Source organism: Macaca nemestrina, chromosome 1, assembly GCF_043159975.1.
Source record: "Macaca nemestrina isolate mMacNem1 chromosome 1, mMacNem.hap1, whole genome shotgun sequence".
NCBI lineage: Eukaryota > Metazoa > Chordata > Mammalia > Primates > Cercopithecidae > Macaca > Macaca nemestrina.
The window spans coordinates 144317220-144378167 of NC_092125.1; the positions used below are offsets into that span (position 1 = coordinate 144317220).

General features: G+C 38.5%; 1 protein-coding gene and 1 pseudogene across 6 annotated transcripts; both read left to right on the top strand.

The window, feature by feature from the left end:
* The first annotated feature begins 17484 nt into the window (after nucleotides 1-17484).
* On the top strand, nucleotides 17485-48150 carry LOC105482819 (guanylate-binding protein 6). 6 transcript variants are annotated; one of them, XM_011743170.2, is made up of 13 exons: nucleotides 17485-17744; nucleotides 27360-27555; nucleotides 28194-28406; nucleotides 29486-29613; nucleotides 35613-35722; nucleotides 35927-36123; nucleotides 36670-36915; nucleotides 37956-38236; nucleotides 38956-39168; nucleotides 40083-40185; nucleotides 40510-40703; nucleotides 41679-41877; nucleotides 45380-48150. In XM_011743170.2, the coding sequence occupies exons 3-13, from the start codon at nucleotides 28217-28219 to the stop codon at nucleotides 45409-45411; spliced, it is 1893 nt and encodes a 630-aa protein (XP_011741472.2). In that variant the 5' UTR covers nucleotides 17485-17744; nucleotides 27360-27555; nucleotides 28194-28216; the 3' UTR covers nucleotides 45412-48150. The 6 variants fall into 6 exon arrangements, with proteins under 6 accessions (XP_011741472.2, XP_011741468.2, XP_011741469.2 ...); XM_011743166.3 differs by having other exon boundaries at nucleotides 28204-28406; XM_011743167.3 differs by having other exon boundaries at nucleotides 27494-27555; nucleotides 28204-28406.
* Nucleotides 48151-50490: 2340 nt separating this feature from the next.
* LOC105482817 (calpain small subunit 1 pseudogene) lies at nucleotides 50491-52630 on the top strand (annotated as a pseudogene).
* Nucleotides 52631-60948: the final 8318 nt, after the last annotated feature.

Here is a 60948-nt window from a genome sequence, read left to right on the forward strand (position 1 = left end):
TATGCATTTGCATGTCTTCATAGAGAAATTGGAAAGGGTTGCTCTGGGATATACATCCTGTACTTGGAATGTATATAGGGTTATGACTTAAGTATTGTCAAATTGTTCTCTAGAAAGACTCTATTGCCTCTTCTTCTACCAGAAGAACACATATTCAGCATCTTTTTATTGACATTTAGTGTTCTCTGACTCTCCTTTTACATGCAGTGGTACAAAGTTGTGTCATATATTTTTTTTTTTATTATTTACCACTAGTAGAGTTGAGGTTTATGTGTTTACTACTTTTCAGGTTTTTCCATTCTATGGATACAAATTTTATATATATATATAAATATAACATATATTATATATATGTTATATATACACACACATTTATATATATACAAATTATATATGTAATTTATATGGATGTAAACCCTTTGCTTATTATTGGTTTAACCTGATTTTTATGTTTATTGCTTGTTAATTTGTTGGTGTCCCCTGAATGATCTAGATATTATTTCTTGTTGCGTGAAGGCATTTAAAATTTCCTGTCCAACTCTCTCATCTTTTTGTGAACGTTATCAAGTATGTGTGTGTGTGTGTATAATGTTAGATTTTGTAGATATATCCAGATATAGACATTGTGTCAATTTAGGTGCTGTAACTAGCTTTGTCAAATCACCTGTATTTTACAGATTGGATGGGAGGTCTCTTGACGAAAATAAATACAACAAATTTTCTTCTATCATGTGTGCTTTTAAGAGTCTTATTAGAAATATCTCTTCTACCTCAAGATAACAAAGATGCTCTCCTATATGGTCTTATTTTGTCTTTCTGAAAAGTAACCAGTTGCAGAAAAGTCTTATTCCAGCTAAATCAGTAAATATAGAAGTTGCATTACTTGGTTCCTATAGCAGCTCAACTCTAAGGAATATGATTGTTGTTTTGCTTGAATTTTACTCCTAGTGATTCAACTTAAGATTCGAAAAAAAAAACCAAAAACCAAAACAAAACAAAACAAAAACAAACTTAGGTCAACAATCAGTCAGCATCTAGTTTCTGCCAAGTATAGACTGAGCTTCCAAATACATATTGGAGTTGGAAAGACCTGATGGGAGAAATGAAACAAAGGTCATGCTGAGTTCAGCTCAGGATTTGGGGCATGCTTTACTAAACCTTGCTGGCACAGGCTGCACACAGAATCACTGGGGCAAAATGACTACTAAAACTGTAAAAATGTATCGTGGGGAAAACTCAGCCATTCTGAAAACGTTTTAATGGTGACAAGAACACGTGTCAACCCTGGATCAAGAGGTAAATGATAACATTTGGCAGCATATTTTAGATACACTGATTGCTTATGACAAAAGACCCAGAAAGTTATTTGTGGACTTTAAAAACTTTGACTCTGTTCCTTCTTAGCTACCCAGAATCTTTCTAAAGGTAGATACAATGTCTTTCTTGTTTGACTCCCTAACATGTAGCACAATGCCCAGCACAGAGTAAATAATGTTTAGTTAATATTTGTTAAATAATGCAATAACAGCAGTATACTGGTACAGGGAGTAGCTTCATGATCTGATTATGCTCTAAGACCCCTCAGTCTTGAAGGTTGTGCAGACATAAGTTCACTGGAAAAAATCCAAAGCCTTCCAATGAACAGTCAGTTACCTCTAGGCTTAAAAACCATAGAAGAGGGAACAAAATGGCAGAATAGAAACCTACACTGTTCTCCTTCCCCACCACAAAAATGCCACTGTGAAAATATGCTTCACACATTATTTCAAGGATCCTCCAAAAATCCTTCAAGGATTTTTGTCTTCCAAGACAAACAAAAGCTGAGAGATTTCATTAAAACCAGACCTGTATTACAAGAAATGCTAAAGGCAGTTCTTCAATGTGAAAGAAAAGGATGTTAATGAGCAATAAGAAATCATCTGCAAGAACAAAATTCACTGGTAATAGTAAGCAGATGGAAAAAACAGAGTATTTGTAGCACTAATTGTGATGTTTAAACTACTCTTATTTTAAGTTGAAAGATGAAATGATCAACGAATCAAAAACAATAACTACAGCAACTTTTAAAGACACAGACAGTACAATAAGACATAAAGAGAAACAATAAAAAGTTTAAAAGCAGGGGGATGAAGCTAAAGCACAGAGTTTTTATTAGTTTTCATTTTGCATGTCTATGAATTCAGTGTTAAATTGTCATCAATTTCAAATAATGGGTTATAAGATAGAATTTTCAAGCCTTAGAGTAACCTTAAATGGAAAAACACACAATGGAGACACAAAAAATAAAAAGCAAGAAATTAAATCATACCACCAGAGAAAATTACCTGCATAATAGAAGAAGGCAGGAAGGAAGGAAAAAGAAAAGACCACAAAACAACCATAACACAAACAAAATGGTAGGGGTATGTTCTTATTTATAATTAATACTATTGAATGTAAATGAATTACACTCCACAGTCAAAAGGCATAGAGTGGATGAATGGATGAAAAAACAAGACCCAATAATCTGTTGCCTACAAGAAACAAACTTCATCTATACACATACATGTAGAGTGAAAATAATGGAATGGAAAAATATATTCCAAGCTAATGGAAACTGAAAAAGAGCAGGGGTAGTTAAACATATCAGACAGAATAGACTTCAAGACAAAAACCATAAGAAGAGACCAAAAAAGGTCATTATATAGAGATAAGTAATTATGGCAACAAGATTTGACTGTAAACATATATGCATGCAACACTGGAGAACTCAGAAATATAAAGCACATATTATTAGAGCTAAAGAGAGAGATAGAGCTAAATACAATATTAGTTAGAGATTTCAATAACCCACTTTCAGCATTGGACAGATCTTTCAGACAGAATCTCAACAAAGAACCACTGAGTTTAATGTGCACTACAAAACAAATGGACATAATAGATACTTATAAAGCACTTCATCCAAAGGAAGCAGAATACACATTGTTTTCCTCAGCACTTAGATCATTCTGAAGGATAGACCACATGTTAGGTGACAAGTCTTAAAACATTCAAAAATTTGAAATAATATCAAGAATCTTATCTGATCAAAATGAAACAAAACTAGAATTCAACACCAATATGAATTTTTTAAAATCTGTAAACACGTAAAAATTAAACAATATGCTCCTGAATGATGTGTCAGTCACTGCAGAAATTACAAAGAAAATTGAATAATTTCTTGAAATAAATTATAGTAGAAACACAACATACCACAACCCCCATGATACAACAAAAGCAGTACTAAGAGGGAAATTTATAGCTATAAATGCCTACACCAAACAAGAAGAACTTCAAATAAATAATCTAATTATGAAGCATCTTAACAAGTATAAAATCAAACCAAACCCAAATTTGATAGAAGTAATAAAAAGAAGTAATAAAGATCAGAGAAGAAACACATCTATTTGAAATGAAGAAAACAATACAAAGATAAAATAAACAAAAAATTGGCTTTTTGAAAAGATAACAAAAATTGACAAAACTTTAGTCAGATTTTGAAAAAAAAGAAGAGCCAAATAAATAAAATCAGAGATGAGAAAGAAGACATTACAACTGATACCTCAGAAACTCAAAAGATCATAAGCAGCTACTATGAACATATATATGCCAATAAATTGGAAAATCTATAGGAAATGAATAAACTCCTGGACACATACAACCTACCAAGATTGAACCATGAAGAAATCCAATACCTGAACAGACCAATAACAACATCAAAGCTGTAATAAAAAGTCTCCCAGGTAAGGAAAGTCTGGGACCTGATGGCTACACTGCTAAATTCTACCAAACATTTAGATGAAGTAATACAATTCTACTCAAACTGTTCCAAAATAGGGAGGAGGAGAGAGTACTTCTAAATTCATTCTATGAGGCCAGTGTTACTATGACACCAAAACCAAAGACACACGAAAAAAAAAAAACTGTAGGCCAATATCCGTGATGAATATTGATGCAAAAATCCTCAACAATATACTAGTAAACCAAATTCAACAATATATTTAAAAGATCATTCATCATGACCAAGTGGAATTCATCCCAGAGATGCAATGATGGTTCAACTTACACAAATCAATTAAATTCATACATCATCTAAGCAGAATGAAGGACAAATCCCATATGATCATTTCAATTGATGTTGAAAAAGCATTTGATAAAATTCAACATCCCTTCATGATAAAAACCCTAAAATGACTAAGCGTAGGAGTAACATACACCAACATAATAAAAGCCATATATAACAGACCTACAGCTAGTATTATACTGAATGGGGGAAAAGTGAGAGCCCTTCCTCTAAGAACTGGAACACCACAAGGATGCACACTTTTACCACTGTTATTCAACATAGTACTGGAAGTCCTAGCTAGAGCAATTAGGAAAGAGGAAGAAGTAAAAAGCATCCAAATAGGAAAGGAAGAAGTCAGATTATCCCTATTTGCAGATGACATGATCTTATATTTGGAAAATCCTAAATATTCCACCAATAAAACTATTAAAACTGCTAAACGAATTCAGTAAAGTTGCAGGATACAAAATCAACATATGAAAATTAGTAGCATTTCTATGTGACAACAGTGAAAAATCTGAAAAAGAAATTTTAAAAAATCCCCTGTACGATAGCTGCACATAAAATTAAATATGTATGAATTAACCAAATAAGTGAAAGATCTCTATAATCAAAACTTTACAACACCAGTGGAATAACCTGAAGAGGTCACATACAAAAAGGAAAGCTATTCCACATTCATAGGCTGCAAGAATCAGTATTGTTAAAATGCCTAAAATGTCCAAAGCAATCTACAGATTCAATGCATTTCTATCAAAATACCTATGACATTCCTCACAGATAGACAAAAAAAAAAATTCTAAAATTCATATGGAACCACAAAAGATCCAGAATAGTCAAAGCTACCCTGAGCAAAAACAACAAAACTGGAGGAATCACATTACCTGACTTCAAATTATGCTACAGAGCTATAATATCCAAAATAGTATGGTATTTCTATAGAAACAGACACACAGACCAAGGGAACAAAAGAGAGAACCCAGAAACAAATCCACACGTCTACAGTGAACTCATTTTCAACAAAGATGCCAAGAACATACACTGGGGAAGAGACAGTGTCTTCAATAACTGGAGCTGGGAAAACTGGATATCCATATGCACAAGAATGAAACTAGACTCTTAGCTCTCATGACATACAAAAATTAAGTAAAAATGGTTTAAAGGCTTAAATCTAAGAGAAAACTTTGGGGAATATCTCCAGGACATAGGTCTGGGCAAAAATTTCTCGAGTATTATCCCTGAAGCACAGGCAACCAAAGCAAAAATGGACAAATGGAATCGCACCAAGTTAAAAAGGTTCTGTACAGCACAGTGAACAATCAACAAGGTGAAGAGACAACCCACAGAATTGGGGAAAATATTTGCAAAGTACCTATCTGACACGGGATTAATAACCAGAATATATGAGGAGCTCAGGCAACTCTATAGGAAAAAGTCTAATAATCCAATTAAACGTGGGCAACATTTGAATAGATGATTTCACATTACAATAGGTGCTGAGACTTCCTAAGGACAAGATGTTTGTCATCCCTATTTTTCTCTCTGCTTTTCTGTGTGTACGAAAACAATTGACCAGATGATTGTTAGCCATGATATTACAATGAAAAGCCTACAAATAAAAATATATGTGTATGTGTTAGTCCATTTTGCCATGTTATAAAGGAATATCTGAGACTGGGTAATTGTTTTCTTTTTTCTTTTTTCAAATACACTGTATTTTTAGAACAGTATTAGGTTAAAAGCAATACTGAGCAGAAGGTACAGAGATTTCCAGTATACCCACTGCTCCCATGCAAGTATGGCCTTCCCAATTATTGACATCCTGCTCTAGAGTGGTAGTTGTGTGACAATTTATGGACCTCCATTGACATGTCATTATCACACAAAGTTCATAGTTTACATGGGGCCACTCTTGGTGTTGTGCATTCTATGGGGGCAAATGCGTAATGTCAGGTAATCACCATTATAGCTTCATCCAGAATAGTTTCACTGCCCGAATAAACCTCTGTACTCTGTCTATGCACATTGTCCTCCCTTCAACTCCTGGAAATCATTATCCTTTTAGAGTCTCCATGGTTTTGCCCTTTCCACAATGTCATATAGTTGGAATCACATATACCGAGCCTTGTCAAGTTGGCATCTTTTCCTTAGTAATATGCAAGTTCTGGTGGATTCAGATTTCCTTACCTCTTTCTTCTACCATCTTTGGTTTATCCTCCCTGAATTTCTTCCTATAAATTTTCATCTTCTAAACTTTTTTCTCCAGGTAAGAACTTTCCCCTCTGGAAGCACAGTGTGCCGTTTCTTGGAAATCCAGTCTTGTCCTGCAAAAGAGAAGTATGTAAACATAGCTGTTTATTAATTCCCTCTCTTTTTCTCTCTTTGGCTTCCTCCTGCCTCCCTCTCTCTGTCTCTGTCTCCCTCTAAACCTCTGTGTTTCTCAGTCTTTCAGTTCTGTAAGAATCAATTCAACTCTCTTAAAATCCCTCTGCTGCCCTCATGTGGACATCTGCTGAGAAGCTGGCATGCTCCTCAAATCTGATGACCAAATGGTTAATAAGGAATGGGTGGAATTATCACCTGGCTCCCATCAATGGGCGCCTTGTGAGTTGCCTCCGTCTCAGGCTGCAACCAGGACTTTGACCCACACTCATCGCTTTGCCAGTTCTTTGGTAAATTTGATAGACTCAGCTCGTTTCCTGGTGCTGTTTGTATAGGAGTAGTTTTTCCTTCTTTTCTTGTCTTAGTACTAAGGTTTGGTGTCGAGGGAGAAAGGAAAAGCAATTTCCTCATTGAGCGTTGAGGGCTGTCTTTGGAATGAGAAAGGATGCCACCTGTTGGATTGTTTCTTGGTGGGATAAGGATGGTCCTTCTCTGGTGTCCAGACCTTCATCCTGGGCACCAGAGAGTTTCTGTGGGCTCCGGCTGCTGCCTCTTATTTTTCTCCAGGGCTGGGCATAAACTATTTTTAAAGTTATAACAGTAACACATGTTTATTTATACATACTTAAGGAAAAGCAGATGGTGAAAGAAAGACAATAAAAGTCACCTGTGAATCTCAACAGACTGTCATACTGTGGTGATGCTGAGGCATAAGAATCGGGAAGTGAAAAGTTGCAGTCAGCTGAGATCTGGCCGCTGCCCTCCAGCCTGGGTGATAGAGAGAGACTCTGTTTCAAAAAAAGAAAAAAAAAAGTTTGCATTCTGTCATCCTCTATATGTATATACATCTCAGAAACATCGTATCCCACTATAGATTAGAAGTGGTTTTATACCACTCTTCTCACAAAAAGCATATTGCAAGCATTTTTCTATGCAACGATACATAATTAGCATCATCTGTTTAACACTATCTAGCCTTTTTCATGCTCACATTAGTGCTTTTGCACTTGAGTTGCTATTTGTGAGGACAGGAAGATTTAGGAGGTCTTCCCCAGTTAGTTTTTTGTCTTTCAAGCTTCGGCTCAAACACCACCACCTCAACCTGGCTTCTCTCAGTCTGAGAAGACTTGTCTTGTGCTTGTCATTTCCTTCATGCCATGAGTCACTCATTCCCTGAAATGATCTTGTTCATTTATTTGTTTGCTTGTTTTGGCTCTCTCCTAAGTAGAATGTAAGCTCCCCGGGAGCTTCTCTATCTTTACCACTCCGTCCCCAGGAATTAGAATCTTATTTCATGCAGAGAATTTATTCAGTTGATATTTGGACTACACACTGAGTCTACTCAATGGCTGGACCAATGTACCAAATGAATTCAAACAATTTTTTACTGTAGAGCTCTTGATTGTACCCAGTTGTTTAATTTTCTTATTTATTTATTTATTTATTTATTTATTTATTTATTTATTTATTTTGGTCGAGGTCTTTCTGTGTCATCCAGGCTGGAGTAACGGTGGCATCATCATGGCTCCCTGCAGCCTTGAACTCCTGGATTCAAATGGTCTTCCCACCTCAGCCTCCTGAGTAACTGGTACTACAGCTGCATGCAACCATACCAGGCGACCCCCCTACCTTGGACTCCCAAAGTGCTGGAATTACAGGCATGAGCCACCATCTCTAGCCCTCTTTTCAGTACTTTTATAAACATTACAAAAGTGTCTTTGCACACTAGAACAGTTCTTTTCTGCCTCTCAAAATTTGACTTTGAAACATTTTAAACATACAGAAAAGTAGAAAGAATGGAGCAATAAATACCCATATAATGTTCATCAAGATTAAAAACGTGTTAATATTTTGGCATAACTGTCTCTTTGCACACATTTTTGATGAGCCATTTAAAAGTAATTTGCGAACTTCATGATACTTCACCGTTAAATGCTTTAGCATGTATCTCCTAAGAATAAGAACATTTGTCTAAATAAATACAGTGCTATTAGCATACCTAGGAAAGTTAATAGTTAACAATTACTCTTTAATATAATTTAATAACCTGCCCATACTTAAATTTTCCATTTGTCTCTAAAAATACTTTAGAGGTATTTTACTCACTTACAGTTTTGAGTCAGGAGCAAACCAAGGTTTATGGCTTATATTTGTATATGTTTAGAATCAATCTAGAATAACTAGGTTTTCTTTTTAGTATTATTCATTTTAAAATCTCAATTACTTTTTGAAAAATCCAGATCAGTTTTCTCACGTTCCTCATGATTTACCTTCTTATATCCTCATGGTGTAGTTTGGCTTATTTTTCTTTCCCGTCTGTTTCCTAATCACTGAAGCTAGGTACTTGCTCAGAGCATGTGGTGTTGATCACTGATAGGCATGATTCTTTTCGATATTCACATTGTCCCGAATTTGTCTGCAGGAAGTGTCTGCAAGCTAGCTTCTGTGCCTTTTTCATGTGATCCTGTTCATCTTTGAGTGTTCCTTTCCTTTCTGGCACAGAAATATGTCATAGCCATACCTTGTGTTTTCTCCCTATTCTTGGAACCTGAGATTTCTCCAAGGAGCATTGTTTTGTTTCACATTTCTTAAAATGAGTAAAAGTTATTTGCAAACAAAAATCTGGATACTGGCTCTACTTGTAACTATTGGGGTGCTATTGCTTCAACAATCTTTTAGTGGCCTCTCTCTGTCTCTCTCTATATATATGCATATATATAATTTTATTTTTCAGTTCAAATTTATAAGATTTTTTGTAGCCTATTTTATTGTATGTTTGTATTTTAAACACTCAGCAAACAAAATACACTGATGAAAATGTTAGATTTATTTTGCAGCAAGGGAGTATGGCACACCCTAGAGAACCATAGAGCATCTCAAAAGTGGGGATTTAAGAAAAGTGCAGGATTTGGGGCTAAACACAGGATGATCTTGGCAGAGGTGGTGAGAATTTATAAACTAGGTGGGTTGCTCTTCTGGAATCTATGTGGCTGAATGAGCTGGTTTTAAGAGTTCAAGCTTAGATCATTGTCCTGCATGTTATGATTTGGTGCAGTTTATTTGTGAAGCACAGTACAGTTTTGCAAGGTGTGGTTTTTACTTCAACTATTAATTTCCCCATCTTGACCAGCTGCCGACAAAATTATTCATATATTTATTTTTAAAACAGCTTTATTGAAGTGTAATTGATGTATTAAAAACTGCACATTTTTATTGTATACAATTTGATGGATTTCAACATATATATTCACCCACCAATCACCACAATCAAAGTAATAGAAGTGGTATTGCCCGATCACATGGTAGTTATATTTTTAATTTTTTGAGGAATCTCCATACTGTTTTCTAGCAGTCACACCATTTTACATTCTCATCAACAATGTACAAGGATTCTAACTTCTCCACGTTCTTATCACATTTATTATCTTTTAAAATTATAGCCATCCTAATAGGAGTGAGGTGTTATGTCACTGTGGTTTTGATTTGCATTTCTCTGATTATTGGTGATGTTGAGCACTGTTCAGTATATTTTCAAATATATTAAAAATTCACAGTAATGAAAATAATAGAATACTGGTGTAAGGACAAAGGTATAGACCAATGGAACAGAACAGAGAGCACAGAAATAAATTTGGGCATAGACAGTCATCTCATCTTCTAAAAGGATGTCAAGAATACATACAGAAAAAGGACAGCCTGTCTCTTCAACAAATGGTGTTGGGAAAGTTGGATATAGACAACTGGGATTACATCAGACTAAAACTGTGATATGTACCTGTTAGCCTTTAGTACACTTTCTTCAGAAAAATGTCCATTCAAGTTATTTGCCCACTTTTTAAAAATTAGGTTTTGTTTTTGTTTTATTGCTATGGGGTTGTAGGAATTTCTTATATATGTTGAATATTAGCCTGTTATCTGATATATGGTCTGCAAATATTTCCACGAGTCCAGATTGCCTTTTCATTCTGTTGATTGTTTTCTTTGCTTGGCAGAAGTTTTTTAGTTTGATCTAGTCTTACTTCTCTATTTTTGCTTTTGTTTCCTGCGCTTTTAGTGTCATATTCAAAAACTCATTGCCAAGACCAATGTCAAGAAGATTTTCCCCTATGTTTTTTTCTAGAAGTTTTATAGTTTTAGGTTTTACTTTTAAGCCTTTAATCCATTTCAAATTGATTTTTCTTTATGGTGTAAGATACAGGTCCCGTTTCCTTCTTTTGCATGTGGATGTCCATTTTTTCCAATACCATTTGTTGAAGAACCTATCCTTTTTCTATTGTGTATTCTTGACACTCGTGTCGAAGATCAACTGTCTGCATATGTGTGAGTTTATTTTTAGACTGTCTATTCTGTTTAATTGGTCTGTATGTGTATTTTTATGCTAGTTCCACACTGCTTTAATTACTGTCGATTTGTAATAAATTTTGAAATCACGAAGTGTGATGCCTCCATCTTTGTTCTTCTTTCTCAGATCGCCTTGGCTATTTTGGGTGTTTTGTGCTAAGCTCTTGGCTTGAGTTTGTGGACCATCCATAAGATGCAACCCTGTGATAACCACATTTCTAGTTTATTTAAAGCTTTGACATCTGTGGGCTTTGCTGACCCTAGAGAGACTGACCCTCCCAGGGCTAGCCAGTTCTTAAAGACACTAAGGGATCCTCCTGCAGGTAAAATGCAAGCCAACCAATTTAGAGCCCATACCCCAACCACTTTCCTGAGTGGCTGCCACACTCTGGGTCACCTTCTACCTGCCCTAATCACTGCTAGTCCAGGAACTAGAGAGTAAGAACGATCCCTCTGCCCTAGAGCCCACTGAAATTATTCAAACTAGCCAATGCTAAACCTGCTTGCCCTGCTAGTTCTAGTTTACTCTTGCTCTGAACATTTACTGCAGTTCTTTGCATCCATGACTGCAATTGGCACCACTTGGAGAGATAGGGAGAGGCTTTAAAAAACATTCATATTCAGCCTCAACTCGAGACTTACTGAATCAGAGTCTCTGGTGATGTTGAAACACTCTTTGGCCTCCTCCCCTTGTTTGGGAATTTGGCCTTTAAGATTATTGATTACAAATCAGTCAACTTTTTAATATTGCTTTAAAATATAATAAACATTTCTTCAGAATTTTAAATTGTGTCCATCACATCCCTCTTTGAATAGATTATTCAGAGCAGTCTACCACATTTCCCAAATCCTCAACCTGAGTTACTGCCAAGACTCATGTCTCTGCATTCTATCTCTTGCTTCTATTCTCAAATCCATCTAACAGTACCGCCGTGGCAGGCAGTCCCAGCATGCTGCTGTGTCCCTTGTCAAGGGTCTTTCTCCTTTCCTTACTCAGGTTTTACTCCCAGCTGTGAGACCCTGCCTGTTTTGCCCAAGCACAACTGGGAAATTCAGAGGAGCTAAAGTCCCCTGGGCAATTCTCAACCAATGGAAACTGTGGGCTGTTGAATAAATACTCCACATTGTCCCACAAAGAGACAATTAGGAAATGCACTCTATATAACTCTCCAGAATATCCACTTTGGGGACTGATCTCCAGTTGCCCACAAGGGTAACCAACTCATTAATTCACCCGTTTGGCTTTTTCGTCGTCCCTGTCTTACTCTTGCGTTCCCTATTCCTGTCATCATTTCCCAAAGGAACTATAGACATCCAAGTCTCTTTTCCTTGGAGGGAGAAATCAGATAGAAACACATTATCCCCGTGGAAACTTAAGACCTTACCATTTCTCTTCTCATTTCAATTAATCTTTAAAGAACCTCCATCAAGGCCACTGTTTACATTAGAAAATGCCTGTATTATAACAAATTATTATGAATTTCTATAAATTCTATATTAACATCAATACATTTCTAAAAATTTTACATTGATATCCACAAATCACTTTGCATAGGAAAATTCATTCATGTTACCAGATAAATTACTAAATCGTACCACACGATGGCAGTGCCTGTAAGCACTTATCTTCTTGGTATACACTTGTGATACATCCATGATAATTGTGCTGTTCCTTAATCGGTGCTTGGAGTGAACAGGCCAAATCTAGCCAATGCAAGCAGAAATATCCCTGCAAAGTCTGCATTTATAGCCTTCATCATTGCCACCCACTAGCTTTAGTCATCATGACGTACATTCACACGTTAGGCTTCCTTGTTCACTCACAGTGGGCAGGTGTCCCCCCTAGCCAAACCAGGTTCTTCCTCGCTACCACTGATTATGTTCCATCACCACTTCTTTCTCTATTGCTTATCTAGGAGGAGCTATGGGGAGTGCTATGTTTTGGGAGATAGACAATTAGTTGAGCAGACATATCAATGCATTGCCCAGGAACCAAGGTAGAAATTCCCTTCTCTGATACTCAGGTAGATGTTAGTAAACACATTCTTTTTTGGTATCTCTGCTCCAGTGAGGATTTTTACTACAAATCACCTAAGAAGCAGACACTCAGATTGGGAGTCTGAAACTGGTCCACCAACTTGTAAGACAATGATACTTGAGGAGGTGGTAATCCCAGTCATGTTGCATTACATTTACCTAATCCAGAGGTCAGCAAACTGTAGTCAATAGGCCAAATTTATCCCAATGGCTACTTTAGTAAATAAAATTTCATTCAGAACACAACCACATCCACTTGTTAGATATTGTCTATGGATGCTCTAGTTGTGACAGAAACCTATGGTATGCAAATCCTAAAATATTACTATTTGATGCTTTTTTTTTTTTTTAAAGATAAAGTCTCGCCATATTGCCCATGCTGGAGTGCAGTGGCTATTCACAGGTGCAATTATAGCACACTATAGCTTCCATCTCCAGGTCTTAAAGGATCCTCCTGCCTCAGCCTTTGGAGTCACTGCAACTACAGATGTGACTCAATAGGCCTAGTTATTTTGCCTTTTATGAAAAAGTTTGCATAGATAAGGACTATGGTAGGGTAAGTGGAGAATGGAAAGAAGGAGGAGAACTCCCTCTGTCCTCACAAAGCCCAGCTTCCTCAGGCATTTCCCTACCTCACCTATCATTTTCCTATTACACACTTTATTTGTTTCTTTCCTCCACAAACAGGTCCATGCAATCACTTTATTTTCTGACTAAGTAGATTCCTTTGAAACTGGGCCAATTTGCTAATTTCTGTAGAAGGGGGATATCTATGTTAAAATATTGTCTGTGTGCTAGGGATGTGCAAGAGTTTGAACAAAATGCTAATGAGCATCTTTAGATAATGCAATTAATTAAGGATTAGTCATTTTATCTTTAATTATCCTTATTTTCTAATTATTTTATTGCAAAATGTACATAATGTTAGAATGGAGACTGGGCCTGCAAAATCCCTGAGCAAACAAAACCACCCGGGCCTTAAAACTAGCCTTAACGTTGCTTCTACTAGAAACATAAGTAAAAAATAACAGGTCATTTCTGGTTAATGCTTATGTTAGAAACAAAGTTTAAACTCAGCCCATTGAAGACATTAAAACATGCTTTTCTGGCCTACTGAAAGTTTAAAGCAAAGACACTTAAAAAAACAGCTGGTTTTGATCTTCATACTGTTTTTTAAAAGCAGAAGATGAAATTCCCATGTGAAAGATATTCTCTCTATAGTAGAAGGAAAGGCAACATCTTTAGCCCCATGGATGAGAAGTTGAAACAAACAGAATTCTGTACAGACATTGTAAATAGCTTTTATCTTTTAAGCTTCCCCAGATATTAATAATTTAGCTATTTCTAGTTAGAAATAAAGCTATTTCTAACTGCTCTTTGTCCAATCCACTATGTAAGTAACTAACTATAGAGGCTTCTTTGAGTCTTCATTTCTTTATGAGGGCTCTCATGTCATATAAAACTCATCTTATGCTTTTCTCCTGTTACTCTATCTTATATTAATTTAATTCCCGCACTGAGCTGGGATCTAAGAGGATAGACATGGGGGTTTTCTGCTTTTACTCAGTCATAAACAGCAACCTAAAATATGACTGTTTGACTAGGGAATTTCCAACAAGGTAAATAAAAAAAAATGCAATTTTGTAACTGCCATTTTCTTTATTTTGCTTCCATAACTGCTCTATAAATACTTGCCTCTGACACTTTGTCATTGTAAACACTAAACCTCTTTGGGTTTGGTGGGTCCCAATTCACGAGTTTTTTCTTCCTCAAGTAAAATCTTCGAAAATGTAGGGCACCCCAAATTTACATTTACACATATATGTGTGTATACATACATGTATGTATGTGTGTGTGTGTACATAAGAATACATACATACAGGCATTCCTCATTTTATTACAGTACACTTTACTGCACTTTACAGATACTTTATCTTTATACTGTATCTTATAGGAACTGCATCCCTACAAGAGAGCAAACTTTTAAAATGTGTACATTCTGACTGTTCTTCCTACTGGCTTTCCCTCTCCTTGGGCCTCCATGTTCCCTGAGATACAACAATATTGAAATTAGGACAATTAATAATCCTACAATTACCCCTGTGTTCAAGTGAAAGGAAAGGTCACAAATCTTACTTTAAACCAAAAGCTAGAAATGATTACACTTACTGAGGAAGGCATGCTGAAAGCTGATATAGGCCTCATGTACCAGTTAGCCAAGTTACGAATGCAAAAGAAAATTTCTTGAAGGAAATTAAAAGCGCAGCTTCGATGATCACAGCAATGATGAGAAAGTGAAATAGCCTAACTACTAATACAGAGAGTGTTTTAGTGGTCTTGATAGATCAAACCAGCCACAACATTCTCCTAAGCCAAACTCTAAGCCAGAGCAAGATCATTGCTTTCTTCAATTCTATGAAGGCTGAGAGAGATGACAAAGATGCGGAAGAAAAGCTAGAAACTAGCAGAGGTTGGTTCATGAGGTTTAAGGAAAGAAGCTGTCTCCAATAACATAAAAGTACAAGATAAAGCAGCAAGTGCTGGTGCAGAAGCTGCAGCAAGTTATCCAGAAGATCTAGCTAAGATAATTAATTAAGGTGGTTACCCTAAGCAATAGATTTCCAATGTAGATGGAACAGCCTTTTATTGGAAGAAGATGCCATCTAGCGCTTCCATAACTAAAGAAGAGAAGTCAATGCCTGACTTCAAAGCTTCAAAGGTCAAACTGACTCTCTTGTTAGTGGCTAATGCAGTTTGTAACTTTAAGTTGAATTCAATGTTCACTTACTATTTTGAAAACTCTAGGGCCCTTAAAAATATGTAAATGTACTCTGCTTGTGCTCTATAAATGAAACAACAAAGCCCAGATGACAGCACATTTGTGTATAGCACGGTGTAATGAATATTGTAAGCCTACTGTTAAGAGCTACTATTCAGAAAGAAACTTTCAAAATATTAACAATACACCTGATAATTCCAGAGCTCTGATAGACATATACAAGGCGATTAACATTATTTTCATATCTGCTAACACAACATCCATTCTGTAGCCCATGAATCAAGGAATAATTTCAAGTTGCAATTCTTATTATTTAAGAAATACATTTTGTCAGGCTATAGCTACACCAGGTAATGATTCCTCTGACAGATCTGGGCAAATTTATTTGAAAACCTTCTGAAAAAAAAATTACCATTCTGGATGTCATTAAGAACATTTGCGATTCATGGGAGGATGTCAAAATATCAACGTTAATGGGAACTGGGAAAAGGTTGATTCCAGCCCCCATAGGCGACTTTAAGAGGTTCAAGACATCAATAGAGGAAGTAACTGGAGATACGGTGGAAATAGCAAGAGAACTAGAATTGGAAGTGGAGCCTGAAGATGTGGTTGAATTGCTGTCATGAGACAACTTGAATGGATGAGGAGTTGCTTTATAAGGATGAGCAAAGAAATGGTTTCTTGAGATGGAATCTACTCATGGCGAAGATGCTGTGAACATTGTTGAAATGACAACAGAGGATTTAGAATATCGCATCAACTTAATTGATAAAGCAGTGATGAGATTTGAGAGGACTGACTTCAGTTTTGAAACAACTGGGTAAAATGAGATCAAATAGCATCTCATGGTACAGATGAATCTTTTGCGAAAGGAAGATCAATCAGTACATTAAACTTCACTGTCATCTTACGTTAAGAAATTGCCAACAGCCACCCTAACCTTCAGCGACTATCACCCTGATCAGTCAGCAGCCATTGAATTGAGGCAAAACTCTCCACCAGCACAAAGATTACCACTTGCTGAAGGCTCAGATGATCATTAGCACTTTTCAGCAATAAAATATTTTAAAATTAAGGATCGTAATTTTATTTTCAGACATAATGCTATTGCACACTTACTAAACTTAGACTACAGAATAGTGTAAGCATAAGTTCTGGAAAACCAAAACTTTGGTGTGACTCACTTTATTGCAACATTTACTTTATTGCCATGGTCTTGAACCAAATCTACAATATCTTTGAAGTATACCTGTGTCTGTGTGTTTGCAAGTGAGTGAACATATTTAAAACATTGAAAGCTACTTGTTAAAAAAAGAACACAAGAATTCCCCTAAGAGAAAAATGCTTACAATATTCTTGGTTTCTGAAGGTTTGTTTATTGTTTCTAATATGGGTTTTCTATTTTTCTTGTGTGCCAAGGAAACTAAAGCTAACTGGGAGAGGTATCAAGAAGAAAGCCCAGGAAGACTTCCAAGGTGGGGAAGACAGAAGAAAGCTGGCAGGACTGTGCTTGCTAAGGTGTGACTGTGCAGCATCTGTGGCTTTTTCTGACCCCTGCACCCAACCACCATCCTCAAACTCAGATCAGGGCCGGGCGCGGTGGCTCACGCCTGTAATCTCAGCACTTTGGGAGGCCAAGGTGCGCGGATCACGAGGTCAAGAACTCAAGACCATCCTGGCTAACACAGTGAAACCCTGTCTTTACTAAAAACAAAAAATTAGCCAGGCGTGGTGGTGGGTGCCTGTAGTCCCAGCTACTCGGGGGGAGGCTGAGGCAGGAGAATGGCATGAACCTGGGAGGAGGAGCTTGCACTGAGCCAAGATTGCACCACTGCACTCCAACCTGGGCGATAGAGTGAGACTCTGTCTCACAACAACAACAACAACAAAATTGAGATGTGCCTCTGCTAATTCGTAACAACTGCATGAATTGCTTTTACTTTCAATTTCAGCTTTATTGCACCATCCCATTCGTGGAAATGACTAGCTTCCTCAGCTCTCTCTCTTTTTCTCCTTTATAAAGGAGGGACACAAAAGAAAAGTGGAAGGAGGAACGAGAGCAAGGGGGTACTGAAAGGCAACTGACAACTCAAAACTTGGAGCTGTGGTGCTGAAGAGCAGGTATGTTTGCTTTCTTTTACACGCAACTTGGTCCAACTCAAGACTCGGTTTCTGATTCAGAGTGGCAGCTGAGGAAAGGGCAGGAAGGGCAGGGGGCCTGCTGCCTGGCCTGCAGGAATCTGTGACTGGCTTTAGTTCTGGGGAAGCTCAGCTTCTCCCCTTGAACCAGTGACAGCCAAGAGGTCACAGCCAGGCACACCATGTCCCCCTGGATATGCTCCTCCCTGATCATCAACTCAGGACAGCAGTGAGTGGCCTGGAATGAACCCTGGTGGGCGCCTGCCTGGCTGTCTCTCTCAGGTCCTGCGGCAGGCCCAGAAATGCAGAGAACAAGGAGCTTCCAGGCAATTATAACCTGAAGGGAGAGTTTCTTTTCTATTTGTCTAGTGGTCACACTTAGGAAAGGTTCAGAGTAAGAGCTCTATTTAAGTCTCTATGTAGAAATAAAAGCTAGTCCTTACATCGCTTGTCTTTATGACTTAAAAATAATTACATAGTCTCTGTGTGTGTGTGTGTGTGTGTGTGTGTGTGTGTGTGTGTGTGTGTGTGTGTGTGTGTGTGTGTGTGTGTGTGTGTGTGTGTGTGTGTGTGTGTGTGTGTGTGGTGTTAGTTTCCCACAGGATCATCAGAGTTACCTGTAGCTCTTGATAAACAGATAGATACTTAGGCCTGGGAAGCTGGGTGTTAATCCCCTCAGGTGATTCTTATGTAAATCAGAGTTTGAAAACCAGTCCTGAATAGGATTGAACAGCTGTATTTCATTTAGTAGAAGTTAAAAGTTCTCTGTTTCCTCACAGCTAAGAAACCAGAGACCTGATTTATATAAAGATGTTTGCAGGAGCAGCCACATCTTCCTAGAGCTTCCTTGATTGCTTACTCTAAAGAAGGGACTGTACAGTTGCAGTCACTGTAATGTGATGAACACGTTACAGTGCATTTCATCGTAGAAATCAGGGCCTCATGTTTGATCTCCATTCTCCTTACTCCCCTCAGTGAAGAATCAGACAAGAGCAGGTTGTACAGCAACAGCGTGCTTAAACTTTACTATTTTGCTCTAATGAAAAATTTATCTGTAGTTTTGGTTTCTTAGTAATTTACAGTTTGCATATTTTGTTGAACTGTATAAGCTAATGGACCAATTGTTATTGTAATTATGTAGCTTAACCTCCATTTAATTCAACTTTTACTAAAATCCTATTTTGTGCTGTATGTCATGTTAAGATATAAGCTTGTAATGTCTCATTTTATTACTAAAACACCCTCCGGGTTAGATGTATGATTTAACTCACAGACCCCTATAATTAACAGGCTCATCTAGGTGATGCTCCTTGGTCAAGGCCATATAAGTAGTGAATGATAGAGCTGGTATTTTTGATGGCATTAGAAGCATCTTGAATATTTGACATATAAATACAAAAGTGAGTATATGAAGCATTTGAAGACAATATTATATTTATATATTCTGATTATAAAGAAATACAAATATCATAGAAAATCATTTTAATATAATGGCAATAAAAATGTGCCAGGAGATCTACAGAATAATTGTACTTTCAATACTAAATTTATGGAATTAAACTTCACCTCTCAAAAGCTTGCAATGAAATCCCGTATGCCTTTCACCTCAATTCACTCAACAGTGACACTGACATTATCTCTCAAAAGGAAATCTCTCTAACTTATCTATGTATAGAGAGATAAACCTCTCTCTCTTTATATATCTCTAATCTATCTCTCTGTAAAATACGCAATGTTATACGTATTGTTATTCTAATTCTTTTTTTTTTTTCTCATCTGTGGGAGTAACTCACTGAGAACCTGACCCTTCTAGGCTAAGTGCTTCAGCCTGTATTTTAATTCTTTAGATCTAGACATGTTTCTGCTTCCCTTTTGAAAAAGGTAGCCTCCATTCTCTAAAAGATTCTCATCCCATGTTGCTTCTTCCCCTTCTCCCTCCAATTTCTATCCCTCTTCTAAACCTGTAGATAAAAGATGAGCACATACAGTCACATTGACAAAGTAGAGAGCATGTTTCAGTGTATGATAATCATTAAAAAGTTACTGCAGGTTACTGATCAAAGAACATATAGGATAACCACTGTCTTTGATTGTCAGTTTGTCAAGGATTTTGTCTTTTACTTTTTTTGTTTTGTGGTGAAATAGGCATAATAAAATTAATAAATTTTACAATTTTAAGAGTATACTTCAGTGACACTAATATGTTCGCATTGTTGTGCAACCGTCTCCAGAATCTATTCATTATTGTAAACTGAGTCTCTCTACCTTTAAACAATGATTCGCCCTTCCTTCCTCCCTCAGCCCATGGTAATTATGCTTCTACTTTTTGTCTCAATGTATTTGACTATTCTAGTACCTCATCCAAGTGGAATCATTTAACATTTGTTCTTTTGTGTCTGGCTTATTTCACTTGGCATAATGTCTTCAAGACTGATCCATGTTGTAGCATGTGTCATAATTTCAGACATTTGTATGGATGAATAATATTCCACTGTAGGTATGTACTACATTTTGTTGATATCATCTGTTAATGGACATAAAGGTTGTTTTCATCTTTTAGCTATTATAATGCTACCATGACCATTGGTGTGCAATTATCTGTTTGAGTCCCTGCCTTCAATTTTTTTGGTGTATATACACAGAAATGAAATATATCTTTTTAATTATTATTTTTTATTATACTTTAAGATCTAAGGTACATGTACAGAATGTGCAGGTTTGATACATAGGTATACATGTGCCATGTTGGTTTGCTGCACCCATCAATTCATCATTTATATTCGGTATTTCTCCTAATGCTATCCCTCCCCCAGACCTCCACCCACCGACAGGTCCCATTGTGTGATGTTCCCTGCCCTGTGTCCAAGTGTTCTTATTGTTCAGTTCTCAAGTATGAGTGAGAACATGCGGTGCTTGGTTTTCTGTCCTTGTGATAGTTTGCTGAGAATGATGGTTTCCAGCTTCATCCATGTCCCTGCAAAGGACATGAACTCATTCTTTTTATGGCTATATAATATTCCATGGTATGTATGTGCCACATTTTCTTAATCCAGTCTATCATTGATGGACATCTGGGTTGGTTCCAAGTCTTTGCTATTGTGAATAGTGCCACAACAAACATATGTGTGCATGTGTCTTTATAGTAGCATGATTTATAATCCTTTGGGTATATACCCAGTAATGAGATTGCTGGGTCAAATGGTAATTCTAGTTGTAGATCCTTGAGGAATTGCACACTGTCTTCCACAATGGTTGAACTAATTTACACTCCCACCAACAGTGTAAAAGCAGTCCTGTTTCTCCACATCCTCTCCAGCATCTGTTGTTTCCTGACTTTTTGATGATGGCCATTCTAACTGGTGTGAGATGGTATCTCATTGTGGTTTTGATTTGCATTTCTCTGATGAGCAGTGATGATGAGCATTTTTTTCACATGTCTGTTGGCTGCATGGATGTCTTCTTTTGTGCATTGTCTGTTCATATCCTTTGCCCACTTTTCAATGGGGTTGTTTCTTTTTTTTTTCTCATAAATTTGTTTGAGTTCTTTGTAGATTTTGGATGTTAGCCCTTTGTCAGATGGGTAGATTGCAGAAATTTTCTCCCATTCTGTAGGTTGCCTGTTCACCCTGATGGTAGTTTCTTTCACTGTGCAGGAGCTCTTTAGTTTAATTAGATCCCACTTGTCAATTTTGGCTTTTGTTGCCATTGCTTTTGGTGTTTTAGTCATGAAGTCCTTGCCCATGCCTATGTCCTGAATGGTATTGCCTCGGTTTTCTTCTAGGGTTTTTGCGGTTTTAGGGCTAAATTTAAGTCTTTAATCCATCTTGAATTAATTTTTGTATAAGGTGTAAGGAAGGGATCCAGTATCAGCTTTCTACATATGGCTAGCCAGTTTTCCCAGCAACATTTATTAAATAGGGTTCTTGTTTTTGTCAGGTTTGTCAAAGATCAGGTGGTTCTAGATGTGTGGTGTTATTTCTGAGACCTCTGTTCTGCTCCATTGGTCTATATCTCTGTTTTGGTACCAGTACCATGCTGTTTTGGTTAATGTAGTCTTGTAGTATAATTTGAAGTCAGGTAGCATGATGCCTCCAGCTTTGTTCTTTTGGCTTAGGATTGTCTTGGCAACGTGGGCTCTTTTTTGGTTCCATATGCACTTTAAAGTAGTTTTTCCAGTTCTGTGAAGAAAGTCATTGGTAGCTCAATGGGGATGGCATTGAATCTATAAATTACTTTGGGCAGAATGGCCATTTTCATGATATTAATTCTTCCTATCCATGAGCATGGAATATTCTGCCATTTGTTTGTGTCCTCTTTTATTTCACTGAGCAGTGGTTTGTAGTTCTCCTTGAAGAGTTCCTTCACATCTGTTGTAAGTTGTATTCCTATTTTATTATCTTTGTAGCAATTCTGAATGGGAGTTCACTCATGATTTGACTCTCTGTTTGTTAATAGTGTATAGGAATGCTTGTGATTTTTGCACATTGATTTTGTATCCTGAGACTTTGCTGAAGTTGCTTATCAGCTTAAGGAGATTTTGGACTGAGACGATGGGGTTTTCTAAATATACAATCATGTCATCTACAAACAGGGACAATTTAACTTCCTCTTTTCCTAATTGAATACTCTTTATTTCTTTCTCTTGCCTGATTGACCTGGCCAGAACTTCCAACACTATGTTGAATAGGAGTTGTGAGAGAGGGCATCCCTGTCTTGTGCCAGTTTTCAAAGGGAATGCTTCTGGTTTTTGCCCATTCAGTATGATATTGGCTGTGGGTTTGTCATAAATAGATCTTATTATTTTGAGGTATGTTCCATCAATACCTAGTTTATTGAGAGTTTTTAGTATGAAGGGCTGTTGAAGTTTGTCGAAGGCCTTTTCTGCCTCTATTGAGATAATCATGTGGTTTTTGTCATTGGTTCTGTTTATGTGATGGATTATGTTTATTAATTTGTGTATGTTGAACCAGCCTTGTATCCCGGGGATGAAGCCAACTTGATCATGGTGGATAAGCTTTTTGATGTGCTGCTGGATTCGGTTTCCCAGTATTTTATTCAGGATTTTCACATCGATATTCATCAGCGATGTTGGTCTAAAATTCTCTCTTTTTGTTGTGTCTCTGTCAGGTTGATGTTGGCCTCATAAAATGAGTTAGGGAGGATTCCCTCTCTTTTTCTATTGATTGGAATAGTTTCAAAAGGAATGGTGTCAGCTCCTTTTTATACCTCTGGTAGAATTCGGCTGTGAACCTGTCTTGTCCTGGACTTTTTTCGGTTGGTAGGCTATTAATTATTGCCTTACTTTCAGAGCCTGTAATCCGTCTATTCAGAAATTCAACTTCTTTCTGGTTTAGTCTTGGGAGGGTGTATGTGTCCAGGAATTTATCCATTTCTTCGAGATATTCTAGTATTTGCATAGAGGTGTTTATAGTATTCTCTGATAGTAGTTTGTATTTCTGTAGGATCGGTGGTGATATCCCCTTTATCATTTTTTACTGTATCTATTTGATTCTTCTCTCTTTTTTTCTTTATTAGTCTTGCTAGCGGTCTACCAATTTTGTTGATCTTTTCAAAAAGCTAGCTTCTAGATTCATTGATTTTTTGAAGGGTTTTTTTGTGTCTCTGTCTCCTTCAGTTCTGCTCTGATCTTAGTTATTTCTTGCCTTCTGCTAGCTTTTGAATTTGTTTGCTCTTGCTTCTCTAGTTCTTTTACTTGTGATGTTAGTGTGTCAATTTTAGATCTTTCCTGCCTTCTCCTGTGGGCATCTAGTGCTATAAATTTCCCTCTACACACTGCTTTAAATGTGTCCCAGAGATTCTGGTACGTTGCATCTTTTTTCTCATCAGTTTCAAAGAACATCTTTATTTCTGTCTTGATTTCTTTATTTACCCAGTAGTCATTCAGGAGCAACTTGTTCAGTTTCCATGTAATTGTGTGGTTTTGAGTGAGTTAGTTCTAATTTGATTACATTGTGGTCTGAGAGACCGTTTGTTGTGATTTCTGTTCTTTTACATTTGCTGAGGAGGGCTTTACTTCCAATTATGTGGTCGATTTTAGAATAAGTGTGATGTAGTGCTGAGAAGAATGTATATTCTGTTGATTTGGGGTGGAGAGTTCTGTAGATGTCTATTAGGTCTGCTTGTTTCAGAGCTGAGTTCAGGTCCTGGGTATCCTTGTTTACCTCCTGTTTCATTGATCTGTCTAATATTGACAGTGGAGTATTAAAGTCTCCCATTATTGTGTGGGAGTCTAAGTCTCTTTGTACATTTCTAAGGACTTGCTGCATGAATCTGTGTGCTCCTATATTGGGTGCATATATGTTTAGGATAGTTAGCTCTTCTTGTTGAATTGATCCCTTTACTATTATGTAATGGCCTCCTTTGTCTTTTTTTGATCTTTGTTGGTTTAAAGTCTGTTTTATCAGAGACTAGGATTGCAACCCCTGCATTTACTTGGTAAATTTTTGTCCATCCCTTTATTTTGAGCCTATGTGTGTCTCTGCATGTGAGATGGGTCTCCTGAATACAGCACACTGATGGGTCTTGACTCTTTATCCAATTTGCTAGTCTGTGTCTTTCAATTGGGGCATTTAGCCCATTTACATTTAAGTTCAATATTGTTATGTGTGAATTTGATCCCATCGTTATGATGTTAACTAGTTATTTTGCCCATTAATTGGTGTAGTTTCTTCCTAGCATCAATGGTCTTTACAATTTGGCCTGTTTTTGCAGTGACTGGTACTGGTTATTTCTTTCCAAGTTTAGTGCTTCTTTCAGGAGCTCTTGTAAAACAGGCCTGGTGGTGACAAAATCTCTCAGCATTTGCTTGTTTGTAAAGGATTTTATTTCTCCTTCACTTAGGAAGCTTAGTTTGGCTGGATATGAAATTCTGGGTTGAAAATTCTTCTCTTTAAGAATGTTGAATATTGGCCCCCATTCTCTTCTGGCTTGTTGGATTTCTGCCAAGAGTTCTGTTGTTAGTCTCATGGGCTTCCCTTTGCGGGTAACCTAACCTTTCTCTCTGGCTGCCCTTAACACTTATTTCTTCCTTTCAACTTTGGTGAATCTGACAGTTATGTGTCTTGGGGTTGCTCTTGTTGAGAAGTATCTTTGTGGTGTTCTCTGTATTTCCTCAATTTGAGTGTTGGCCTGCCTTCCTATGTTGGGGAAGTTTGCCTGGATAATATCCTGAAGAGTGTTTTCCAACTTGGTTCCATTCTCCCCATCACTTTCAGGTACACCAATCAAATATAGATTTGGTCTTTTAACATTTTTCCATATTTCTTGGAGGCTTTGTTCATTTCTTTTTACTCTTTTTTCTCTAACCTTCTTTTCTCACTTTATTTCACTAATTTGATCTTCCATCACTGATACCCTTTCCTCCACTTGATCAAATCAGCAATTGAAGCTTATGCATGTATCACGAAGTTCTTGTGCCATGGTTTTCAGCTCCATGAGGTCATTTGAGATCTTCTCTACACTGTTTATTCTGGTTAGCCTTTCATCTAATCTTTTTTCAAGGTTTTTAGCTTCCTTGCGATGGGTTTCAACATCCTTTAGCTCAGAGAAGTTTCTTATTATTGACTTTCTGAAGCCTACTTCTGCCAACTCGTCAAAGTCATTCTCCATCCAGAAAAGGTTTGTTCCCTTGCTGACGAGGAGCTGTGATCCTTTGGAGGAGAAGAGTCACTCTGATTTTTAGAATTTTCAGCTTTTCTGCTCTGGTTTCTCCCCATCTTTGTGGTTTTGTCTACCTTTGGTCTTTGATGTTGGTTACCTACAGGTGGGGTTTTGGTGTAGATGACCTTTTTGTTGATATTAATGATATTCCTTTCTGTTTGTTAGTTTTCCTTCTACCAGTCTGGTCCCTCAGCTGCCGGTCTGTTGGAGTTTGCTGGAGGTCCACTCCAGACCCTGTTTTCCTGGGTATCACCAGGGGAGGCTGCAGAACAGCAAATATTGCAGAATGGCAAATGTTGCTGCCTGATCCTTCCTCTGGAAGCTTTGTCTCAGAGGGCAGCTGCCTATATGAGGTGTCTCTCAGCCCCTACTGGGAGATGTCTCCCAGTTAGGTTACATGGGGTTCAGGGACCCACTTGAGGAGGCAGTCTGTACGTTCTCAGAGCTCAAACGCCATGCTGGGAGAACCACTGCTCTCTTCAGAGCCGTCAGACAGGGACATTTATATCTGCATAGGTTGCCTGCTGCCTTTTGTTCAGCTATGCCCTACCCACAGAGGTGGAGTTTAGAGGCAATAGGCCTTGTTGAGTTGCAGTGGGCTCCTCCCAGTTCCAGCTTCTCTGGCCACTTTGTTTACCTACTGAAGCCTCAGCAATGGTGGACTCCCCTCCCCCAGTCAGGCTGCTGTCTCGCAGATGGATCTCAGACTGCTGCACTAGCAGTGAGCAAGGCTCCGTGTGTGTGGTAGTCACTGAGCCAGGCACGGGAGAGAGTCACCTTGTCTGCCGGTTCCTAAGACCTTGGGAAAAGCACAGTATTTGCATGGTAGTGTCCCATTTTTCCAGGAAGTCTGTCATGGCTTCCCTTGGTTAGGAAAGGGAAATCCCCCAACACCTTGTGCTTCCCCGGCAAGGCAACACCCCATCCTGCTTTGGCTCGCCCTCCGTGGGCTGCACCCACTGTCCAAGCAGTCCCAATAAGATGAACCAGGTACCTCAGTTGGAAATGCAGAAGTCACCCCTCTTCTGCATTGATCATGCTGGAGGCTGCAGACTGGAGCTGTTCCTATTTGGCCATCTTGGAATTACCCCAATCAGAAATGAAATATTTTGATGTTAATTCTATGTTTCATCTTTTTTTAGGAACCACCATACTTTTTCTTTTTCTTTTTTTTTTTTAGAGACGAAGTCTCGCTCTGTCGCTCAGGCTGGAGGAGTGCAGTGGCGTGATCTTGGCTCACCGCAAGCTCCGCCTCCCGGGTTCAAGCAATTCTCCTGCCTCAGCCTCCTGAGTAGCTGGGACTACAGGCGCCCACCACCACGCCCAGCTAATTTTTTGTATTTTTAGTAGAGATGGGGTTTCACCGCGTTAGCCAGGATGGTCTCAATCTCCTGACCTCGTGATCCGCCCGCCTCAGCCTCCTAAAGTGCTAGGATTACAGGCATGAGCCACCGCGCCGGGCCACCACCATACTTTTATTCTTAGTGGCAATACCATTCATATTTCTACTAGCAATGGACAAAGATTCCAATTTCTCCACATCCTAGCTAACACTTGTTTTCTGCTTAATTTTTTTTTGAAAATATTAGTCATCTTAATGGGTGGTTGTGGAGTGGTACCTCACTGTGGTTTTGATTTGCATTTCCCCAGTGATAACTAATGTTGCACATGTCTTCATATGTGTATTAAGGTCATTTATAGGTCCTCCTGGGAGAAATGTTCATTTCAGGGCATTTTCAATTGGGATTTTGTCGCTGTTGAGTTGTAACAGTTCTTCATGTAGTCTATCAAATATATGGTTTGGAAATATTTTCTCCCATTCCATGGGTTGCCTTTTTACTACATTGACAGTGCTCTTTGATGCACAAAAGTTTTTAATTTTGATTAAGTGTGGTGTATCTATTTTTTTTTTTTCAGTTTTCTGTGGTTTTGGTATCATGCACAAGAAATCATTGATACTGGAAATCTGAGTAAGGCAGAACATATACTAGAAAGGACAGCCCCCAGTCAGAATAGCAGGTTATAAATAAAGTCTGTTCTACTCCCTTCAGTTCAGGGAAGGGAAGGGAAAACTGGACTGCCACCTCCTCCAGACCACAACCATGCCCTTGAGGTGAGTGGATAGGGAAAGGGCAAATGAAACACCTTGGAATTTCCTACTATTTTGAATGTGCCTTTTTTTTTTCTACTGGACATTTTCTTGGGTGCTGTAGACCTTTGACTGTTTTCTAGAGCTTCTATAAGATAATTTTAGTCATTTTTTCCAGTTGTTTTTTGATGTCTCCAAGAGAGAAGAAGGACTTGGAACTTCTTAGTCTGCCACTTTGCGCAATTGTCTGGGTTTGTAATCCTGGCTCTATGACTTACGCACTCAGCCTTTGTGAGACTCATTTATCTCATTTACATATATAGGGATATAATAATCTCTAACTTGTAGGTTCTTGTAAGTGTCAATGAGGTCAGATATTTAAGGCAGGCATCACAGGGCTTGGAGTATTGTAGACCCCCTATTATGATAACAATTACTTGAGTTTTATTATTACTATTGAAGAAAAATTATGGAGATGATAATATACTATGTTTCATTGCTAACACCATTACGGATTTGGGAGAATGATGGAGGAAGCCTTTTGTAGTTCACTAATGCTAGGTTACATGTTATCTCAAAGAAATGCAAAAGTCTTATCGGTCCTAAATTTATGGGTGTTTGCATTACTGAGGCAGAGAATGTAACCTTATTTCTACTGGGAGGCTCTTCTAGGTTGGCGGTTGCCATGGAATCTGGACCCAAAATGTTGGCCCCCATTTGCCTGGTGGAAAACAACAATGACAAGCTGTTGGTGAACCAGCAAGCTATACAGATTCTTGACAAGATTTCTCAGCCAGTGGTGGTGGTAGCCATTGTTGGACTGTACCGTACAGGCAAATCCTACTTGATGAACCGTCTGGCAGGAGAGAATCATGGTGAGTGGTATCCTGGGACACAGGCCAATTGCTTGATTCCAGTATCTTAATGCTCTAACCTAGGCATGTGAAGCGCGAACCCAATTCCTTTCAATAAACCAACCTTCTCATTCTGATTCTCACCACCAAATCACTACCTTTCTGTAACCTTTCCCCATATTTTTTCCTTTATTCCCATTAAGGAAAATCTCCCCTACTAGTACTCAGAATCCTCCCATGTCTTGTGTATTCAAGTCCTGGGCTCCCATAATTGTGTCTCCTTTCTCTTATAACATATTTTACTTTCTTCACATAATATTCCCATCAACATACAAGGATGTTTGAAGGTGTATCATCTTAAAAACTCTTCCTGAGGCCGGGCGCGGTGGAGATCGAGACCATCCTGGCTAACACGGTGAAACCCCGTCTCTACTAAAAAATACAAAAAACTAGCCGGGCGAGGTGGCGGGCGCCTGTAGTCCCAGCTACTCAGGAGGCTGAGGCAGGAGAGTGGCCGGAACCCGGGAGGTGGAGCTTGAAGTGAGCCGAGATCCGGCCACTGCACTCCAGCCTTGGCGACAGAGCGAGACTCCGTCTCAAAAAAAAAAAAAAAAAAAAAAAAAAAAAAAAAAAAAACACACAAAAAAACTCTTCCTGAATTTCACATGTCATCGTGGGCACCAAATCCGGTCTTGATTTTGTGTTTGTTTTTGTCTTTAATCACGTTCAATGCAAAAAACATTGTCTCAATCTGCTTTTTTGAATTATTTTTCTTCTCATGTCTTTATTCAACCTACTCCTGTCTGACTTTGAACCCCACCACTTTTCAGGATGTTCTTGTTATCAGTGACCTCCATTTTGTCTGATTCATGGATTCCTCTTCGTCTCCATTTTGAACACTTTCTTGGCATCGTTCTCACATTTAATGTCCCTTGCTTTTTGAAATTGATAAATCACAGAGAGAGACATTCTTGAGGAAATATAGAAAGCACCATCTTGTATGCTGGGTTAGTTACAATCCAACCAGTCTGAATCCATGGCCCCAGGGCTGCTTGGCTGCTCTGCTGTCCCCATGCTTAGCTTCCTCCTCTTCCCTGCAGGCTTCCCTCTGGGCTCCACGGTGCAGTCTGAAACCAAGGGCATCTGGATGTGGTGCGTGCCCCACCCCTCCAAGCCAAACCACACCCTGGTCCTTCTGGACACCGAGGGTCTGGGCGATGTGGAAAAGGTAAGGCAGGGAGTCATAGGCAGGTTTTTTTTTATTCCAGACATGATCCTTGTAATTTAATTGTTGTGATATATTTGTGAAAACTAGAAATCCAACTACAGTGAATAAGGCAAACTTTGACCTGGTTAAGTCACACTTCTAGACAAGATTAGATATCATGGTATATTAGTTAAAACATTCTTTTATTTCTTGGCACAGTGGTGAATGATTTGATTCAATTTCATAAAATCTTGTTAAGCAGTTGAGTTCCAGGCCTTTGGGCTGAGTAGTGTAGACATTGGTGAACAAAGTAAAGGTCCTGCCCACAAAGAGCCCTCAGGGTGTAGAATGATTGGGAAAGAAGTAGATTGCCGAGAGGGAGGAGATTGGAATGCAATGCAGTCCCTGCCCTCCGTCAATTCCACAGGGAGCTCTGTGGCTGGAATGGCCCTTTTGAGTTACCATGTTTTGGGACAAGGGTGCTAGGCCTTCATCCCTGGTGCTAGTCAATCACTGGAAGTCTGTCCTGGAAAACTCTCTCATTAAGAGAGCTGACACCTGTGATCCAGGCAGCACCTCACAGCTTTCACCATGTACAGTTGCGTATAACAGTGCCTTGATAAGAAAGAGAAGAGGTATTGACTCCAATCTCAGGAGATGAGGAAAGGCCTCTCACCCACCTTCTGAGCTACCACGTGAAGAGTACATTTGAGGGTTGGAATTAAGACAGTTCAGTTTATATTTCTCAGGATGAAGCTCATCAGCTACCCACAGAGCATTCTGGAAGGCTTTGAGATACTTCTGATTGTGCTCGTCATATAAAAGTATTTGTTCTTCCTACAATAAACATTATAAGATGAATTTTTGGTGTTTAGCTTCTTATGAATGGGTGAAATAAATAATTTCTCTCTTTTTTTGTCTTAGTTTGAGACTTATTTGGGAATAGTTTCTAAATTTCTATACATATACACTTTATTTTTGCCCAAACAGGCATTGGAAATTCTGTTTGTTTTTTGGCTTTAGTGTTGTATAATTGACAAATAAAAATTGTATATAATTAAGCTGTACAACTTGATGTTTTGATATGTGTATACACTGTGAAATGATCACCATAATCAAGCCAATAATATAGCCATTACCTCACATAGTTATCATTTTGTTTTTTCTATGCCCTTTTTTTATTTTTTGGTGTGGTAAAAACAATTAAGATCTGTCCTCTTAGCAGAAGTTAAGGTCACAATCAATATAGTATTGTTAGTTACAGTCACACTGCTGTACAGTGTCTCCAGAGTTTATTTATCTTGCATAACTGAAATTTTATACTCTTTGACCAACATTTCTTCATTTCTCCCATCCCCAGCCCGTGGCAACCACTATTCCACTCTGCAGCTCTGAGTTTGACAGTTTGACTATTTTAGATTCCACAAATAAGTGAGATCATGCAGTATTTGTCTTTCTATGTCTGACTTATTTCACTTAGCCTAATGACCTCAGTGTTCATCTATGTTGTTGCAAATGACAAAATTCCCTTTTCTGAGATTGAATATATATTATATATATAATATTCAATATTCAATAAATATATATATGCATGCTATGGATGGGTTGGCTGTGTCCCCACCCAAATCTCATCTTGAATTGTAGTTCCCATAATCCCCACATGTCGTGGGAGGGACCCGGTGGGAGGTAATTGAATGATGTGGGTGGTTTCCCCCCGCTATTCTCATGATAGTGAGTAAGTTCTCATGAGAGCTGATGGCTTTATAAGGGGATTCCCCCTTTACTTGGCTATCATTCTTCTCTCTCCTGCTACCATGTGAAGAAGGATGTATTTGCTTCCCCTTCCACCATGATTGTAAGTTTCCTGAGGCTTCCCTAGCCATGCTGAACTGAGTCAAACTTCTCGCCTTTGTAAATTGTCCAGTCTTGGGTATGTCTTTATTGGGCAGCATGAGAATGGACTAATACAATGCATATACATGTACTCTGTGTTTTCTTTTCTGTTTGTCCATTGATGGACATTCAGGTAGTTTCCATATCTTGGCTATTGTGAATAATGCTGCAATTATTACAGATATATTTAAATATTCATACTTCCTTATGTAAATATAAATATGAAAGTACAGATATCTCTTTAAAATATTGATTTAATTTCATTTGGATTTATACATAAAAGTAAGATTACTGGATCATATTGTAGTTCTATTTTTAATTTTTTGAGGAACCTCCATATTTCTTCCATAATAGCTGCATGAATTTACACTCCAAAAAACAACAATGTTCCCTTATTTTATATTCTTGCCGATAATTGTTATTTTTAATTCCTTTGGAAATAGCCATCTTAAATGTGTCAGGTGATATCTTATTTTTGTTTTAATTTGCATTTCCTTGATAATTTGTAATTTTATACACCTTTACATATACATATTGGCCATTGGTATGTCGTCTTTTGAGAAATGTGTATTCAGGTTCTTTACTCATTTTTTAATGTTTATTTTAACTTCAGGGGTACATGTGCAAGACGTGCAGGTTTGTTACATAGATAAACATGTCATGGGGGTCGGTTGTACAGGTTATTTTATCACCCAGTTATTAAGCCTAGTGTCCATTAGTCATTTTCTCTTCTTCTCTCCTTCTTCCCCTCCCACACCCTCCCATAATCCCCAGTGTGTGTTGTTCCCCTCTAGGTGTCTGCATGTTCTCATCATTTAGTTCCCACTTATGAGTGAGAACATGCAGTGTTTGGTTTTCTGTTTCTGCTTTAGTTTGCTAAGGATAATGCCCTCCAGGCCCATCCATGTCCTTGAAAAGGACATGATTTTGTTCTTCTTTGTGGCTGCATAGTATTTTATTGTGTTTACTTACCACATTTTATGTATCCAGGCTATCACTGATGGGCATTTGGGTTGATTCCATGTCTTTGCTATTATGAATAGTGCTGTAATGAAAGGAAGACATGCATGTGACCAACAATCATATGAAAAAAAAGCTCAGCATCACTGATCATTACAGAAATCCAAATGGAAACCACAGTAAGATACCATCTCACACCAGTCAGAATAGGATATTAATAGAAAGTCAAAAAATAACAGATACTGGTGAGGCTGTGGGCTTTTACACCATTAGTGGAAGTGTAAATTAGTTCAACCATTGTGGAAGACAGTATGGCAATTCCTCAGAGAGCTAAAGACAGAACTACCATTGAACCCAGCAATCCCATTACTGGGTATATACCCAAAGGAACATAAATCATTCTATTATAAAGACACATGTACGCAAGTTGTTGCCGCACCTTTGCTCATTTTAAATGAGGTATGAGGTTTTATTTGCTATTGAGTTATATAAGTTCCTTATATATTTTGGATATTAACCCCTTATCAAATATATGGTTTGCAAATATTTTTCTCCCTTTCCATTGGTTGCATTTTCACTCTGCTGCTTGTTTCCTTTGTTACCTGAAGCATTTTAATTTGATGCAATCCCACTTGTCTAATTTTGCATTTGTCACCTGTGCTTTTGGTGTCATATCTAAAAACATCATTGCCCAAACCAACGTCAAGTTTTTTCCCTGTGTATTCTTCTGGTATTTTTACGGCTTCATATCTTTTTTTCCCTCTTCTATATAACTAAAATTTTGTGTCCTTTAGCTAACATTTTCCAACCTTCCTTTTCCCCTCTCCACTAGCTCCTTGTAACCATCATTCTACTTTCTGCTGCCATGAGTTCAACTCTTAGATTTCACATGTAAGTAAAATCATGCAGTGTTTGTCTTTCTGTGCCTGGTTTATTTAACTTAGCTTAACATCCTCTAGATTCCTCCAGGTTGTTGCCAATGACAGGATTTCCTTCTTTTTGGAGGCTTAATAGTATTTCATTGTGTATAGATTTCACATTTTTTAAAATTCATTCATCTGTTGATGGAAACAGGTTGACTCCATGCCTTGGCTATTGTGAATAGTACAGCAATAAATATAAAAGAACAGATCTCTCTTTGACATAGTCATTTCATTTTCCTTGGATGTATACACAGTAGTGGGATTTCTGGATCCAGTTTCTAGCTGTCCATTTAAGTCTTTAATCCATTTTCAGTAGTTTTTGTGTATGGTGTAAATGGGATCAAATATAGATCTCCTGCATACATGTGGACATCTATTTTTCCAGCACCATTTATTGAGGAGACCATTGTTTCTTTAATGTATATTCTCAGCACATTAGTCAAAAATGAGTTCACTGTGGATGTATACATTTATTTCTGCATTGTCTATTCTGTTCCATTGATCTATATGTCTGTTTTTATGCCAGTATCATACTATTTTGGCTACTGTGGCTTTGCAATATATATTGAAATGAAGAAATATAATGCCCCAGGCTATGTTCTTCTGGTTCAAGATTACTTTGATTATTCAGGGCATTTTGTGATTCTGTTTTAATTTTAGGATTGTTTTTTATATTTATTTAAGAACATTATTGGGGCCAGGTTGAGACAGTGGAGATGGCTTGAGGCTAGGAGTTAGAAACCACCGTGGGCAACATAGTGAAAGCCCATCTCTACAAAAAAATAATAATAATAAACAAAATGCCTTTGGGATTTTTATAGGTACTCTAAAATCATCTATCAAACAGTAATATACTCCTGTCTAAATAGTTTATTGTTTGTCACGAGTCCCACTTCTAAGAAGAATCCTCATTGATTACTTTTTTTAAAATTAGGGATTGTTGGGCATAAAGTAATGAATAGGCTATTCTTCCTACCTCTAAAATTTCATATAGAATCTTCTGGAATTATGTAGAAATCTCTAGATCTCAATTTGTATATTTGTTTTAGGAACTAGTTACATATGCTTTTTAGGGTAGAAATAATTCCTGGACTATCTATAATTTAGACATGCTCTAATTTATAAAACAAATTTAGCCTGACATTTAGTGTCCTTAATCAACCAGGTACTGGAGCTCCCTATTCAGTCTTATCTTCTGCACTTACCCTCTGCTCAGTCAGACCAATAAACTCTATTCTTATTGCAAAGATTCCTGAAATCTACAATCTCTAATTTTGTTTCTGTGGGTCTTTCTACTTGCAGAATCACCTTCATTTCTTCAAATCCACATTCTATCAATTCTTTAACATTCAGCTCATGACTTCCAGGAAGCCTTCATACTACATACACTTTCTTCAATTTTCATAGCTCTTATCTTCTAGGATAGACTTGTAATTTTTAATTTAACATTATAGCTATGGGTTCCACCTCTTATGTACATTACTAAGATGTTATCTCTTTAAAAATATTGTCATTTTTATTGGATTCATCATTATGAATGTTTGTCACAACTTTGAAATAGTCATCTTGAGAGTAAATTTATTAAATTTGCTTTTCTAAACATAAGAACAGTGAGAAACATTCTTCAGTTTCCTATAAGTGTTTGCTGAATTTAATTGAATATAATTACAATCCCCAGTTATGCATACTATGGTATGGTTTTTTTATATGATGCATGGCCAATAAATATGTTTAGACTGAAGAAGTGTTAACACTCATCATGAATATCCAACTGAGAACCAGATATTTTACTAGTTTTTCCATATATGCATCTTATTTCATCCAATTGAGGAAAAGAATAACCCTATGAAGATTAGAATCCTTTTATATGTAAAGAAATTGTGATTAGATACAAAAAAAAAAATTAGCCGGGCGTGGTGGCGGGTGCCTGTAGTCCCAGCTTCTAGGGAGGCTGAGGCAGGAGAATGGCCTGACTGGGGAGGCGGAGCTTGCAGTGAGCCGAGATCACGCCACTGCACTCCAGTCTGGGAGACACAGCAGGACTCCGTCTCAAAAAAAAAAAGAAAAAGAAATTGTGATTAGAAGACATATTGTACTATCAAATTGTTGTTTACATTCATGTCTATCTTCTTTGTACAGCAAGTACATTAGCTGAAATCATAAATGAAAGACTGACAAAATAAATGTCTCTGTGAATTTCCAAAGGCTACACTCCTAAGTCCTTTGCTCTAATGTGCTTTTTAGGGTGACCCTAAGAATGACTCCTGGATCTTTGCCCTGGCTGTGCTCCTGTGCAGCACCTTCGTCTACAACAGCATGAGCACCATCAACCACCAGGCCCTGGAGCAGCTGCAGTATCCTTCCAGGAATAGAACAGAATCACCAAGTTTCATTGATGTTATAGGAATGGAGATCAAGTCATTTCCTCCTTCCCTTTAATTGAATTACCTTTGGTGCAGCCTAGGGAACCCAATACAAAAGAGAGTGTTTATAATATTTTTTTAAAAGAAATGTGTGAATTGTGGGCAGACAGTTGCTTTTCCTTACCTAAGTCCTAGTTATGTGACGGAGCTCACAGAACTCATTAAGGCAAAGTCCAACCCAAGGCCTGATGGAGTAGAAGATTCCACAGAGTTCGTGAGTTTCTTCCCAGACTTTATTTGGACTGTACGGGATTTCACTCTGCAGCTGAAGTTGAATGGTGACCCTATCACAGAAGATGAGTACCTGGAGAATGCCTTGAAGCTGATTCAAGGTATCAGCAAGTGGCCTGGGTTGTGGGTGGTCCAGTGGGTGTGTGATCTGCTAAACACTGCCCATCATCTCTTGGGTTTCATTTGTATTTGAGACTAGATTGAGGTCTGTAGAAATGGGGACTGAGGGGTATGTCGAAGAGCTCTAGGAATGGAGCCTAGTTCACTTAAGAAAAGTAGAGTCTAAAGTGCAGATAAATTATTCAAGACAGATTTGTTCTTTGTACAATTAGTACTCTAGCATTCAGATTACAATGGGTGCTAAGACTTTCTAAAAACAAGATGCTTGTGATCCCTGTTTTCCCCTCTGCTTTTCTGTGTTTAGAAAATGACTGACCAGATAATTGTTAGACATGAAATTACAAAGAAAAGCCTATCTAATAAAAATATATGTCTGTGTTAGACCACTTTGCATGAATGTTTATGTTAAAGGAGGTCTGTAAGCCTAGAAGATGGCAAAAAGACAATATAAACCCTGTCAAAAATACCTTTAGCTCTCTTATACCAAGACTATTTTCACTATATTCTCCATTTTTCTTATCCTTCAGGCAAGAATCCCAAAGTTCAAGCATCCAATTTGCCCAGGGAGTGCATCAGGCATTTCTTTCCAAAACGGAAGTGTTTTGTCTTTGACCGGCCAACACATGACAAAGACCTTCTAGCCAATATCGAGAAGGTGGCAGAAAAGCAACTGGATCCCACATTCCAGGAACAAACAAACATTTTCCGTTCTTACATCTTCACGCATGCAAGAACCAAGACCCTCAGGGAGGGAATCACAGTCACTGGGAATCGTGAGTCTCCTTTTTACATTTCTATGGTGCCGCATGTGTGTTGAATATATTGTATAATGTGTTTCTCAGAATTTTTGTTAGATTCCATATAGAACTATGTGTATACAGGAATCCACGCTCAATGAAGAAATGTGTATAATTATCACACTTACTGCAATTTACAAATTCCTCTCTAATATTGCAAACTCTGTCACTGATATCTGTGACTTCCTCATATCTGAAAAAAAAATCCTCTGATGATAAAATAACTAACTGAATATAAAAACAGACATATAATATTTTCTTAGGGTAAGTCTTATATGTTCAATATTCTTTGCAAAGAGAATACAAAAGATATGTTGAAGTTTAAAAACCTCTAGAAGGCTGGGGGTGGTGGCTCACACCTATAATCCCAGTACTTTGGGAGGCAGAGGCACGCAGATCACTTGAGCTCAGGAGTTTGAGACCAGCCTGAACAACATGGTGAAACCCCATTTCTACAAAAACTACAAAAATCAGCTGGGCATGGTGGTACATGCCTGTAGTCCCAGCTACTTAGGAGGCTGAGGCAGGAGAATCACTTGAGCCTCGGAGGCGGAGGTTGCAGTGAGCCAACATCACACCACTGCACTCCAGCCTGGGCCTCAAAAAAAAAGTCTAGAAATAAATAAATATTAGCCCATAATTCCCTGAAAATACATTGGTAGCTTCCGAATTAGGAATAAATGCGATATGATTTGCCCTGCATCATTTTATCTGGGTAAACTACCTTTCTTATAATCTTTAAATGAGAATTTGTACTTCCTGTATACCCTCTAGTATGTTAGATAAAAGTAGATATTTAAATTTTTTAGCACTGTAGACTGATGATCCATAAAAATGAAGAGTCATTATGAAAATAAAAGTGATAATAGCAGAAAGAGATAGGGATGTGGGTGTATGTGTTTGTATGTGTGCACATGCGTGTGTGTGCATGCATGTGTGTGTTCTCAGAAATGTAGCCTAGGATCCCATTGAGCTTTAATTTCATATTTAGCCCCTAAATCTCCTGGTCCATTTAGGTCTAGGAACTCTGGCAGTGACTTACGTAGATGCCATCAACAGTGGAGCGGTGCCTTGTCTGGAGAATGCAGTGATAACTCTGGCCCAGCGTGAGAACTCAGCTGCCATGCAGAGGGCAGCCGACCACTACAGCCAGCAGATGGCCCAGCGAGTGAAGCTCCCCACAGACACGCTCCAGGAGCTGCTGGACGTGCATGCGGCCTGTGAGAGGGAAGCCATTGCAGTCTTCATGGAGCACTCCTTCAAGGATGAAAACCAGGAATTCCAGAAGAAGCTTGTGGTAATTTGCCTTAGTCATTACTGTTCATCATCCTTCCCCTTGAAGAATGAAGCCTATACTTGCCTTTATTGACACCAATGCTCATCTGTCACTGAGGAATAACTTATCATGGATTCTCATGAGGGATAGAGTTTCAAAAGACTACATATCCATCTTTTATCTCCCCAAACCTTAAGCACTTAACCAGAAAACCTTCTGATAACTGAGGTAAAAATCAATACAGATCCCTTAAGATCCTCCTTAAGTGAACACTTCTAAGGATTCCTGGCCTGCTCTGAACACGCACAAGTCATCCCTGAGCGGTGCAATTTTTCTGTGCATAGTCTACCTTTCCCAGGAAACAAAGATTCTCTTACCAGATCTTCATTCCGGGCCATTGTTTAACTTACATTGCTCCTTCTTGTATCCTTGTACCACTGAGGACAGGAGCACAGGATGCTACCGCTGCAACAAACCATAGAGATTATGGGATGTAGTCCCATCATGTCACCGATGAAGAACCTGAAGCTCAGGAAGGTTAATGAACTTTTCCATAGCCTTGAATAGAATTTTTAGCATTGTGAATATATGAAATTTTGTGTTTCTGATTCCACATCTACTCCACTAGAAAGTTTTTCTCATGAGGACCACAGTTAGATTGACTCTTCTACCAGATTCTTCAGAATTTCATCTCCTCCATATGTTTCTTCTGGTGACATCTCTCTACATTTCCCTTGCAGGAAATCACAATGAATAAGAAGGGGGAGTTCTTGCTGCAGAATGAAGAGTCCTCTGTTCAGTGCTGCCAGGCTAAACTCAATGAGCTCTCAAAGGGCCTAATGGAAAGTATCTCAGCAGGAAGTTTCTCTGTTCCTGGAGGGCACAAGCTCTACATGGAAACAAAGAAAAAGATTGAACAGGACTATTGGCAAGTCCCCAGGAAAGGAGTAAAGGTGAGGAATAAGGGGAACATGGGGAAGTTTATAGGATAGAGTGAATGGAGTCTTTGGCACCAGCCGTGGGTAATAAGAGGGCAGAGGGATAGCATAACGCCTTAGCTTTCAATGTCCACTATTTATTGTTTATTTCTTAGAATAAAAATTTTCATCCCCAAACAGAGAATATAGTATCAGAAATCCAGGAGAGACAGAACGACAATTAGCCATGTGCCAAGAGCTGGTGATTTGTGTGGTTAAAGTAGAATCTTTGCATTCAAAGTTGATAAAAATGAGAGTATGAAATAAATAGACAATTGCACACAGAGTAATGATATTTATGGACCTGTGGAAAATGGGCTACCTACCTGGTGTTTATTACCACCACCTAGGTGATGGTAATACAACTAACTCACAATGAGCTATTATTACCTACAGTGTATTGTTAAACTCTTCCCTAGACATTTTAATTTCATCTTCCTAATGACTTTAAGAAGCACCCTTATTTTGGAAATTTTGCAGATCTGAATTTATACCCAAGGATGATTATATAACTTGCCTAACGTTGTAGCCAGCAAGTGGCAGGAGAAAGCAAGAGCATAGATTAGAGGCAGCATTGCATACTGGAAGACAACCATATATAAGCATCAGAGATTGGGAGTTTGTACACCTGTGCACATAGTTCTGCCTGGTCAGAACCCAAAGCAGGTACAGGGAGATATTATAGCTGTGGGAGAGGCACGGGAGGGAGACAGGAAGCAGGAGTTGAGGAGGGGCTCTGGTCACACTTAAGAGCCTGCACACTTTGTAGGGGGCCACTTTAGAATTTTAGGCATCAAGCAAAAGTTACAAGACCATAATTATTTTTGCAACACTAATACCCAGAACATCGATTTTCAAAGAAATCTAAGTGCTGTTTCTTGCTTCCATAGGCAAAAGAGGTCTTCCAGAGGTTCCTGGAGTCACAGGTGGTGATAGAGAAATCCATCTTGCAGTCGGATAAAGCCCTCACTGATAGAGAGAAGGCAGTAGCAGGTATGGGGCAGGGCTCAGCTGACAGCAGGAGGGCTATGTTTATACAATGCCCTCTAACAGATCCAAAATGAGGAATTTCCTCTTGTGTGGAGCACACACTCTGCTAAATCTGAAAATAACAGGGGGAGCTATGATTGTACCTCAGCCAGACAGGCAGAGCCTTTCCCATCACATTCTCAAATGTGCTCTTAATGGTGTGGACCTGGGTAAATTCTGTGATTTCTCACCCTGCCTTTCAGATTTGGTTTAGTCTCTGAGCTCAGAAAAGTGGAGATGAATCTTCACCTATTATTTTCTTCTCTTTCTAATACCTTCATGGAGCAGTGGATCGGGCCAAGAAGGAGGCAGCTGAGAAGGAACAGGAACTTTTAAAACAGAAATTACAGGAGCAGCAGCAACAGATGGAGGCTCAAGAGAAGAGTCTCAAGGAAAACATAGCCCAGCTGAAGGAGAAGCTGCAGATGGAGAGAGAACACCTCCTGAGAGAGCAGAATATGATGCTGGAGCACAAGCTGAAGGTAAGTCTGCCCTTGGCCTCAGCAGGCCAGACGGTCCTTGCCCAGGTACCTCAGGAAGGGCTGGTGAAGGTTACAGCAGCATCTTGGAAGGAAGCACATCACCATTTGCTGCTTGGGAGTCACTAAAAGCCCTGAATCCTTCTGTGTGTGTGTGTGTGTGTGTGTCTGTGTCTGTGTGTGTGTGTGTTTTATTGTTTCAGTAAGACTTGGAATTCTTCTCTATATTCTCTATACTTAGATTCTGGAGAGGTGAGGTTGACTATGATCCCTACAAGTCCTTGGGGAATATAAATACGGTTGGAGCTGCTGTTTGGGGAGATTTTAAAAGTAATCTCAAGAGGTTAAACATACATTCCACACAGTGTATTTGATGTGAACGGCAACTGGTTTCCTTCACCAAGCACATATTACCAGGAGCTCTACTACCACCCAAACACCCTGAGGTGGATCTATGCTGACGTACAACTCTCAGAAATTTCCGGACTTAAAAGGACAGGAAAGGGAAACTTGCTGCAGTTGTTACCCTGTGTGGGTAGCCTGCCCAAATTAGCACACAGTGTAGGGAGAATTCTTGCGTTGTCCATCTGAAAGTTCTCTCATAAGGGATTTCTGCATCAGCTTATAAGTTCCTTTCATTCCTACAATATGGGTGACCATGCTGCCCAATTGGGACTGAGAATTTATGCAATCAGACCAATGACTACCTCCCAACTGGCATCTTTTGGGCAGGAGCATGTAGAATTTGTCCTCATACCTGAGTTAGCACCATAGCAAAACCATAATGTGGGTGAATATTAGTAAAGTTGTAAACTATGCTTCCTCACAATGTCTAAGTCCAAATTCTCCTCTAATCATTGATAAAATGTTTTTAGGAGTAAAATAAAGGAAGTTTCACACAGGTCTTAAATACAAAATGTAAGTCTTAAGAGAATAGGGATTTTTAAAAATTTACTTTCCTTCCTACATTTTCTTTAGGTCCAGAAAGATTTGCTTGATGAAGGATTTAAGAAGAAATGTGAGGAGATGAATGCAGAGATAAATCAACTAAAACATATGATTGATACTACAGAAAATGATGATACTTCCTGGATTGCGCATACCTTGGACAAACTTGTCAATGAGCTACCTTCAATATTGTCTGGTCCTGCTAAATTAATTGGTCAGGTTGTCAAAGGTGTGAGTTCGCTCTTTAAATAGCATGAGTTCCTCTATTAAGGATATTATAGATCATACATATATGCTTTGCACTATTTTTGATCCTGATCTGTATGTTTTTCATTTTCATTCAGCAAAGTTTTTTTTTTTTTTTTTTTTTTTTTCAGAGAGTCTTACTCTGTCGCCCAGGCTGGAGTGCAGTGGTGCAATCTCGGCTCACTGCATCCTCTGCCTCCTGGGTTCAAGAGATTCTCCTGCTTCAGCCTCCCTAGTAGCTGGGATTATAGGTGCACACCACCACACTGCGTTAATTTTTGTATTTTTAGTAGAGACGGGATTTCACCGTGTTGGCCAGGCTGGTCTCGAACTCTTGGCCTCAAATGATCCACCCGCCTCGGCCTCCCAAAGTGCTGGGATTACAGGCATGAGCCACCACGACCGGCCCTCATTTAGCAAAGTTTTAAACATAAAAGGTGCTTGTTAGAGGATATCAGTGCCTGGCCCACATGAGATAGAACAGATCCATACACACTTTGAAAAACTATGTTCACTTTTAGGAAATATAATTTTGAAAAATCATTTACATACCAGAGATCCACTGGGCCATTGCTTTTAATGGCAAAATATTGGAATGTACTTGAATGTCCTTCACATAAGATTGGTAAGATAAATTTTAGTATGTGCATGTACTGGAATACTATATAGCCAGTAAACAAATTGACAGTGAAGCTCTCTTTATACCAGTAAAGAATGGTCTTGAAGAGATATTGTAAAATGAAAAAACAAAACAAAAAAAACAAGTTGTAAAGCAACGTAGATTATCTTATCACCAATGAAAAAATGCAATTATTATATACAAGCATGCAAATATATCTCTGGAAAGATTAATGAAAATCTATTATTATTAGCTCCTTCTGGGAAGAACCAGGTGAATGTAGAGGTTGAAGTACCACATACTCTTCACTTTAAACTCTTGAATTTTGTAAGGAAATCTTATTTTACCTATTCAGAAATAAATAAGAAAATGTAAGAGACAATGCTAATAATGATAACAATAAAAAAAATGGTGAAATTGGCTATCAGATGATGAAATTGCTTGTTGCTTCTAGGAATTCTATCAGCCAACCCAATGAGGGGTCTAAGACTAAGATCTGAGTACTAGAATGCAAAAAAAATTGAATCCTATTCTTGTTTTCCTTTTGGCCTGGTTTTCCGATTGCTTCTATTTGTTTTGAGACTAAGGCATACACTTTTCTGTGGCCTTTGAAATCTCAGCTATAGTAGCCTCTACTTCCTTTCTCTGAATTCAAGTTTTAAGGTGTTAGAAGCATAAATTACCAAACATTAAGATTAAGCAGTGATAACAGGGATCCTGCCAACCTTGTCAGTAGTGGTCTCTTTGCAGTAGCCTCAGATAGAAAGGACAATGTGCCTTTCCAGAACCGAACACCCTGATGGGGGATGATAGACCCAGACACATAGAGGCCTGGTGTTGACCCTTCATTGTTAGAATCTAAGAAGATTCACTTACAGTAATGAGTGGCAGACAGCTAGGCCTGAATGAATGACATAATTCTGTAGATGGCCAATACAGTGGACCAGCCATAGGGTTAAATGGAAAGGAGAGAAAACAATCAAGTGAAATAAATGCTGTCTACCAGGAGGTTGAGAGGTAGCCCCGATAAAGTGTCACATCCATAGCCTTGATCTGAGCTAATTTCAGACCCTGAACTCAGCTGGAGTGGAGGGCAGTACCCCAGGAAAAGGACACTGCAACTCCAGGACCCAAATAAATGATAATGATTTCCCAAGTTCTCCCCCTAGGAAACCTCTGGAGCCATTTACTGGATACCCATATACTAGGGAAATACAAACACTCAAATATTTCAAGGACCCTTGGAATCTGGATCCAAGTTGCCCATGGTACCCAGATCATGGAAAGTCATCATAAAATACCTGTTAAAATAGGAAGTTAGGGCCTCCAGGTTATAAATATAGTCTTGGCCCACATGAACTTATTGCAATATAGTATTTGTTCAAATTAAAAGATAAGGTTTGCTTGAAGACAGATACCTTGCTCATTTTTCTGTCCATCCCCTTGGGAGTATGTTCAGACATAGGATGTGCTAAAGAAGCTTCTTTTATAAAAACAATAGGATGATGCATGAATGATTATTTTCAATTGGCAAAATCTCATGAACTTCCCAGAGATCAGTGGTAATAAGTTGTTTGAATTCTCGACACCAGGTTAAGGTCTCTGAGGTGATTTAAAGGCTATGAGGCCAGGTGCAGTGGCTCACGCCTATAATCTCAGCAACTTGGGAGGCTGAGGCAAGTAGATCCCTTGAGGTCAGGAGTTTGAGACCAGCCTGGCCAACATGATGAAACCCTGTCTCTACTAAAAATACAAAAATTAACCAAGTGTGGTGGCACATGCCTGTAATCCCAGCTACACTGTAGGCTAAGGCAGGAGAATCATTTGAACCTGGGAGACAGAGGTTGCTGTGAGCCAAGATTGTGCCATTGCACTCCAGCCTGGGCAACAGAACCTGGGTGACAGAGCGAGGCTCTGTCTCAAAAAATAATATAAAATACAATACAATACAATACAATACAATACAAGCTATGAGAAGAAAAGAAATTTTCCTGGTACAGTGTACTCTCGAACTCATGTCTTACAGTCTCTGTGAAACTGGGCCAAAGATGGAATTTTTTTTTCTCTGCTTTATGCAGTGACTCAGACAAATCTATGAGCTCACACAAATCTGTAACTTCATGTATCACAGTCTCTATAAAACTGTATCAAAGAATTTTTCTCTGTGCTTTATAGAGTGATTCACCCAGATCTGTAAAGAAATGAAGACAATTTTAGAGCTTTCAATATCTGATATTTCACATCAGGTCAAATCTGATACTTTCAAAACTGGATAGATCTATTTCAGATAGCTTTGATGCTTATAATAAGAATCTCATTCAATGTTATCTAAGGACTATAGTTCAAGAAGACTAAGACACTATTCAGTCGGGGCACAATAAGAACACCTTATAAGCACCACTCATCCTTCCTTTTCTGAGCATGCTTTTGGCATGTTTCAATGATTCAGAGACATTCTAGTGAATCCCATTTTGACAGCAAAGTGGGATCAAGAGACCCCAAGGCCATCCTCAGGATCAATGACTCTTTAGAAGACATGGAACTCAGAGATACATCCCATCAGTATCTAATTTATTGAGAGTTTTTAGCATGAAGCGCTGTTGAATTTTGTCATAGGCCTTTTCTGCATCTGTTGAGATAATCATGTGGTTTTGTCTTTGGTTCTGTTTATGCTGGATTACATTTATTGATTTGCGTATGTTGAACCAGTCTTTTATCCCAGGTATGAAGCCCACTTGATTGTGGTGGATAAGTTTTTTGATGTGCTACTGGATTCAGTTTGTCAGTGTCTTATTGTGGATATTCACATCAATGTTCATCAGGGATATTGGTCTAAAATTCTCTTTTTTTATTGTATCTCTGCCAGGCTTTGGTATCAGGATGATGCTGTCCTCATAAAATGAGTTGGGAGGATTCTCTCTTTTTCTGTTGATTGGAATCCACAGCCAATATGATACTGAATGGGCAAAAACTGGAAGAATTCCCTTTGAAATCTGGCACAAGACAGGGATGCCCTCTCTCACCACTCCTATTCAATATAGTGTTGGAAGTTCTGTCAGGGCAATCAGGGAGGAGAAAGAAATAAACGGTATTCAATTAAGAAAAGAGGAAGTCAAATTGTCTCTGTTTGCAGATGACATGATTGTATATTTAGAAAACCCCAACATCTCAGCCCAAAATCTCCTTAAGCTGATAAACAACTTCAGCAAACTCTCAGGATATAAAATCAATGTGCAGAAATCACAAGCATTCTTCTGCACCAATAAGAGACAAACAGAGAGCTAAATCATGAGTGAACTCCCATTCACAATTGCTTCAAAGAGAATAAAATACCTAGGAATCCAACTTACAAGGGATGTGAAGGACCTTTTCAAGGAGAACTACAAGCCACTGCTCAATGAAATAACAGAGGACACAAACAAATGGAAGAACATTCCATGCTCATGGATAGGAAGAATCAATATCGTGAAAATGGCCATACTGCCCAAGATAATTTATAGATTCAATGCCATCCCCATCAAGCTACCAATGACTTTCTTCACAGAATTGGAAAAAACTGCTTTAAAGTTCATATGGAACCAAAAAAGAGCCCACATTGCCAAGATAATCCTAAGCAAAAAGAACAAAGCTGGAGGCATCACGCTACCTGACTTCAAACTATACTACAAGGCTACAGTAACCAAAACAGCATGGTACTGGTACCAAAAGAGATATATAGACCAATGGAACAGAACAGAGCCCTCAGAAATAATACCACATATCAACAACCATCTGATCTTTGAAAAACCTGACAAAAACCAAAAATGGGGAAAGGATTCCTTATTTAAAAAATGGTGCTGGGAAAATTGGCTAGCCATACGTAGAAAGCTGAAACTGGATCCCTTCCGTACACCTTGTACAAAAATTAATTCAAGATGGATTAAGGACTTAAATGTCAGACCTAAAACCATAAAAACCCTAGAAGAAAACCTAGGCAATACCATTCAGGACATAGGCATGGGCAAGGACTTCATGTCTAAAACACCAAAAGCAATGGCAACAAAAGCCAAAATTGACAAATGGGATCTAATTAAATTAAAGAGCTTCTGAGCAGCAAAAGAAACTACCATCAGAGTGAACAGGCAACCTACAGAATGGAAGAAAATGTTTGCAATCTATTTATCTGACAAACGGCTAATATCCAGAATCTACAAAGAACTCAAACAAACTTACAGGAAAAAAACAAACAACCCCATCAAAAAGTAGATGAAGGATATGAACAGACACTTCTCAAAAAAAGACATTTATGCAGCCAACAGACACATTAAAAAATGCTCATCATCACTAGCTATCAGAGAAATGCAGATCAAAACCACAATGAGATACCATCTCACACTAGTTAGAATGGCGATTATTAAAAAGTCAGGAAACAACAGGTGCTGGAGAGGATGTGGAGAAATAGGAACCCTTTTACACTGTTGGTGGGACTGTAAACTGGTTCAACCATTGTGGAAGGCAGTGTGGTGATTCGTCAAGAATCTAGAACTAGAAATACCATTTGCCAGAAATCCCATTACTGGGTATATACCCAAAGGATTATAAATCATGCTGCTGTAAAGACACATGCACATGTATGTTTATTGCAGCACTATTCACAATAGCAAAGACTTGGAACCAGCCCAAATGTCCATCATTGATAGTCTGGATTAAGAAAATGTGGCACATATATATCATGGAATACTATGCAGCCATATAAAAGGATGAGTTCATGTCCTTTGTAGGGACATAGATGAAGCTGGAAACCGTCATTCTCAGCAAACTATCGTAAGAACAGAAAAACAAACACTTCATGTTCTCACTCATAGGTGGGAATTGAACAATGATTACACCTGGGCACAGGAAGGGGAACATCACACACCGGGGCCTGTCTGGGGTCGGGGAAGGGGGAGGGATAGCATTAGTAGATATACCTAATGTAAATGATGAGTTGATGGGTGCAGCACACCAACATGGCACACATATACATATGTAGCAAACCTGCATGTTGTACACATGTACCCTAGAACTTAAAGTATAATTTAAAAATATTAAAAAATAAAGACATGGAACTCAGGAAAAATGTTATGCTCACAGTTACAGCTCATTACATTGAACAGCTACAAATTGAAACCAACAAAAACAAAAGGGACATGGACCAGAGTCTGACACCAAGCATAGGCTTGCATTTGTGTTCTCCCTTGAGAGTTGCACAGACATTATTTAATTCTCTCACAAATAATGTGTGACACATGTCAACCAGGGATGGTCACACAAACTTTAGTGTTTTTATTAGAGGGCAGTCATGTAGGAATGGGGTGCCCATGTGGCTGATCTTATTTGCTCAGACTCCTGCCTCTTCAGAGGTCAAACTGGTGTGGTATATCCTAAGACCGCCACCATAAATCACATTTTTAGCATAAAGTACCCGGTATGGCCCAAGCCCTCAACATGTCCAAACATTTATTATAAGGCTGGTTGTTCTAAGGGCCTACCCTTTATGTCCCAGGAACCAGTTGAGGGCCAGACCTTTCTTAGAGAATTAACCTTTTATTAGATAGTGTTAAAGAATGAAGAAGGTGATAACATGAGAAATACAAAATAAAGATTTGTATTGTCTTACTGGAAGAATATGTCTATTTTTTTCTTGACTTTTGAAAGTATAAATATTCTCTCTCTGAAAGATGTAACTAGGCTCTAGCAAAATATGCTGTAAGTATATGTTTTTGAAAGTAGTTTATTTTATTTCATTGTTATTCTGTGCTTAGCAACTTCCAATCTGATTACAGTTGACCCTTGAACAACGTGGGTTTGAACTTTGAGTTCACTTACCATGGATTTTTTTCAAGTAAACACAGTATGAAAATATACTGTTTGAGGAATGTGAAACCCACGTATATGGAGGGCCATCTTTTGGTATACACGAATTCTGCAGGGCCACTGCTGGACTTGGGTATGCAAGGATTTTGCATGGATTATCCACAGTGGTCCTAGAACCAATTCTCTATGTATGCTGAGGGATGACTGTAGTTATTTTTCTTGATATAGAATAGAAAAAGTATTTAATAAGGAATATATGTATATGAGACTTAAGAAGTTATAACACTGATTATAACCTGGATATGGTACAAATTTCATGGTACTAATTGGCCTAAAATCACTTGATCCAACATCGGGCCCAAATTTCCTTAATGTGTTCAAACTCAAGCTGCTGGAGTTTCTCAAGGAATCATAACCCATGAAAATAAATTATCAATCACCTTTCAACAACCAGAAATCACCACTGAAACAGGCTTTGATCAATCTTAAAAATTGACATCAAATTTTTAGGTTGATTCCCACCTCCTATTGAATTTTCTACCACCAAGGTCATGCTCTGTCACCTAGAATCAGTTTTAAAACATCCTTCAGATAGTCATCTCTGGTAGTGGGGCATTGAACTATCTTCAGTTACAGCACAAAATCCCATACAATTTAAACTAAGCTAAAAAGAAATTCCAAACTCAGTGAAGTTTTCTCCTCCACTCTAAGTGAGGATCGTGCCCTGGTTAGCTTTGTTAGTTCAACCACATAGATAGACCTTATCTAAGGAAAGATAAGTACCCTATCCCGCAATTTCCAAATATCACTTAGAAATGAGTTTTATGAACTTCTCTTTGGCCTTGTATCCTCTTATCTCCAATCTTGATTTTGAGTTATAGGAAAGAGGAACAGTCTTAGTTGCCACTCCTGTAAAATCAATAAATCATGGTGGTTCAGGTCCTAGAAGGATGCCACAGCTTCTCCTGAGCCTGGTGAGTGATGGTACTCATGGTGTTGTGACAAAGTGCCCATTCGAAAGCACTATCAGTGCAAAAATCCACAAGTCGTTCTTGCAATCAATCTAGAAAGTATATGGCAGCAAGAGATTTAGGCATCTACTCTTCGTTCTTTCATTTGTTCACTTGCTATTTCAGCTAGGCTATATACAGCTAGATAATGGGACAAAAAACACGTATTTTTGAAGACAGTCTTAAGTTCAAACTTCAGATGTGGATAAGCATTTCTTTAGCAAATTTTTATCAGTTATGGGCTGTATTGAGGATAAAAATGCTATGAATTAAACCCAACAAGTGTTTATTGTTCATCCACTAAATGCCAGGCACTGAATTTTATTTTATGTATGATTCAATATACCAGTCTCTGCCCTCATAAAGATGACTTTTTGGTGAGGGAAATAAAGAAGTAAAACTATAAATGCAACCAGGGTGATAATGTTTGCCAGAAATGTTATGAAAAACTACAATGTAAAAGAAAATGTGGTAATTCCAATAAATGGGAACAAGTACTCTGTGAGTTCAGAACAAGAAGAGACTATGACCATAAAAAATAGCCCTAGGCTTAAAATAACTGGTCTTTTAAAAAGTTATACAAGGTGTAATTGTAGAGATAAAGGGACCATTCAAGAGGAAAGACCAGCATAAGCCAAGTCAGATATGTTAGAAAGTGTAGGTCTTACTAAAGGTACTGTAGAATTATTCCATTTGCCTGAAGCACTGAATAGGTGTGTTGAAATGAAAGATAGACTGGAAATGAGATTAGGGCTTGACAAAAAGGGACTTGAAGATCAGGAAAATAGAATTAGACATCTTCAAACCATACCAGAATTCCAGATTTGGCTTATGGTTTTACTGCCATCAAGAGCCTATAATTTGGTATAATGTGGGGTTTTTTGATCAGATTCTTAACAGATTCTATCTGGAAGATTGGAAATAATTTATATTTTGAGGAAAAATCATATCCCCAGATCCCTTTGTATTATTCCTAATCAATTTAAATTAAAAAACAAACAAAAATAGGACTTATTTCAACAAAATCAATTTGTTTTAACATTGGGAAATCATATGGGTGTTTTCTGAGATTATTATTGAAAATTCAAACTGGGAAATCCATGTTTTAAAAGTATAGGAAGCCAAAGATCTATTTATGAACTACTTTCAATTTATATTTAGAATAATGTACAATAAAGAGAAATGATTCATTGCAAATAATACTATAAAATTATCCCATGTATAATTTTTTCAATGAGTCCATTTTATAATATCAGACAAACAAAAGCTGAAGTATTTCATCAATAACAGACCTGTCTTACAAGAAATGCTAAAGGGATTCCTTCAATCTGAAAGAAAAGGACATTAATGAGCAATAAAAAAAAATCAACTGAAGGTACAAAACTCACTGGTGGTAGCAAGTACACAGGGGAAAAAAACAATATTACATCACCATAATTGTGGTGTGTAAACTCCTCATATTGCAAGTAGGGAGACTAAAAGATAAACCTATCTAAAATAACAACTATAACAACTTTTCAAGCATTACACAGTATAATAATAAATAGAAACAACAAAAATTTGAAAAGCATGGAGATTAAATTAAAGTATAGAATTTTTATTCATTTTCTCTTTGCTTGTTTGTTATTTGTTTATGCAGTCAGGGTTGTCATCAGTTTGAAATAATAGGTTATAAAATATTATTTGCAAACCTCGTTGTAACCTCAAATCAAAAAACATACAACAGATACACAAAGAATAAAAAGCAAGAAATTAAAACATACCACCCGAAAAATCACCTTTGCTAAAAGGAAGACAGGAAAGAAAAGACCACAAAACTACTGGAAAACACATAAAATAGCAAGATTAAGTCCTTACTTATCAATGATTACATTGAATGTGAATGGACGAAACTCTCCAATCAAAAGCCATAGAGTGATCTTCCACTGATCAGGCCTCCAAGCACGTTCCCCAGGCCCCTATCCAGGTCTTCATCTCTCCCATTCCTGCCACTGCCACCTCCACCCTTCAAGAATGAGTTAACTAGGAACATGTCTCCTCACACCCAGAGGTCTGGCAATCAGTTCTTCAGCAGAGGCAGAAGAGGTGGCAGAGTGGCCATGTGCTTCCTAGGTGGAATCATTATCTCCATCATGGAGGTGGATACACAGCACAACCTAGAGCCCCTGCCTCCACACACACATTGCTCCAACACTGAGGCCAACAAGAGTGAGGAGGTCCATCATTTCTGGAGAGTCTTTGCCCAGTTGGCTGGAGATGGCATCAAGGTCAGCGGCGCAGAACTGATGAATGTTCTCAACAAGGTTATCAGTAGGACTGAACTGAAGACTCCTGGTTTTGGCATTGATACATGTCAAAGCATGATAGCCATGATGGATAGTGACATCACAGGCAAGCTGGACTTTGAGGAATTCAAGTACCTGTGGAACAACATCAAAAGGTGACAGTCAATATACAAGCAGTTTGATGTTGACTGATCTGGAACCATTTGCAGCAGTGAACTTGCAGGGGCCTTTGGGGCAGCAGGGTTCCACCTGAATGAACGACTACAACATAATATTCTGACACTATTTGGATGAAGGAGGGAACATGGATTTTGACAACTTTATCAGCTGCTTGATCAGGTCAGATGCTTCGTTCCAAGCCTTGAAATCTCTTTACAAAGATGACACTAGACCCCTCCAAGTGAATATTCAAGAGTGGCTGCAGCTGACAATATGTTTCTAAATGGGAAACCCAGGCCTGCCCCTTCACTGCCTTACTACAGGAGTCACCTTGGAGCCTCAGCCTCTCCCAGTGCTGATCCCATTTGCAGTCACATCTTCATGGGTCCTGCTGACAAATGGGCCTTTTGTTCTTCCAGCCCTTGGCACCCAGCTTCTCAGTCAACATCCAGGGTCAAATGTGCCCCAACATGCCATGCCCTGATTGGCCCCAACTCTAAAACATGCTAACACACTCTTCCAACAGTCACCCCACCCCACCATACCCATCTCACTCTCACGCCATAACCTCACTCTTGTACCTGTGCCAACCTCAACACTTGCATTGCTCGAATGCCCCAAGGGCCCTCTCTCAGTTCTGGGAGGACGACTCCACTCCCTACACACCCTGGTCCACCCATTCACAGTTACCACCCAAGCAGTCAAACATCAGGCTATTCCAGTCCCACATGTTCCAGTGCTTTCGTCTGTATTCTGCTCCTAGCCTGCCAGGCCCAGGAGGAAGAAAAAATGTATGAAAAAAAGAAAGGGAGAGAGAGAGAGAGAGAGAGAGAGAGAGAGGAAGGAAGAAAGGGAGGGAAGGAGGGAGGGAGGGAGGAAGGGAGGGAGGGAGGAAAGAAAACAGAGTGGTTGAATGGATTTTAAAAACCAAACCCCAATGATCAGTTGCCTACAAGAAACACACTTCACCTATAAAAATACACATCAAATTAAATAAATGGATAGAAAAGATACTCTATGCCAATGGAAACCAACAAAAAGCAAAAGTAACTATACTTATATCAGACAAAACTAATTTCAACACAAAAACTGTAAGAAGAGACAGAGAGGGTAATTATATATATAATGATAATGGAGTCAATTCAGCAAAAGAATAGCATAACTGTAAATCTATATGCACCAACATTGGCAGCTGTTAATGTATTGGGGTCTATCTCTCTCTTTAGCTCTAAAGAGATAATAGCTGGAGATTTCAACACCCCACTTTCAGCATTGGACAGATCTTCTAGACAGAAAATTAACAATAACAAAAATCAGATTTAATCTGCACTAGACAACAAATGCACTATAGACCAAACAGATACTTAAAAACTTTTCATCCAATAGCTGTACAATGCACATTCTTCTCTTTAGCGTGTGTATCATTCTCAAGAATAGACAATATGTTAGGCCACAAAGTAGCCTAAAAAATTGAAATTATAAATAGAAATGAATAATAAGGTGATCATTGAAAACCATACCTATATCAAAAAAGTAGAAAAATGTCAAGTAAACAACATAATAATGTATCTTAAAAAACTAGAAATGCAAAAGCAAACCAAATCCAAAATTAGTAGACATAAAAAATAAGAAAGATCAGAGCAGAAATAAATGACGTGAAAATTAAAAAAATACAAAAAACTAACAAAACAAAGTTGATTTCTTGAAAGATAAAATTGACAAACCATTAGTCTAAGAAAAACAGGGAGAAGATGCAAATAAATGAAATCAGACATGAAAAAAGAGATATCACAATGGACACCACAGAAATTCAAAAGGTCATTAGAGACTGCTATAAGGAGCTATATGCCAATAACTTGGAAAGCCTAGAACAAATGGATAAATTCCTAGACAAATACAATTTACCAAGATGAAGAAATCCAAAATCCAAATAAGTCAATAATAAGTAATGAGATTGAAGCCATAATAAAAAATCTCCCAGCAAATAAAGCCTGGCATTCAATAGCTTCACTGCTTAATTTTACCAAACATTAAAAGAAAAACTAATATCAATCCTACTCAAACTATTAAAAAAAAAAATAGAAGAAATGGGAATACCTCAAATTCATTCTACAAGGCTGGTATTATGACACATCATGATACCAGATGAAAGACATCAAAAATAGAAATAGAAACATACATCAAAAATAGAAAACTACAGGCCAATATCTCTGATGTATATATATTTTTAATTTTTATTTTTAATTTTTGTCGGTACTGAGTAGTTGTATATATTTGTGGGGAACATGAGATACTTTAATACAGGCATGCAATGTGTAATAATCACATCATGGTAAATGCAGTATCCATCCCTCAAGCATTTGTCCTCTGTCTTGCAAACAATCCAATTACATTCTTTTAGTTATTTTAAAATGTACAATAAAATTATTATTGACTATAGTCTCCATCTTGTGCTATAAAAAACTAGGCCTTATTCATCTTTTCTAAGTACTTTTTCTACCCATTAATCATCTGGGCGATGTGGAAAAGGTAAGGCAAAGTGTCACAGACAGATTCTTTCCATTCTGGATTTTCTCCTAATCTCTTCATGATCCTTGTAATTTAACTGCTGTGATCTATTTGTGAAACTTAGAAATCCAACAAGTGAGGCAAAATTTGGCCTGTTTGAATCACACTTTTCGGTAAGATTAGATATCATGGTATATTAGGTAAAACACGCTTTTATTTCTTGGCACTGTGGTGAATGATTTGATTCAATTTGATAAGAACTTGTCAAGCAGCTCAGTTCCAGACCTCTGGGACCAGATATATGCATTCGGATTTAATGTTGTGTGACTAAGAAAGAAGCAGGTTGCCAAGACAGCGGAGTTTGGACTCCAGCGCAATCCCTGCCCTCTGTCAATTCCACGCGGAGCTCTGTAGCTGGAATGACTTTTTTCGGTTTTTCCTGTTTTGGAACAAGGGTGCTAGGCCTTCATTCCTGGTGCTGATCAGTCATTGGAAGTCTGCCCTGGAAGACTTTCCCATTAAGAGAGCTGACACCTGTGATCCAGGCAGCACATCACAGCTTTCACAATGTACTGTTGCTTATAAGAGTGCCTTGTTAGGAAAGAGAAGTATTGACCCAATCCCAGAGCATGAGGAAAAGCATCTCATCCACTTTCCGAGCTACCACGTGAAGGGTACATTTGAGGGTTGGAATTAAGAGAGTGAGGTTTATATTTTATATGGTAAAGCTAATCAACTACCCACAGAGCATTCTGGAAGGTTTTGAGACACTTTCGACTGTGCTGGTTCTATGAAAGTATGTGTTCTTCCTACAGTAAACATTTTAAGATGAACTTTTTAGCTTCCTAAGAATGTATGAAATGAACAATTTCTCTCTTTTTTGTGTTAGTTCGAGACTTATTTGGGAATCATTTCTGAATTTCTCTACTCTTCATCTATGTCCAAACAGGAGTTAGAAATTCTGTGTTTATTTTTCAGCTTTAGTGAGGTAAAACTGACAAATAAAACTGTATATAATTAAGGTGTGCAGCTTGATGTTTTGATATATGTATACATTGTGAAATGATCACCACAATTAAGCCAATAATATAGCCATCACCTCACATAGTTACTATTTTTTTTTCTATTCTCTTTTTTTTTTTTTTTTGAGGTGGGGTGAGAACACTTAAGATCTATCCTCTTAGCAAAATTCAAGGTCACAATTAATAAAATATTGTTAATTATAGTCACACTGCTGTACAGTACATCTCCAGAGTTTGCCTTGCATAACTGAAATTTCTTTCTCTTTCTTTCCCTTCCTTCCTTTCCTTCCTTCCTTCCTTCCCTCCCTCCCACCCTCCCTCCCTCCCTCCCTCCCTCCTTCCTTCCTTCCTTCCTTCCTTCCTTCCTTCCTTCCTTCCTTCCTTCCTTCCTTCCTTCCTTTCTCTTTCTTTCTTTCGAGACGAAGTCTCACTCTGTCACCCAGGCTGGAGTACAGTGGCGCAATCTTGGCTCACTGCAATCTCCACCTCCCGGGTTCACGCCATTCTCCTGCCTCAGTCTCCCGAGTAGCTGGGACTACAGGCACCCGCCACCATGCCCGGCTAACTTTTTTTTTTTTTTTTTTTTTTTTTTGTATTTTTATTAGAGACAGGGTTTCACCGTCTTAGCCAGGATGGTCTCAGTCTCCTGACCCTATGATCTGCCTGCCTCGGCCTCCGAAAGTGCTGGGATTACAGACGTGAGTCACCACGCCCGGCATGAAATTTTGTACTCTTTAACCAACATCTCTCCGTTTCTTCCACCTCCAGCCCCTGGCAACCACACTATTCTACTCTCTGTTGCTATGAGTTTGACTATTTGTTTGGCTATTTTAGATTCCACAAATAAGTGAGATCATGCAGTATTTGTTTTTCTGTGTCTGGCTTATTTCACTTAGGACAATAACCTCAGTGTTCATTCATGTTGTTGCAAATGGCAGGATTTCCTTCTTTTTTTAAGATTGAATGTATGTGTGTGTGTATATATATATTCAAACACACACATTCTATATATAGAGAGAATCTATATACACACACACATATATATATAAATGTGTGAATATATACAGATATATAAAATGCATGTGTAGGTATACATATGTATATATGTGCATACAAACACACTTTATGTATCTATCTATATATATACACTCTTTTTGCATTTATCTATTGATGGGGATTTAGGTAGTTTCCATTATCTTGGTTATTGTTAATAATGCTGCAATTAATATGGATATGCTTAAATATCTGTACTTTCATATTTAAATATAAGTATGAAATTTTACAATTATTTACATATAAATGTGAAAGTACAGATATCTCTTTGAAAATACTGATTTCATTTCATTTGGATTTATAAATAGAAGATTTCTGAATCACATGGTAGTTCTATTTTTAAATTTTTAGGAAACCTCCATATTGATTTCATAGTGGCTGCACCAATTTACATTGCAAAAATTACATCCCAAAAAACAACATACCAAAGTTATCTTTTAAAAATATTCTTGTTGGCCAGGCACAGTGGCTCACTCCTGTAATCCCAGCAATTTGGGAGGCCAAGGTGGGTGGATCACCTGAGGTTAGGAGTTCAAGACCAGTCTGGCCAACATGACAAAACCCAATCTCTACTAAAAATACAAAAATTAGCTGGGCATGATGGTGCATGCTTGTAATCCCAGCTATTCAGGAAACTGAGGCAGGAAAATCTCTAGAACGCGGGAGGTGGAGGGTGCAGTGAGTTGAAATCACACCACTGCACTCCAGCCTGTATAACAGAGCAAGACTCCATTGAAAAAAAAAAAATCTTGCCAACAATTGTTATCTTTGGGGGGTGGAGCAAGATGGCCAAATAGGAACAGCTCCAGTCTCCAGCTCCCAGCACCAGCGACAAAGAAGATGGGTGATTTCTGCATTTTCAACTGAGGTACTGGGTTCATCTCACTAGGGAGTGCCGGACAATCGGTGCTGGTCAGCTGCTGCAGCCTGACGAGCGAGAGCTGAAGCAGGGCAAGGCATCGCCTCACCTGGGAAGTGCAAGGGGAAAGGGAATCCCTTTTCCTAGCCAGGGGAACTGAGACACACAACACCTAGAAAATCAGGTTACTCCCACCCCAATACTGTGCTTTACCAAGGGTTTTAGCAAACGGCACACCAGGAGATTATATCCCACACCTGGCCGGGAGGGTGCCACACCTGCAAAGCCTCCCTCATTGCTAGCACAGCAGTCTGTGATCTAACCGCAAGGCGGCAGCGAGGCTGGCGGAGGGGTGCCCGCCATTGCTGAGGCTTAAGTAGGTAAACAAAGCCCTGGGAAGCTCGAACTGGGGGGAGCCCACAGCAGCTCAAGGAGGCCTGCCTGTCTCTGTAGACTCCACCTTTGGGGACAGGGCACAGCTAAACCAAAAAAAACAAACAAACAAACAAAAAAAAAAACAGAAACCTCTGCAGACGCAAACGACCCTGTCTGACAGCTTAGAAAAGAGCAGTGGATCTCCCAACACGGAAGTTGAGATCTGAGAACAGACAGACTGCCTGCTCAAGTGGGTCCCTGACACCTGAGTAGCCTAACTGGGAGACATCCCCCACTAGGGGCAGACTGACACCCCACACCTCACACGACAGGGTACACCTCTGAGATGGAGCTTCCAAAGCAAGAATCAGACAGGTACACTTGCTGGTCAGCAATATTCTATCTTCTGCAGCCTCCACTGCTGATACCCAGGCAAACAGGGTCTGGAGTGGACCTCAAGCAATCTCCAACAGACCTACAGCTGAGGGTCCTGACTGTTAGAAGGAAAACTAACAAACAGGAAGGACACCCACACCAAAACCCCATCAGTACATCACCATCATCAAAGACCAAAGGCAGATAAAACCACAAAGATGGGGAAAAAGCAGGGCAGAAAAGCTGGAAATTAAAAAAATAAAAGCGCATCTCCCCCTCCAAGGGAAGACAGCTCATCTCCAGCAACGGATCAAAGCTGGACAGAGAATGACTTTGACGAGTTGAGGGAAGAAGGCTTCAGTCCATCAAACTTCTCAGAGCAAAAGGAGGAATTACGTACCCAGCACAAAGAAACTAAAAATCTTGAAAAAAGAATGGAAGAATGGCTAACTAGAATAATCAATCCAGAGAAGGCCATAAATGAACTGACAGAGATAAAAACCATGACACGAGAAATACGTGACAAATGCACAAGCTTCAGTAACTGACTCGATCAACTGGAAGAAAGAGTATCAGCAATTGAGGATCAAATGAATGAAATGAAGTGAGAAGAGAAGTCTAAAGAAAAAAGAGGAAAAAGAAATGAACAAAGCCTTCAAGAAGTATGGAATTATGTGAAAAAACCAAATCTACATCTGATTGGGGTGCCTGAAAGTGAGGGGGAAAATGGAACCAAGTTGGAAAACACTCTTCAGGATATCATCCAGGAGAATTTCCACAACCTAGTAAGGCAGGCCAACGTTCAAATTCAGGAAATACAGAGAATATCATAAAGATACTCCTCAAGAAGAGCAACTCCAAGACACATAATTTTCAGATTCACCAAAGTTGAAATGAAGGAAAAAATGTTAAGTGTAGCCAGAGAGAAAGGTCAGGTTACCCACAAAGGGAAGCCCATCAGATTAACAGCAGATCTCTCGGCAGAAACTCTACAAGCCAGAAGAGAGTGGGGGCCAATATTCAACATTCTTAAAGAAAAGAATTTTAAACCCAGAATTTCATATCCAGCCAAACTAAGTTTCATAAGTGAAGGAGAAATAAAATCCTTTACAGATAAGCACATGCTTACAGATTGTGTCACCACCAGGCCTGCCTTACAAGAGACCCTGAAGGAAGCACTAAACATGGAAAGGAACAACCGGTACCATCCATTGCCAAAACATGCCAAAATGTAAAGACCATTGATGTTAGGAAGAAACTGCATCAACTAACGAGCAAAATAACCAGTTAATATCAAAATGACAGGATCAAGTACACACGTAACAATATTAACCTTAAATGTAAATGGACTAAATGGTCCAATTAAAAGATGCAGACTGGCAAACTGAATAGTCAAGACCCATCAGTTTGCTGTATTCAGGAGACCCATCTCACATGCAGAGACACACATAGACTCTAAATAAAGGGATAGAGGAAGATCTACCAAGCAAATGGAGAACAAAAAAAAGCAGGGGTTGCAATCCTAGTCTCTGATAAAACAGACTTTAAACCAGCAAAGATCAAAAGAGACAAAGAAGGCCATTACATAATGGTAAAGGGATCAATTCAACAGGAAGAGTTAACTATCCTAAATATATATGCAGCCAATACAGGAGCACCCAGATTCATAAAGCAAGTCCTTAGAGACTTACAAAGAGACTTAGACTCCCATACAATAATAATGGGAGACTTCAACACCCCACTGTCAACATTAGACAGATTAACGAGACAGAAAGTTAACAAGGATATCCAGGAATTGAACTCATCTCTGCACCAAGCAGACCTAATAGACATCTACAGAACTCTCCACCCCAAATCAACAGAATATACATTCTTCTCAGCACCACATCGCACTTATTCCAAAATTGACCACAAAATTGGAAGTAAAGCACTCCTCAGCAAATGTACAAGAACAGAAATTATAACCAACTGTCTCTCAGACCACAGTGCAATCAAACTAGAACTCAGGACCAAGAAACTCAATCAAAACCACTCAACTACATGGAAACTGAACAACCTGCTCCTGAATGACTGCTGGGTACATAATGAAATGAAGGCAGAAATAAAGATGTTCTTTGAAACCAATGAGAACAAAGATACAACATACCAGAATCTCCAGGACACATTTACAGCAGTATGTAGAGGGAAATTTATAGCACTAAATGCCCAGAAAAGAAAGCAGGAAAGATCTAAAATTGACACTCTAACATCACAATTAAAAGAACTAGAGAAGCAAGAGCAAACACATTCAAAAGCTAGCAGAAGGCAAGAAATAACTAAGATCAGAGCAGAACTGAAGGAGGTAGAGACACAAAAAACCCTCCAAAAAATCAATGAATCCAGGAGTTGGTTTTTTGAAAAAATCAACAAAATTGATAGACCGCTAGCAAGACTAATAAAGAAGAAAAGAGAGAAGAATCAAATAGACGCAACAAAAATGATAAAGGGGATATCACCACCAACCCCACAGAAATACAAACTACCATCAGAGAATACTATAAACACCTCTATGCAAATAAACTAGAAAATCTAGAAGACATGGATAATTTCCTGGACACTTACACTCTCCCAAGACTAAACCAGGAAGAAGTTGAATCCCTGAATAGACCAATAGCAGGCTCTGAAATTGAGGCAATAATTAATAGCCTATCAACCAAAAAAAGTCCCAGACTAGATGGATTCACAGCTGAATTCTACCAGAGGTACAAGGAGGAGCTGGTACCATTCCTTCTGAAACTATTCCAACCAATAGAAGAAGAGGGAATCCTCCCTAACTCATTTTATGAGGCCAACATCATCCTGATACCAAAGCCTGGCAGAGACACAACAAAAAAAGAGAATTTTAGACCAATATTCCTGAGGAACATCAATGCAAAAATCCTCAATAAAATACTGGCAAACCAAAGCCAGCAGCA

Bases quoted from the DNA above. Each gene is read 5' to 3' on its own strand.
- LOC105482819 (XM_024793108.2), top strand. From the start codon at position 28,142: ATGGGTGTTTGCATTACTGAGGCAGAGAATGTAACCTTATTTCTACTG. The intron at 36,124-36,669 runs GTATCAGCAAGT...CTTATCCTTCAG, and splicing joins TGCCTTGAAGCTGATTCAAG to GCAAGAATCCCAAAGTTCAA. The intron at 41,878-45,379 runs GTGTGAGTTCGC...TATCTCTGCCAG, and splicing joins AATTGGTCAGGTTGTCAAAG to GCTTTGGTATCAGGATGATG.